General features: G+C 40.0%; 5 protein-coding genes across 5 annotated transcripts; all 5 read left to right on the top strand.

The window, feature by feature from the left end:
• Positions 1–4882: 4882 nt before the first annotated feature.
• LOC120575604 (collagenase 3-like) lies at positions 4883–7924 on the top strand. The gene is made up of 10 exons (XM_039826405.1): positions 4883–4996; positions 5142–5389; positions 5480–5628; positions 5894–6022; positions 6135–6296; positions 6859–6988; positions 7101–7234; positions 7347–7506; positions 7613–7716; positions 7815–7924. Exons 1-10 carry the CDS (start codon positions 4898–4900, stop codon positions 7922–7924), a joined length of 1425 nt encoding a protein of 474 aa, XP_039682339.1. The 5' UTR covers positions 4883–4897.
• An 8873-nt stretch (positions 7925–16797) lies between these two features.
• On the top strand, positions 16798–23639 carry LOC120575605 (collagenase 3-like). The gene is made up of 10 exons (XM_039826406.1): positions 16798–16903; positions 17035–17282; positions 17373–17521; positions 18517–18645; positions 19348–19509; positions 19646–19775; positions 20354–20487; positions 21055–21214; positions 21306–21409; positions 23065–23639. Exons 1-10 carry the CDS (start codon positions 16805–16807, stop codon positions 23172–23174), a joined length of 1425 nt encoding a protein of 474 aa, XP_039682340.1. The 5' UTR covers positions 16798–16804; the 3' UTR covers positions 23175–23639.
• Positions 23640–24508: 869 nt separating this feature from the next.
• Positions 24509–28773, top strand: mmp30 (matrix metallopeptidase 30). The gene is made up of 10 exons (XM_039777677.1): positions 24509–24811; positions 25381–25628; positions 26492–26640; positions 26719–26844; positions 26941–27102; positions 27239–27437; positions 27596–27726; positions 27860–28019; positions 28108–28211; positions 28299–28773. The coding sequence occupies exons 1-10, from the start codon at positions 24704–24706 to the stop codon at positions 28400–28402; spliced, it is 1491 nt and encodes a 496-aa protein (XP_039633611.1). The 5' UTR covers positions 24509–24703; the 3' UTR covers positions 28403–28773.
• Positions 28774–29397: 624 nt separating this feature from the next.
• Positions 29398–37713, top strand: acat1 (acetyl-CoA acetyltransferase 1). The gene is made up of 12 exons (XM_039777676.1): positions 29398–29552; positions 30187–30234; positions 30326–30443; positions 30568–30663; positions 31229–31329; positions 31717–31860; positions 32476–32626; positions 32711–32806; positions 33238–33351; positions 33979–34043; positions 35164–35321; positions 37333–37713. The coding sequence occupies exons 1-12, from the start codon at positions 29502–29504 to the stop codon at positions 37451–37453; spliced, it is 1263 nt and encodes a 420-aa protein (XP_039633610.1). The 5' UTR covers positions 29398–29501; the 3' UTR covers positions 37454–37713.
• A 4737-nt stretch (positions 37714–42450) lies between these two features.
• On the top strand, positions 42451–49040 carry tmprss2 (transmembrane serine protease 2). The gene is made up of 14 exons (XM_039777675.1): positions 42451–42552; positions 42862–42918; positions 43154–43346; positions 44798–44890; positions 45016–45132; positions 45239–45368; positions 46083–46199; positions 46338–46378; positions 46595–46763; positions 46900–47072; positions 47188–47283; positions 48006–48148; positions 48419–48571; positions 48770–49040. The coding sequence occupies exons 1-14, from the start codon at positions 42466–42468 to the stop codon at positions 48776–48778; spliced, it is 1578 nt and encodes a 525-aa protein (XP_039633609.1). The 5' UTR covers positions 42451–42465; the 3' UTR covers positions 48779–49040.
• The last annotated feature ends 11908 nt before the right edge of the window (positions 49041–60948 follow it).

Genomic DNA, 60948 nt, shown 5'->3' with positions numbered 1-60948 from the left:
TTCTTGTTTTCTTCTATTAGTGATGAGTAATAGTCTGATCTGGCCTTTCTTAGGGCCTTCCTAAAGGTTTTGAGACTTTCTTGCCAATCCAAACGAGATTCTTCCACCTTGGTGGAACGCCACTTACATTCGAGGTTTCGCGAGATTTGTTTTAATTTGCGAGTTTGGGAGTTATACCAAGGTGCTAGTTTCCTTTGCTTCATCATCTTCTTTTTCAGGGGGGCGACGGAGTCTAAGGGTTCCCTTCCGTAGGCATGTCGCAACACCGTCTACAAATGCATCAATTTGAGAGGGACTGAGGTTAACATACAGGTCCTCTGTTATGTTAAGGCATGACATAGAGTCGAATGCTGTTGGAATATCTTCTTTAAATTTAGCTATAGCACTGTCAGATAAGCATCTGGTGTAGGAGCTTTTATCTAATTTAATATAATCAGGTAGTAAGAATTCGAAAGTGATTAAAGAATGATCTGATAATACCGAATTCTGCGAAAATATTATTAAATCCTCAATTTCAATACCATATGCCAGCACAAGGTCGTGATAGAATGCAAAACCGATTTTACCCTGTCATAGTTGAATAACGACAGTTCGGTGGGTAAATAGGACATACATAGAAGCTCAAAATCCCATTGACACCCCTTTACTATGAAAATCTCATATTTTGAAACTGCCGCTGAAAACGAGCGAATCTCAACAAAGCTGGAAGTTGACGTCAACCTCCCAAAAACCGGAAGCTTTGTCAGCCCTTGGGTGTATTATGAGAACGGTCACGCCCCAACATTTACATAGGCTATACAACTGACCTGAGATCAGGTAGTCTTCTGAATCTAGCTAGGTCACGCAGATCTCTGCTATTCCATTACAAAATTCACTTCTGAAACTTTTTTATGCAAGAAATCAACTATGTAAAGCTCAAATATGGGCCGCTTTACGAAAATGGATGGCTAATTGCAAATTTTGTCCGACTGTGTGTCGGAGTTCAGCGCCGGTGCTGCCTGTGTAGCTGCCTCGCCGCCCGGCCTGCCTTCCTTCACAGACCCCGGCCTGCTGTGAGGTACTTGGAGCTGCGTCACGACTGGCAGCCCACAGCACTCCATACCCGCGCAAAGTCACCGTCTCTTGGGCTAGTTAAGGGCCTAATAAAATAGCATTCGGGCAATTTTCAGCCCAACCAATGTTACATACCCTATTAGGAGACCTTAAGGAACAGTGTAAAATACCCTATATAATCATTCTATCACCCCTTTAAAGTTCCCCTGCCTGGAGTGGTGTGATATGTTTCTTGTTCTACTGAGCTCATGGTGTAAGGTAGGAATAACCATGATGATGACTACTGAAAGTAAATGTTATTAAACTGGTTTTTAACATGGAAATGTTTTCTGACTTTTTCTGCTGTTTTGCCTTGGTTTAGTTTCTTAGTATTTCAATTAATTTATTACGACTTGGTTAAAGTGCCACCAGGCGGCACTCTCCCTGTTTGGTCTGCTTGTATTTTAGATATGACCAACTGTTGTGCGTATATCTTTGATTTTGTGGGTTCATTTTCAGTGGAGCTAGTAGCCAGCTTGTGGTGGAGGCCAGGCACGCTAGTGTGGTTCCCTGCACAGTTTGAGTGATGATGGCACTGGGACATTTTTTCCGGTGACACGACTTGCAGTGAACCGGTTTGCAGTGACTTATCGACTGTAGTGAGCACATGTCGTGAGTAAGTTGATGCACCCCTGGAACACACCCGGAGTTAGACTGCCTATCCACAGCTGGCCTCTGCCCACTTCCCCTTAAGTGTCTGGGAGTTGTTTAAAAAAAGAATTTACCCTTTTAAATTGTCAACATGGTAATGAACTATTTCTATATCTTCTACATAACTTTGATGATCCTAATTTGATTAATTTATATTTCTAACCACCCTATTTTCAGGCACTTCCAGTCTTAAATTATTAAATTTTCAATAAATATTTCTTTTTGGAACCGCTTCTGTCTTGCTTCAGTCAACAAACCTGTGTAGCCTTTGTGTAACAGGGTGTTATAGTTAAAGTAGAAGTAAAGCATATTTGGTTGAAAGTCCCCAGGTGGCGTTCTCTGATAGTTAGATTCTGGTGGCGGTTACTCCTGTAGAGCCACCGCCCTTGACACACTCATTGCCAGACCTTCTGGTTAAGGGTCTGGCTAATCTACACAACATTCTGGGATGGGAGAAAAACATGCTCTGGTTTTTTGGCATTTCTTTAAACCAATCACAATCGTCTTAGGCGGTGCTAAACGCCAAGCGGAGCCACTGTGCCGCTGCAAAATGCCTCAAAGAAACATCCAGCGGTATTTCCGGCAGAACGAGAGCAAGCCCGGAAGTGGAATTTTATGCTTATAGACTATTTTCCTATAGACTTCTATACAAGCCACCTAGGTTTTTCAACCAGTAGAGTCGCCTGCAGGAAATTAAGTATTATACAGGTTTAAGGCACTACTGCCTTGGCTTCACTTTTCAGACCTGGAAGCTCCGTCCATTATTTTTTCGTCTAGATCTATATAACATTTTATGGCAATCCATCCAGTAGTTACAGACATTCCACTAGAAAGAATCTACAAAGTAATTTCAATGCATCCTGAGGGGACCATGTAGATCTACCAAATGTAATGGCAAACCAATCCAATAGTTGTAGAGATATTTAAGTCTGGATCGAGTGGTGGAACCACTGACCAAGAAACAGACATTCACACCAATAAAATATTGAATGGAGCGGTCTTTAAAATTTTTGATTTTACTTTTAAAAAGTGGGAGGAAGTGTCTCTGACGGGTTTGGGATTCAACAGTTTTACAGTACCACCAACAGCTGCAAACATACCTCAGGAAACGGCAGGGGTGATTCATGTACATAAAGTTTTCTTACCCAAGACAAAACCAGTGAATTTGTTGTTCCTGTTATACTTGATAGCATGACATGACTTTTGGTTGCTGGCTGTAACACGAACAGTTGAACGCCTTACTTTTTCCGGTACATCACACATTTCATGAAGGCTGACTTAACCTTATGTGAGTTTGTAAATGTAATTCATGAATTAGGTCAATGTATATTCAGAAATAATTACAATAAAACATGTTTTCCGTACTTTGAAATACAATTCCAGTGTAGGTTTGTGGTATATGCTCTTTGGAACCAAATATGGTAATTTATCTCAGATAATGCTGCCAAGTGGCCAGAGAATCCTGTTTGTGTGGGAGTGTGATATAAATCCTTCAGTAATGACATGACTAATAATATCCTGTTCACTGAATAATAGAGGATGGTAAAAAGTGATAACTTAAATCATGTAATACAGTGTAATAGGAATTTAATGATAATCCCTGAAATAGATACTCATGTCACACTGACAATTAAATAATCCACTTTTGAAACGGAGAAGTAGATTTTACAATGTTTTTTTTTTTAAATATGCAGCGCAGACATCAATTGGTCACATTAAGATTTACATTTTGCAGCATTAAAAATTATAAATGTATATTGTGAGGCAGAAACCTTGTATCTCCATATTTGGTTGTTTAATAAAAAAAATCATGAATCAATGTTGTTGGTCACCGTTTAGTCTGTATGTGGGTTTTCCAAATAAACCGTGATGAGGAGATTTCGTCTGACTTCCGTCTAAGGGAAATGGCTCATTCAAATGTTAAATTGGCCTTTTTTTTTCTTCATTTCCTGAAAACGGTTTTGGACATTCAAGGTTTTCACCCGACAGCGACAATATATTTAAAATGCCTTCGATTTTGCTTATCTATTGCAACGCTTTCATCCTTTTTTTAATCCGTTTACTGTGTCGATTACCTGGAGACATAAGTTGCACAACCAAGAAGACGGTACTGCTGCTCCCAGTGTCCAGCCTTAGGAAACAACTGCAATGTAGTTTTCCACCCAACAATAATGTACAACTCTTACATAAATACATGCATAACTACGTATTAAAATTGATTTTACAGATGTTATAAAGAAAATAATCTAGTTGACATAAGGAAACTTCTCTCACTTGTAAAACAGTTAGGTTCTTTGGATGCGTTACAGCCCCCGACAGTATGTCACAGAACAAATTGACCTTAATGTAATTATAAAATCTGTGATTGATCTATAGTTATACATATTGACGCTCAGCTATTAACCTTATTGCTGCAGGGGTGATGGCGCAGTGGATATGACACATGCCTTTGGAGTGGGAGATCTGGGTTCAATTCCCACTGCGATACATCAACCAATGTGTCCCTGAGCAAGACACTTAACCCCAGTTGCTCCAGAGGCGTGCAACCTCTGACATATATAGCAATTGTAAGTTGCTTTGGAGAAAAGCATCAGCTAAATGACATGTAATATCAGACATCATAATAAGCAATCTTTGGCATATACAAATACTCCATCACATTGTCTTTGTTCATGAAATGATGCAGCTTGTTTGTGTTTTCTCGCAAAGCACGTCACTGTCTTTTAAAGAAGAAGTTTTTGATTAAAGACCTAGAATATCACTCAAAATATAAGCTTTACCAACACACAATAAAATCAGCAAACGTGGTATCTTGGCCAGCTCCTCCTGTTAAACTGCCCGGAGACTATATTAAATTATTTTTTTAATTATTTATGCAGTTTGTACCTAAAATATTTGATTTTAAAATCGGTTGTTTCGATATGGGCATCACGTTGTGTCATCATAAATGAAGTCTTGATTTGGGGATTTTTTTAGTGGGGTGGCTGAGATATCAAAGCAATCTTCTCCTGTCATCTTTACATGGAAAACTTCTTGAGTCACTCACACAGGAAGGTAGTTGCTCAACACACCTACTCCAAAATATGTCCACTCCTCAGCCTATATAACAGCTGACTTCCAGCACAGAAACACAAGTGGCATTCAAGGAGGAAGCATGAGGTCTTGCAGTCTGTGCATCATCCTGAGCCTGGCGGTGGCAGTTTACTGCGTGCCTGTATCACAAGTCACTGAGCAAGATGAACATGATGCAGAGGTATGTATGTTTACTTCGTCTTGCATGCGCTCTTACTATTTTGCATTTAGGATGTGTTCAAGATGTGCATTGGGGGGAACTATTGTTTTTCAACATGTTCTGAAGATCATTACTGACCAATAAGTATTCTCATCTTCTTTTATAGAGCTACCTGAAAAGATCTTTCAACCTAACAGAGGAGAAAGGTCCAACTGGCAGACGGGGGGTCCGCGCGGTGAGCAGGAAGCTGAGTGAGATGCAGAGATTCTTTGGCCTCCAGATCGCTGGGACTCTGGATGCTGACACCATTGCGACGATGAAGAAGCCCCGCTGTGGCGTCCCAGACACCAACATTGCCAGTTTCTCCACGTCTGGAAGTAACCTCAAGTGGGAGAAAAACAGCCTTACCTACAGGTGACTGATCTGAAGAGAAAATGTGTGAGAGAAACTTAATGTAGGAATGGTATGTCGTTAATTATTTAAGTATAATTTTCTGTCCTACAGGATAGAGAACTACACACCTGACATGTCTGTGTCAGAGGTAGATAACTCCATAGAGAAAGCGCTGCAGGTTTGGGCCAAAGTCACTCCTCTGAGATTCACAAGAATCCAAAGTGGCACCGCTGACATCATGATCTCCTTTGGCCGCCAAGGTGAGTGCTCAATAACTTTTCCTGTGTCTTTCCCAGTTATATACTCTCTCTGTGCTCAGGTTATTGGTTGTGACGTCCCATAAAGTGTCTTTGCTGTAACTGCATGTGTTTGCTGTGTCTTGTATCACATTGGGCAGCTGATCAATAATAACGCTAAGATGCATTTTAAAAACCCCGTTCTGATTTGCGTTTTTTACACTAATTCATGGCTTGTAGCTCTATTTGGTTTGGAAAACCTGACATGAGTATGATTTCTTCTCAACAGAACATGGTGATTATTACCCCTTTGATGGCCCTGGTGGATTTCTTGCCCATGCCTTCCCCCCAGGCCCTGGCACTGGAGGAGATGCTCATTTTGATGATGATGAGAACTTCACTTTCCGCTCAAATACCGGTCAGTTTGTTCTCTTTTACTCACTAACTGCTACTGTCAGTGTATGTTTTGACATGCTATAATCATGGAGAGGAGCTGTAACTAACCTGTACTTCTGTGTTTCCTGCTGAAGGCTACGTCCTCTTCCTCGTGGCTGCCCATGAGTTTGGCCACTCCCTGGGCTTGTCTCACTCTGATGATCCTGGTGCTCTCATGTACCCTGTGTACTCATACAATAACCCAGACACCTTTGTTCTGCCACGGGATGATGTCAACGGCATCCAGTCTCTCTATGGTTAGTACTAACTGGCTGGATCATCCATGCCTGTTTGCAACGCATTCTCATTAACCAGTTTGTATCATATCCTACAAAAATGTATGCACACCAATTTGTTTGATATCCTACGAAATCACGACTGATAGCTGGTCACGTGACGATTAAGTTCATCTGCATAAAGGTTACTGTAAGCCAGGTACAGGGCACAGTGTACTGCAACAGCCCCAGTTTAGCCGACAAAATGTTAACGTCAGTTAAGATCCGCCACCAGAACAATTAGTTCAGATTAGAAAAAAAGACTGTGGTTTTGGTTTAAACACCTGTCGCCTTAAGTAGTACTCCAGGGACATGAACACACGTTTCCTGGGTGAAAGTCTCACCAGAGCGGTCTTATACAGCAGCACTCAACATGATGCATACAGTAATAAATACGTGGAATACATACAAATTACAGTGCATTACTTTTCATAGCTGTATGCACAAATGGTTCAAAAGAACAGCCTGTTGTACACATAGCACTTGATAACACTTGGTTTTATGACATTGTTGTAATGAGATTCTGATTTTATTTAACCTCCAGGTCCAAACCCTGATACGGATGGAGATATAGATAAACCTGAGCCCCCCACCACCCCCGATGCCTGTGATTCAACCCTGGTCCTGGATGCTGTCGCCACCCTGCGAGGAGAGATGCTCTTCTTCAAGGACAAGTAATGCAGACATACAGTAGAAAAAAAAATGTGAATGCTGAAGTCCATTAAGACTGTTTTCTCTGCACACAGTATGAATTATAAACTACTTTATGTTCTTGTGTGTTCTCAGCTTCTTCTGGCGGAGCTACCCTCAGAGCAATACACCTCAGCAAACTCTCATCACAAACTTCTGGCCCGAAGCCCCCACCCACATCGACGCTGCTTATGAAAGCCAACAGTCAGACAGACTCCTTCTCTTTAAAGGTATGTGTTCTCCTTATCTGAGGTTCCTAATCTGACAATATTGTCAAGACTACCTTATGTATCTTATGTACATGCATATATTATCAAGGATTTTCTTCTGATATCAATACAGGTCGGAGAGTGTGGGCTTTCAGTGGCTATGATCTTGTGAGAGGCTATCCTAAACCAATTTCCAGTTTTGGTCTGCCCAAAAGTGTGAAGAAAATTGATGCGGCCCTCTATGACGTGGAATCTGCCAAGACTCTGTTCTTTGTAGGCAGATTTTACTACAGGTGCGTTCAAATGATGTGAAATGAATTCAGGTGACCTAGGTGTGATGATGTTTTTCAAGATGGTTTACAAATTTTGAATCAGTCTAATTATTGTCTCTTTCCTCAGTTATGATGAGGCCAAGAAGACCATGGACCAGGGATTCCCCAAGCCATTGGATCAGACATTCTCCGGCCTGAGCGGCAAGGTGACTGCAGCTCTCCAGGTCAAAGGTGAGTCACATTCAAAGCTGACCTGAGAATTCCAAGTCAAAACAACTGAAATGAGAATTTTTTTGTACATGAACTAACATTGAGTCTCTGTTCTGCAGGTTTTACTTACATCTACAGCGGACCGTACATGTTTGAGTACAGCCTGAGCACCGGGAGGTTGTTCCGTTTGCTGAGGAACAGCTACTTCCTGCACTGCTCTAACTTCTAGAGCAGTTTACTGGCCAAGCTGTTTATGTAGCCACTCTGAATGAGAATGCAGGAAACAGAGTTAAAGTGTCCATGTCTATGCAATAATATATCTTAAAATATAGAATTGTATTTTTACACACATATGGGTTCATACTGGACATATGCCCTTCCTGAGAACAGCAAATTATATGTTTTTTAAAATGGTATTTTAGTGATGTCAGCGATTGCTTTTTAAATTTAATTTAATTTAACTTTATTTTATCTAAGTATATTTATTTCATAGACCTAATTTAATTACTGCTGTTGTTTTTGTTTTATTTTTGTGTTTATTGTAGTTTAAGTGTGGAACTTTGGAGCATGTTACGTAAATGTGTTTTCAAATATTAACATTGCACATGTATACACAGATTTGTACGTCACTGGAATAAAACATGATTGTTTGATTGTACTCAAAAAAACAAATAGGACAAAGTGAAAAGAAATTGCCACCATGAATTGGCAAATAAAGGTTTTTTTAATACATTTTTAAGTATGTTTTGTTCTTATTTTGCATGCAGATCAATCCTGTTTGCCATGATATTGCTTTTGCAACTTCTCAACCACACCACCATTTAATTTATCACTAGAAATCTGAAAGAAATGCAGTAATATACATTTCTGTGCAGTATTTCATCTGCAACCTTATGTGGTCCATTTTTAGATTGGCTTTTTTAATCTTTTTCTCTAAGTACATGTTGTACAGTTGCTTCAAAGGGAGCTATAGGAAAGTCATGGGCCAATGCTGAACATCTTACAAAGCCAAGTTGGGCTGTGGAAGAGGATGGCCCCTCTTCCTCATAATCCCCAGAATTGCTCTGTAAATACATCTTCATATTCCTCATACACTTTTATTAAGATTTATATTTCCACTGGGGTAAAGTAGGAGGTTCGAACAGGGGCAGAGCCAGACATTGTAAACATTCGGGGCTCAGTCCAAACCTGGGGGGGTATGGCGGGAATGCCCCATTTACGGCATCTACTGTATGTGCTCTATTTTTCAAGCCGTTTGACATGATACAATGCTTAAAAATCTGTTCATCATTTGGGAAAGAATGTGATAGTTGCCAAGAAAAAGAATAATCCTGTAGAGCCTACATCCTCTTTTGTATCTAATTGTTCTCCAACTCTCTTTAGCATTCTGAAACCAGAACACAGCAAATGTTGAGGATGACTCCTTTTTATTACTGCCACCTAAAGAGAGGCAACAATTGATGTTACTATTTAATAATGTACAGTAGACAGGGTAGGAATTTGAAGTAAACAGCATCAGAGAGACTGAGGAGATAGCTGAAAAAAGATACAGGGCTTCAAGGGCCGGAGCCTCAGAAAATAACTGTATGTGTATTACAATAAATTATCTCATAATAAAAATGCATGTTTTCCATTACCCATCAAGATGAGCCAATGGACTGCTCCTTCACCCCTCCAAGTATAGAGGAGACCAACTATCCTGAATTTAAGGTGACAGAGCCAGCACACCTGATAAAAAAAGGAACAAGTTTAGCTTATTTGAACAAAATGTATACTTTTTTTTCATCCAGGACAGTGATGCTGTGCTGCACACCCCCCTGAGACCCCATGTGTCCTTCGACAGTGTGACCTGGACCTGCTCAGTCTGATATCAAGTCAACCATGATGGCTACTTGCTTGTGTACTTGGCGGGGTACATAGGAAGTAAAGCTGGAGGGAACTTTAGCATGGATGGTCCCTGTTGTATGTGGAATTGTCTCGCATTGCCAGACACAGCGCTGTGGAGTAAGGTCTGGCTATATCACATGTACATTCTGGGATAGGAGAATAAAAACGTTTTAGGTTGTTTACATTTCTTTAAACCAATCACAATCGTCCTGCTCCAGACGCAGCAACAGTGACTCTGCTAAATATTCTCGGGAAGAAACTTTTTTAGGTAGAACATTTGCACCCCGCAAAAGAAAACGCCACATACAATATTAAATGAAGTTAACTGTTCACCAATACAGTAACGTGAGCTATTTAAATTAGCCAGTGTATCGCCATGTATATTTTATTCATAGCCATCCCCACCAGTCTGTCCCAAAACGTCCAAGTTAGAGAGTAAATGCCGTAAACATATTCTTCTTAAATCTTTACAATCATTCACCGAAAGAACCAAGCAGGCCTGCCTTATTACAACATCTTTCCTTAAAACTTGCCATTTCCAATTTTTTTTATTGTTTCCCGAAACGAACAGAGTGTGAGAATGGTATCACACAGAGAACGAATGTCAGGAAATTATCTTGGAATTGTACTGTTGATCCAGTCTATCAGTGTAACATCTTGACTTCAGCTTACCCTGAGGATGCACGTTACACATTTCTGAGAGACAAGAAATATACTGATCTTAGTCTGGGAGAGAAGGGTCTTAAAGTGCTCAGCCTGGCACAGGTTGGTCTGATCACAGCCCTGGAAGGAGCTTTAGTAAAAACATTGCATCTGTAATCCAATCCGATGGCCTAGGGAGTGGGTTATTCACCAGTATGATGATGTTTGTGAGTGGTGTGTGCCAAAAACAAGTTCCAAGAGGCATTCACCTACATAGTGAAGCTGATGTTGCCAATCAGAATACACCACGTCCTGAGGGGAGGTAACGCCAACGCATGTCTCAGCCAAAACAAAAGAAATACATTCTTAAAGATTAGCCATGATTACTCAGTCAGCACTCTTGTCTCATTCATTTTTAATTGACCTAATTAGTTTTCTTCCAAAGTTCTTACTTTAACGTAAGTATTAAATGGACTGCATTCATAGAAAAGTGTTACAGAAAAAACTGTAGTCGAAGTGTATTCTGCAATTTTCCAGTGGGCTAACTTCTACTGTTGTTAAATCTATGAAACATATTGTTCTAATGTTCTTCATGACATTGGCATGATATCAAATATTCTAGATGACTTTACACTTGGCGGCCTCAAGTGGCACAACGTTATAACGGTATCTTTAAAAGTTTGAAAATGTTAGAGTTGAATCAGTTTCTTTTTAGTGGCTGTCAAGTGGTAAATGAGGACATTTATTTAGGCATATATGCAGCAGGTTTTTAATAGATAAGTTTAACTAAATGTTTACTCAGTGCATATTTAAAAAAATTACATAACCTGGAATAGATCAAATGTGTCATTTAATGCTGGTAAATAGCCTTTTGAAAAAAACTGACTAAGAAATGTATCAACAATTATGGTTTTTCCACTATTAGTTTGTTCCTGAAAAGACTTACTACCCTAAAACATCAACAACAACAACAACAACAAAATTGAGCAAAAGAAACACATTTAACATTTAAATGGAGATTTAAATAGCTACAATTCAATAATTAATGAGCCCAGATAAGCTAAAATAGAATAGGACAGGTATAAAATACAAGCTACATGTATTTGTGATAATTTCATTTCAATCAGGAGAGACTTCGTAGCAGGTATGCAAAGATTTATTTTTAAGCTACATAACACAATATGAAATAAAGTCTTTGAGGATTAGACTCCATCGCATCATATAGGTTTTAAAGGGGTAGAGAAACCCAAACGTATCCCCCAATGGAGTCACTGGTGGTGGTGATGAAGGAGCACAAAGACTACACCGAAGGTGTGGTCAGCTGGACGAAAAGCCGCTCCATGGTGTTTTTCGCCCCCAACTGCTCCTTCCAGGCAACGCTGCGACCGCTGCCTTCAAGGCACCTAACCCTAACCTTAACCTTAATCCTAACCCTAACCATAAAATGTGCCTCCCAATGGTGCCTTCCAGGCAGTGCTGCCTGGAAGGCACCGTTGGGGGCAAAAAACACAGATAAACCGAAAAGCCTGGGTATCACGGGTGAAGAAGACTGGGGGTTGAAGGGGAGGAGGTGGGTCACACTCTATTCCTGAAATGACAGCTGACAACCGCAGGGGAGAGAACATATTTAAAGCAGGGATGTCATGCTGTGATTGGCTTGCGAAATACATGGCTGAATCTGATTGGTTTAATTGAAAAGTGAATGCCTATAAAACAGCTGATCAATTAGGAGAGCTGTGATAACGTTATTGAAGTCTTCCTGAAAGAACTTACGCTGAGCTTCATTGTATACGCTACATTCATTAACCTATTTTGATCTGTTTATAGCTTCTTTTGACTTTTTTTCTTTCTCTGAAATGAAAATGAATCAGAATAAAGTTTATTGCAAAGTACGTTTTCACATATAAGAAACTTACCTCTTGTCTACGCATATGATACACATTTTTACACGTTTCTAAAACCTTATTCATGTTTTTTCTGTGATTTTTTACAATCTAATCCTGGATGTGGATAAAGCAGGACTGATTTAACGAGGTATAGTTGCATTGATTGCAAAACATATTAGCACAATATTTATTTCAGTTACCCGGCTTCACTAACCCTAACAACCGCGGTCCCACATAACCTGTGTCATGACGGTGGTTATCAACTAGTTCAGTCAACCCAGGGTTTCCCAATCCAGCGGCACGCGTGTTCACATAAAAGCGGCGGTCTTTGCACAGCACGACCAATTGCAAACATCTACCAGAGCCGCATGTTTTATATAAGAAGAGCAAATTATAATTCTACACAAATATGAACACAGACACGGTATTACAGGGAAAATGCAATACAGTCACTGCTTCCTAAAACTGGAGGAAAGCTGTAAAAAAAATACCAGATGTAGATGCGTAAATCACAACGCTTCACTTCCTCATCAGTCAGGACCAAGATCTGACCATAATTACACTCGTGCTTTCCATAAACTGTCGTTGCTTTAGCCTATTATTTCAGTTGCAACCCTGGCAGTGGAAGCAATCCTGAGAGCAAATAAAATATATAAAAACATAATTCAAACCGATGTGCGCATTGGCGACACACGGCTCAGCCGACAAATAGCCGATATGTAATTCCCTCCCATTAAAATCTATATTTCATAAAAAATACCCATCAGGGAATGTTAAGGGGGTTGTCTGTCTCTAAATGTTTTAACTTTTAGGAGTCTCTCTCTCTCTCTCTCTCTCTCTCTCTCTCTCTCTCTCTCTCGCTCTCTCTCCTCTCTCTCCCACCCGCTTGATCTTCTAAGAACGGTGACGCCGTTACCAATCGAGTATTGATTGGTCAGTAGGCGGTGCTTTTACCGGTTGATCTCTGATCTCCAACTTAACCTGCTCCTGACCAGGTTACGCGTTAAGCATAAGTTACCACGGCGATTGAACCCGGTAACAAGTGATCCACCTTCGTGATACAGAAAGCCCTGGGTTGAACCTGAAGTTAGCCTACCTCGTTAACGCCAAATCTTGCATCATAGCACAGGCTTCTGGAGTGGTGTGATATATTTCTTGGTCTACTGAGTTCATGACTACTGAACAAACAACACAGGACTTTATTAAACCATTAACCATTTTTTAACCATTAAACCCGGGCTGCTGCAAAGGACTCAGCCTACATGGGGCGCACGCGCTTACTGGGTGAGCTAGAGGCCGCCCCATTAAACCTGTTTTTAACATGTAAATGTTTTCTGACTTGTAGGTTTTCATCTGCTGTTTTTCCTTGGTTTAGTTTCTTACTATTTTAACTAATTTACTACGACATTGTTAAAGTGCCACCAGGCGGCAATCTCCCGGTTTGTATTTTAGATATATGACCAACTGTTTGTATATCTTTGATTTTGTGGGTTCATTTTCAGTGGAGCTAGTAGCCAGCTTGTGGTGGAGGCCAGGCACGCTAGTGTGGGTCCCTGCACGGTTTCCTAGTGATAATAATACTGGGACATGATTTGGAGTGAACCGGTTTACAGTTATTTATCGATTGTAGTGAGCAAATGTGGTGGGTTAGTTGATGCACCCCTGGAACGCTCAGCGTTAGACTGCCTATCCACAGCTGGCCTCTGCCCACTTCCCCTTAAGTGTCTGGGAGTTGTTTTAAAAAAGAATTTACCTTTTTTTAAATTGTCAACATGGTAATAAACTATTTCTATATCTTCTACTAAACTTTGATTATCCTAATTTGATTCAGCTACATTTCTAACCACCCTCTTTTCAGGCACTTCCAGTCTTCAATTATTTAATTTTCAGTAAATATTTCTTTTTGGAACCACTTCTGTCTTGCTTCAGTCACCAAACTGTGTAGCCTTTGTATAACAGGGTGTTATAGTTAAAGTAGAAGTAAAGCTTATTTGGTTGAAAGTCCCCAGGTGGCGTTCTCTGATAGTTAGATTCTGGTGGCGGTTACTCCTGTAGAGCCACCGCCCTTGCCACACTCATTGCCAGACCTTCTGGTTAAGGGTCTGGCTAATCTACACAACATTCTGGGATGGGAGAAAAATGTTCTCTGGTTTATTGATATTTCTTGAAACCAATCACAATTGTCTTGGCCGCTGCAAAATGCCTCAAAGAAACATCCGGCGGTATTTCCGGCAGATTTAGAGCAAGCCCGGAAGTGGAATTTTGTGGATATAGACTATTTTCTATTTTATTTTACTTCTATACAAGCCACCTAGTTTTTCCAGCCTGCAGGAAATTAAGTATTATACAGGTTTAAGGCACTACTGCTTTGGCTTCACTTTTCAGACCTAGAAGTGCCATCCATTATTATTTTTTTTACAGTCTATATCTATATAACATTTTATGGCAATCCATCCAGTAGTTACAGACATTCCACTAGAAAGAATCTGCAAAGTAATTTCAATGCATCCTGAGGGGACCATGTAGACCTACCAAATGTAATGGCAAACCAATCCAATAGTTGTAGAGATATTTCAGTCTGGACTGAGTGGTGGAACCACTGACCAAGAAACAGACATTGACACTGATAAAATATTGAATGGAGCGGTCTTTAAAATTTTTGATTTTACTTTTAAAAAGTGGGAGGAAGTGTCTCTGACGGGTTTGGGATTCAACAGTTTTACAGTACCACCAACAGCTGCAAACATACCTCAGGAAACGGCAGGGGTGATTCATGTACATAAAGTTTTCTTACCCAAGACAAAACCAGTGAATTTGTTGTTCCTGTTATACTTGATAGCATGACATGACTTTTGGTTGCTGGCTGTAACACGAACAGTTTAACACCTAACTTTTTCCGGTACATCACACATTTCATGAAGGCTGACTTAACCTTATGTGAGTTTGTGAATGTAATGCATGAATTAGGTCAATTTAGATATAATTGCAATAAAACATGTTTTCCGTACTTTGAAATACAATTCCAGTGTAGGTTTGTGGTATATGCTGTTTGGAACCAAATATGGTAATTTATCTCAGATAATGCTGCCAAGTGGCCAGAGAATCCTGATTGTGTGAGAGTGTGATATAAATCCTTCAGTAATGATATGTCTAATAATATCCTGCTCACTGATGAATAATAGAGGGGTTGGTAAAAAGTGATAACTTAAAGCATGTAATACAGTGTAATAGGAATTTAATGATAATCCCTGAAATAGATACTCATGTCACACTGACAATTCAATAATCTACTTTTAAAACGGAGAAGTAGATTTTAGTGTTTTTTGTTTTTTTATGCAGCACAGACATCAATTGGTCACATTAAGAGTTACATTTTGCAGCATTAAAAGTTATAAATGTATATTGTTGCTGTTAAGCAGAAACCTTGTATCTCCATATTTGGTCGTTTATAAAAAAATCATGACTCAATGTTGTTGGTCACCGTTTAGTCTATGTTGGTTTTCTAAATAGTAACGAGGAAATTTAGTCTAACTTCCGTCTAAGGGAAATGGCTCATTCAAATGTTAAATCTGCCTTTTTTTTATTTCCTGAAAACGGTTTTGGACATTCAAGGTTTTCACCCGACAGCGACGATATATTTAAAATGCCTTCGATTTTGCTTATCTATTGCCACGCTTTCATCCTCATTGTCTGTTTACTGTGTCGATATCCCAGAGACATAAGTTGCACAACCAAGACATGCTGCTCCTCCCAGTATCCAGCCTTAGGAAACAACTGCAATGTAGTTTTCCACCCAATAATAATGTACAAATCTTACATAAACAGATGCATAAATATGTATTAAAATTGATTTTACAGATGTTATTAAGAAAATCTAGTTGACATAAGGAAACTTCTGTCTTGTAAAATAGTTAGGTCCTTTGGATGCCTTACAGCCCCCGACAGTATGTCACAGAACAAATTGACCTTAATGTAATTATAAAATCTGTGATCTATCTATAGTTATACATATTGACTGACAGCTATTAACCTTATTGTAAGCTGTTTAGCTGTTGGGAAGTGGTTGAGTGATTTCAGACCGCATGATGAGCAATCTGTGACATCTACAAATACCCCATCACATGTCAAAAGGAATTGTTCATGACATGATGCAGCTTGTCTGTGTTTTCTCACAAAACACGTCACTGTCTTGTCAGCAGCAACGCTAGCCCGAGGGTTGAAGAAGAATTTTGTGATTAAATACCTAGAGTATAGAATATCACTCAAAATATAAGCTTTACCAACAGACTGTGGAACCTTGGCCAGCTCCTCCTGTTAAACTGCCCGGATACTAAATTAAATGTATGAGTATCCCTTCCATATCACTTATTTTATTTATGCAGTTTGTACCTAAAATATTTGATATTTATTTTGAAAATCGGTTGTTTCGGTATGGGCATCACGTTGTAAATAAAGTCTTGTTTTGGGGATTTCTTTAAGGGGGTGGCTGAGAAGTCATCATAAATAAAGTCTTGTTTTGGGGATTTTTTTAGCGGGGTGGCTGAGAAGTCATAGCAATCTTCTCCTGTCATCTATATATGGAAAACTTCTTGAGTCACTGACTCAGGAAGGTAGTTGCTCAATACACCCACTCCTCAGCCTATATAACAGCTGACTTCCAGCACAGAAACACAAGCGGCATTCAAGGAGGAAGCATGAGGTCTTGCAGTCTGTGCATCATCCTGAGCCTGGCGGTGGCAGTTTACTGCGTACCTGTATCACAAGTCACTGAGCAAGATGAACATGATGCAGAGGTAAATATGTTTACTTCGTCTTGCATGCGCTCTTACTATTTTGCATTTAGGATGTGTTCAAGTTGTGCATTGGGGGGAACTATTGTTGAAGATCATTACTGACAAATGAGTATTCTCATCTTCTTTTACAGAGCTACCTGAAGAAATTCTTCAACCTAACAGAGGAGAAAGGTCCCACTAGCAGACGTGGGGTCAGCGCGGTGAGCAGGAAGCTGAGTGAGATGCAGAGATTCTTTGGCCTCCGTATCACCGGGACTCTGGATGCTGACACCATGACGACGATGAAGAAGCCCCGCTGTGGCGTCCCAGACACCAACATTGCCAGTTTCTCCACGTTTGGAAAAAACCTCAAGTGGGAGAAAAACAGCCTTACCTACAGGTGACTGATCTGAAGAGAAAATGTGTGAGAGAAACGTAATGTAGGCATGTCATGTCGTTAATTATTTAAGTATATTTTTCTGTCCTACAGGATAGAGAACTACACACCTGACATGTCTGTGTCAGAGGTAGATGACTCCATAGAGAAAGCGCTGCAGGTTTGGGCCAAAGTCACTCCTCTGAGATTCACAAGAATCCAAAGTGGCACCGCTGACATCATGATCTCCTTTGGCCGCCAAGGTGAGTGCTCAATAACTTTCAGTGGTGGAAGAAGTACTCAGATCCTAGCATGCAAAATCTTAATCTAGTAATAATCAGTAATTTGTAAATAAATGGCTGGATCGGCAAATCAATTGAGCTAAAGTTTCATTACTGGGGAAATATCGCTATTCTGTGAACTCTACTCCAGCATAGGAAAACTGGAACAAAAATAGGCTTCACAATGAAGTGAAATCCTCAACATTTGCTATGTTCTGGTCTTAATAATTATGACAGTTGGAACAATTTGATAAAAAACAGGATGTTCTGTACAGGATGATTTCTTTCCTTGGCAACTATCATGTTTTTCCCAAATGATGTACAGATTTTTAGGCATTCTTTTTTAAAATATCTTGAAAAATAGTGAATATGGTGCCATAAATGGGAGAAAAAATTCTCCCTGCCGGTTCTGGGCTCAGCCCACACGTCTGGTTCCGCCTCTGCTCCAAAATGTCATTAATATTCAGACCAGCTGTATAGTTATTAGTGTGAAGTATCTATTTTCCAGGATGTGTTTGATTTGTTATGGTAAATATCTTAGAGCGCTTGTTGACCCCTCTATTGTAGCAGATACTGTGGTGCATATTTTAGTGACAAATCCAATAATTACTGACAATGATTGCAGTTACATAATGTGTATCAGTCAACGTAACAAAGAGACAACAAGCATTCCGCTGGTGGCATGCCAGTGCTTGTAGCCTTCTTTACCATGTGTTAAGGGGTGAAATGGGTGTTGAAAAAGCTGTTTTATATTAGCTCAGGTTTGCAATTGTGATATCCCACAAATAACCTTGGCTACATATAAGATATATTTTGGTGTTGTGAGGTACAAATAGCAATGATGCATTTGGGTCACCCAGTCCTGATTTGTTGCTTTTAGTGAAGGAGAAAACATTAGAAAGTAGATTTCAGAGCAGAAGTAGCTACTTGTTTTCTATAGTTTGCAAAGCCTGATATGAGTATGTTCTTGTTAACAGCACATGGTGATTTTTACCCCTTTGATGGCCCTGATGGCACTCTTGCCCATGCCTTCGCCCCGGGCACTGGCATTGGAGGAGACGCTCATTTCGATGACGATGAGAATTTCACTCTCCGCTCCACCAGAGGTGAGTTTGTTATGTATGCACAGCATAGTGTCTCTTTTACTCGCTAATGTTCTGTCAGTGTATGTTCTGACATGCTATAATCATAGAGAGGAGCTGTAACTAACCTGTGCTTTTCCTTGGTGTCACGGTTTGGTCACGCATCCTTTAAAGGAGAGGAATTCCTTGAATCAGATAATCAGTTAAAGGGTCCAGGCAGCTGATTGGGGAGCCACAGCTTTACCCAGCGTCCCTGTGTACCAAACAGTTACAGTGGATAGCCACCACTACTTTAAATGACTCCCAGCCTTTGCACAGGGATTTTAAGCTTCTTCTCTTCCCTCTGGACGAAGGTTTTTAGTCCCAAGGTGCACGACAAAGTGGTACAAAAACAGCTTTGTTCCTGCTGCCGTAACTGAGCAGAACAAGCTGTAGCTATATTTGCCTACTATTATCTTGATTATATTCCAGAGAATATATGTAAATTATTTTTATTTCACTTATTTATATTCATCTCTCTCTCTCTGTCTCTCTGTCTCTCTCTCTCTCTCTCTCTGTCTCTCTGTCTCTCTCTGTCTCTCTCTCTCTCTCTCTCTGTGTGTGTTGGTACTTAAAGGTTTTTTGTATGTTTTCATATTAAAAGTGGATGTTATATTCTTACCATATCTATGGGTACAAATAAAGTAGCCTGAACATGAACCTATACTTCTGTGTTTCCTGCTGTAGGCTACGTCCTCTTCCTGGTGGCTGCCCATGAGTTTGGCCACTCCCTGGGCTTGTCTCACTCTGATGATCCTGGTGCTCTCATGTACCCTGTGTACTCATACAGAAACCCAGACACCTTTGTTCTGCCCCGGGATGATGTCAACGGCATCCAGTCTCTCTATGGTTAGTACTAACGGCACCTGACCAAAATCTCTGGCAATCTTTTGCACAATCTTTGGTGATGCTACTCAACTGTTTAGACTTTGTTGCAATGTGATGCAGGGCTTTCTAAATACTTGGTGACTCATTCATCCTGCAGGTAGAAACTCTGTTAAGGATCCCTCTGTAGATAAACCTCAGCCCCCCACCACCCCTGATGTCTGTGATTCAACCATGGTCTTGGATGCTGTCACCACCCTGCGAGGAAAGATGCTCTTCTTCAAGGACAGGTATCAGACTTACTGCACAGCAGAATGCTAAAACATCGGCATCCAAAGCCTATAAGCTGGGCCGTTTCTAGCTTTTGGCGGGTCCTATGCAAGATGCTGTTTGGAGGCCCCTGTTTTGTTAAATTACAATGGAGGGATTCAAACTTTTAAGATGATCCGTGGAGATGGATCAATCTGTTGCACTTTAGGAGGAGAACAGGCTAGATTCACAAAAACCTTTCTCAAAATTCAAGTTGACCCAAGCAATTTAGACCTACAGAAAATGATAAAAAGTTAGCAGTGAGGCTCCTCTATTTCAATAAATGCAACAGATGTAGGATTTTCCTCAAACAGGTTTATTTTAAAATGTTTAGTACAAAGAAGGATACTTGCTACAAGTAAAGACAGGTCATTTCATGTCTCCCTAAATATGTTGAGGCTGAATGGGCTGAACTTGCAGCTTTGAGGCCCCCTAGTGGCTGCAGGGCCTCTATGCATCTGCATAGTCTGCCTGTAGGAAGAAACGGCTCTACCTATTAGGATTGTTTCTCACCACAAGTGGCCAGGCTTATGTACAAATTGTTCTTGTGTGTTCTCAGCTTCTTCTGGCGGAGCTACCCTCAGAGCAATACACCTCAGCAAAGTCTCATCACAAACTTCTGGCCCAAAGCCCCCACCCACATCGACGCTGCTTATGAAAGCAAACAGTCAGACAGAGTCTTTCTCTTTAAAGGTATGTGTTCTCCTAATGTATGTGTATCATTCGTTCTTTTCATATTCAATTGGGAATCCAAAATCGGAAAATTAACAAAACCATTCGTTATTTTGTTATTAATTTCTCAATTATTCAAGTCTGATACCTGGCAACATTATATTTCTGTGTCATGTAAAAGTCTATCTTTTCACACAATTGAATCAGGTGTGTGTGTATTTGGTGCAAGTTTATCAAGTGCAACATACAAAGAAGTCAGCAACTTCCTGGTCACACAATTCAGACACATCAAAGATAAAAATTCTAATCTGGTCCGTGGGCCATGTTTTCTTTTCTATTTTTTTTTTTAATTGAACATAAAAATCAAAGTACAAAAAACAAGCCATTATTTTAGTTTTTTTGTTTTGTTGCATTCATAAATGAATTACGACATACCAAATTATTTCCTTTTCCGATTTTGGATTCTCAATTGAATTTTAAAAGAAAGCATGATACACAGATTTCCTACACAAGGCTCCAATCTGAAACCATTTCAAAGTTGACCTAATTCAAATTCTGATTAAATTTTTTTTCATTTCCTGCCTGCAGATCGTAGAGTGTGGGCCTTCGCTGGCTATAATCTTGTGCGTGGCTACCCCAAAAAACTTTCCAGTTTTGGTCTGCCCAGAAGTGTGAAGAAAATCGATGCGGCCCTCTATGACGTGGAATCCGGCAAGACTCTGTTCTTTGTAGACCGCATTTACTACAGGTGCTAACCCATCATTTCTGATTTCAGTATGAGCTATTCTTAACCCTTTATCCTAATTGACTGTATCTAATTACTGTCTATGTTTCCTCAGTTATGATGAGACCAGAAAGACCATGGACCAGGGATTCCCCAAGCTAGTGGATCAGACATTTTCCGGCCTGACCGGCAAGGTGACTGCAGCTCTCCAGTACAGAGGTGAGTAGCATTCAAAGCTGACCTGAGATTTCCATGTCAAAACAACTGAAATGAGATGTTTTTCTGTGAAATTAATGAATCCTTCAATACTTCCCCACTCCAATCATTTAAGCCTTTAAAGCAACACTATGGCTACGTTCACACCGCAAGTCTTAATGCCTAATTTGGATTTTTTGCTCAGATCTGACTTTTTTTTTTTTTTTTTTTGCTGTTCACATTACCTTTTAAAATGTGGCCTATATCACAATCCAGTGTGAACTGTTTGCGGTTTCGTACTGACCCGTATGTGCAAAAGAACAATAACAATGACATCAGACGCAGCACGCTGTTGCACTAAAGTTAGGGAGGTTATGGATTTTTGGACATTTTTGCTTTTATTTCAAAATGTTTGGCAGCCATAACATTAATGAGGAGGTGCTGAGGAGGAGAAGAATGAAGAGAAAGAGAGACAAATTGGCTATTTTGGCCTTTTGCGGGTTGTGGCGGAAGACCGATTTGCACGTTAGGAGCGCTACGGGCCTCCCCCAGAGTTTCCTCTGGCTTCGCCCTGCCCAGGCATAGTTCACCATCTTTCGGGTCATATCGCACATGGTCACACTCCATCTCCCCGACGGTGCGGGCGAGACGGGCCGGTGGTGCGCCAGACCACAAGGGACCGGATCCCACCTCAGCCGGCACGCACCAGCCCTCATTTTCATTGCGATTTGATGCTCTGACTCATGCGAGCGTAGACTCCTTGGTCTGTGTTTCAAGACGGGTGGGTTGCCGACATTGCTGCAGACCCCTGACACCTTTTATGTGAGCCGATCCCCGCCCTGGCAACGCAACGCACTGAGGACAGTCCGCCCCAGTTGACAGCCGCACCGGGAGCAGGGTACCCCGCCCCTCCCCGCGGAGAGAGGGGGTGCAGAGAGGTTTATTGACGTAAAAGTCGCATCAAATCCGCCTTGGTTGTTCACACTGCGGCCGCATTGAAAAAAATCTGATCTGGGTCTGATTCAGGACCACATATGGAAGTGGCCTGAATCTGACTTGAAAAAATCTGATCTGGGCTAGATTTGAGTGTTCACACTACTTCTGAAGAAGTCGGATTTGGACCACTTTTGCCTGCAGTCTGAACGTAGCCTATGTAACATTTCCAGCTTCGGTCCCCCTACAGGTCGGAAGCAGAATGGTCCATTACATTACATTGTCCAGTTCATTCAAACTACCGATCTGCTACCCAATCTGGCAAACTTGCATAATGTAATGTAATGGACAATTCCGCTTCCAACCTGTAGCGGGAAAAGTTACTTAGTGTTGCTTTTAAAAGAAAAGTGACATTTTGGGGAATGCACTTTTTAGCTTTCTTACGGACAGTTACTGTACATAAGAAGTTACATTTAATTCTGTCTGTTAAACATGAAGCAGATTTAGTTACCTTTTGACAGAGCCAGTCTAACTGTTTTCCCTGCTGATCTGCCTTTATGCTATGCTATACTAAGCTAAGCTAAGCTAACCTAACTGTCTCCTGGCTTAAACCTCATACGCAGTGAACGGACATGGGAATGGTATTAATCTTTTCATCTAATTCTGGGCAAGAAAATCACTAAGCATGTTTCCCAAAATTTTACTATTCCAAGAACATGAACTAACATTGAGTCTCTGTTCTTCAGGTTTTACTTACATCTACAGCGGACCGTACATGTTTGAGTACAGCCTGAGGACTGGGAGGTTGTTCCGGATGCTGAGGAACAGCTACTTCCTGCGCTGCACTAACTTCTAGAGCAGTTTACTGGCCAAGCTGTTTATGTAGCCACTGTGAATGAGAATGAATGTACACTAGCAGTGTTAAAACAGTACTTTTTAAGTAAAAATCTCTTATTCAAAATGGTATATTTTCAACATTTAATTGTATCAAATGCATTTCGCAAACATGCAGTATATAAATACTGATATTATTTTTTTTAGATATTGTACATATGTCGGTTATTTGTATGTGTACTTTGCAGTATTGAAGTTATGAGACTTTTCAGCCATCTTGGAAATTGTATATTTAGTCAAAGGTTTAATCAGAGGGTCATACTGTCAGGAAGCTCCTGATGGCCTCTGATTAGACTAATCAAGCAAGTCCATAGCATTGGACCTATTACTGCTGGTTATATTGCTGCTGTGCTTTACTGTATATTTGCAATCTAATGATATTGGTAACCTTTTATAATAACCATCAATAATAAATGGTAAGTTGATAGTTCAACTTGTTTACTGTTTTCATTGTATGTGAACATTCTTTTGTAAGAGGGTTGAATCTATACAATGAACACACAAAAAAAACCATTTCTATAAAATCAGCATCAGGTGTTTAATGTTGATAAATACAGTAAGCTCACAAACATCCACCACAAATGCAGTGAGCAGGCCCGGGGTCACGATATATAAAAGAACAGGAAGCTCATTGCTTGCAAAAAAATGGAAATATGTATTAAGACATTAATGCGCCTTCTAAAACGAAACTGCTTAGTGTACGTAAATCCAAAAAATTTAGGCATAAAAGAGACTCTAGAAATACATGCAAGTCACTTTTGATAAACTGATAATCAGACTGTGGTTAGATGCTGTAGGAGTCTAGGCCTGTTGCCTTTTAGTTAGAGTGAAGAATGTTTTTTCTTTTTTCAATTATTCAATTTTTTCCAATTTTTAATGCTGCTCTAAATGTCTATTTGCCCCACAAGGATATACAATTTCAAAGAAAGTGTGACAGGACATTGCATTTTGCTCCCCAAATCTTTAGCTCTGCATTTTCACAATTTAACAGGTTATAAGCAAACAACTAGTAAGTAAAGAACTCAAAGGGGAAAACTAGCTATGCTCTCAACACATTTTTTCAAGACAAATCTGTACAAGTGAGGGGATGAGCAAAAAGGAACAGTAGTAAAACAATACAGTTGAGTCTCCAACAACTTCATGAAACAGGCCTGATGTTCTGATCTACATCATGTTCATGCAGGCCCAAAGTTCTTTAGCTGTTGACCTCACCTTACCTCTTCCTCCCCCGACTCCCTCTCCTATCACTGCACTTCATCTCTCTACTGATGTTCTAAACAAGCCTGTTCAAACACTTGCAGGAATGTTTCATTGCCCCATCTAGATCTTCCTGTGCTCTTCATCCCCCAACCAAAACACTGAAATTGACTGTTTCAGGAAATAACCAACTAGTGCGTTCCAACTCTACATCTGTGCAGAACCTGAGCGGAAGAAAAAGTAAAGTAGACGGAGTTATTCCTTCTTTTTCTCTGCAGTAGACAAAAAGGAATCATGGGAGGTGCGCTGGCTGTTAAAACGGTGACAATGGTTGTGATGGTAGCACTCTGTGGAGCTGTGCCCACCACTTCACCCAGTCAAGAAGAGCTCTCAAAAGCCCAGGTAATCATGAGGGGTTCTAAATGTTCAAATACTGCACTGCTTGTTGGAGTTATTTAACCTGTCAATATTAAGGAGGTGATTCTGTAAGATCAATGCTCTTTCAAAATTGTCAAACAATAAAGTTAAACCTTCATGAAATGTATCATTAAAAAGAAAAATGTACTTCCCATTTTCAGAAATATTAATATCCTACTAAAGGCATTTAAAGTCAGCTTTACAGCCTGACATTTGTTTGAACAACTGCCTGTGCTACACATCACACCAGACAGAATTTTTAAATGATTAATGTGGTTAACAGAAATATTTTCCGTGATGAACAATTTCAACCAGCAAATAAGCGACGACAGATTGTCAGGGCAGGGCAACAACACATTAAATATGTATAGGGTATATTTTTAGATATGCTGGAAATGTAAGATTAAGTGATTATAGTATGTCTATCTATGTTCAAGAAGTCCGAGCAGTTCAAGAAGTAAGTTAGAATTTTTTTATTATTATATAAAAAAAAAAAAGTTAACTTGACTAAAGTTACAGTATTTCAGGGTCCCTCCTGTTTCTTCTGTGTCCAGGTCTACCTGTCTCAGTTTTTCTCTGATGTGGGAGTCAGTGCCCCCAACAGCGTGTGGCGCAGCTCTCTAGATTCCTTCGAAGACACTCTCAGAAAAATGCAGGAGCATTTTGGCCTAGAGGTGTCGGGGCAGTTGGACGCCAGCACCCTGGAAGTGATGGCTCGCCCCCGCTGTGGTTTCACAGATGTGAGCGCATATAGCCACTTTGACGGTCGACCAAAGTGGAACAAGGCTGTGGTAACATACAGGTACTACACTAGTTCTCCATGTCAGAACAGAGAGCAACAAGTCTCTGCAAGCCCTTCATCCAAACCGAAAGCATGGGGGAGGCAGTAGCTCAGGCTGTAGGGACTTGGCTTGGGAACCGGAGGTTTCAAGCCCCGGACCGACCAGATATGGAGTGAGGACTGGTAGTTGGAGAGGTGCCAGTTCACCTCCTGGGTCACTGCTTTGATTCCCTTGAGCGAGGCACTAAAGCCTTAACTGCTCAGGGTGCTGTGCTGCAGCGACCCATCATTCTGACATCTCTCCACATTTAATGCATGTGTGCGTGTGTGTGTGTGGTAGAATTTGTGTATGTGGTAAGTTGAGACAGTGGTACGCGCGTTGTCCGGGTCAGTGTCCAACAAAACAGCAGTATAGGTCATAACCTGTCTCAGGCAGAGTAGTAGGTCAACTCTCTGTCTCCATAGATGACGGGAGACGTAACAGCTGAATGATAAGACAGTGCTGTCTCAAGCGCTCCCGTCCTGCCAAAGTCAGGGGTGAAATTTAACACATAACACACACACGCGCACACACACACACACACACACACACACAGGCTCTACTGCAGTATCGTCAGGCTGACATGGTTTTCAGTCTGTGCTAAGGTGTTTGGGTTCAGGATTTAGGTAAGCACATGATAGTCAAAACTACACTGCGGTCAAAGCGCATTGGTAATCCTTATTCTCTGTAAATCCCAAAAATAACAACTTAATGAAAACCTGAATATTCCCTAAGAGACACATAAAGTACATTATTATTGTTATTAATATTATTATTATAATTATTATTATTAAAGCTCCTGTTAAGAGATTTGTAAACCATTTTCCCCCTCACACCGCCGTAGGATAATTGACTACACACCAGACCTGAGTCAAAGCGATGTGGATGCCACCATAGCCAAGGCTCTGAAACTCTACAGTGACGTCATTCCTCTGGATTTTAAGCACATCCCCAGGGGCACAGCTGACATCATGATCACGTTCAAGGCTCAAGGTAATGCAGTGCCTTCAGTGCCTTTGAGAAAATGTCTGATCTAGTGTTGACTATATATTCTTCTCCTCTCAAAACCAGACCATGGAGATTTTTCTCCATTCGATGGGAAGAACGGGGTCTTGGCCCATGCATTCGCCCCTGGAGAGGGCATTGGCGGTGACACCCATTTTGATGAAGATGAAAACTGGACTCTAACTCCAGCAGGTGCTGACATTAAGGAAACATTGCTATTTAGGTGATGTTATGCTTCAGCTGACTATGTAGGCTACCCACTGTAACTTTATAAGTGTGTATCTGCAGGAGCCAACCTGTTCTTGGTGGCAGCCCATGAGTTTGGTCATGCACTGGGGTTGGGCCACTCTAAGGTCCAGACAGCCCTGTTGTATCCCACCTACCAGTATGTGAACACAGAGGGCTATGTGCTACCAGATGATGACAGACAGGGAGTACAGGCTATCTACGGTGAGAGCCCAACTAATTCATAGACTGATTTCTGCAACTTATGAGGGTGTTATATTTCGGAAACAGAGCACTTTTCATGAAACGAAACTCATCTCGTCTTTACCAGTGTCATTTCTTTGTGTTTTGCCTCTCAAAGGAGTCAGAGCAGCATCAGCTCAACCAACGACTAAACCTGACCCAAATCCACAGCCAAACATACCTGTGCCAAAACCCCAACCTAGACCTGAACCAAATCCTAAACCCACATCAGAACCTACTCCAGATAGGTGCAACAGGAACCTGGTTTTTGATGCTGCAACCTCCATTCAGAGCAGTCTCTACTTCTTCAAGGATGGGTAAGACATTTATGCTCGATTTTTTCATTTGAGTTTCACAAAAAAAAACACGCTACTCCATTAGATAGAGCTGTTATTTTCTGTAAGTTTTTTTTATTTTTTTCTCTCAGTATGTGACCACTGTCAGCTTTTCATGGAATATTGTGTTTCTTTGTCAGATATTTCTGGATGAGGAGAAGCTCCTGGGGCGGCATCAGAATGAAGAAAATACAGTCTGTCTGGCCTGGAATCAGCAAAGTTGATGCTGCTTACGAGAATAAGAAAAGCAATACTGTAATTTTCTTTGAAGGTACAAACTTAAGTTGGTAGTTAATAATCCACATTTTTTTGTTGTTCTTTTTTTGGTGAATTAAAATGACTAAAAGTTTTAAATAAATGCTGGGACCAGTTGGGAAGATAACTCTACCTTTTTAATTTCACAGGGAATCATTATTGGGGGATCAGAGGAAACACTGTCCTACCTGGTTATCCCAAACCTCTCAGCGACTTTGGCTTCCCTCCATCTGTCACCAAGGTAGATGCTGCCGTCCATGTGTCAATCACAAGCAAAACCCTCCTCTTTGTGAATAACAGATACTGGAGGTGAGTAATGTCGATAGCCATGAACATCTAGGATCAGTCCTGACAGATACCACATGTTGATGAACACCTCTCCATATTCCTCATATAGCTACAATGAAAGGATGGGCAGAATGGATGATGGGTACCCAAAATTAATTAGCGTAGAGTTCCCTGGGATTGGCTTAAGAGTGGATGCTGCTTTTGAGAACCAAGGTAGGTAACAGTCAAAGGTTAGTCCCTTCACAGTAACATTATTACTACCAGTTTGGGGAGATACCAATGATGCATCCCCCCTTCCAGGTTACCTGTACTTTTCATATGGATCCAGCCAGACTGAGTACCACTACGCACGGAGAAGAGTGATTCGCAATCTGTTAAACCATGACTGGATGGATTGCAACTAAAGAAACGCAGACCAAAAATACGCACACACAGACACGCAATCAAGCATGCATGCACGCACGCACGCACAGCGCACGCACGCACGCACGCACGCACGCACACACGCACACACGCACGCGCACACCACACACACACACACACACACACACACACACACACACACACACACACACACCAATACCAGCTAACTAATCTGGAGTAGGTTAAAGAAGCTTTTCTGTAGAAATCTGTATGGGAATACATAGAAATAGCCTACACTATGAAATAGTATAATAATCCTGTAGGCAAAAATTACTTGTTATTTAGCCACTGTGTTTTCTTGTATGTATTGCACAATTAAACATGATTTAATAAATCTTTAAAAGCGAAAACATCAATGCTTGAGTTTGTGAATTTCGATAAATTAGAACAAGGGAAATCTGGAATCTCTGGTATTTTGTATGAACCAGATAGGCCTACTGTTACAGTATGTGGTGTGAACCCAGGTGAGTTGAATAGGGGATTATTTATCTTTCCTGCATGATCTCAGAAGGGTTGTTGTAAAAGGAAAAACAATCACACATAGGCTACTTATAGTTAACTTTACAAGAGCACATAGGCAGCAGGAGCTGATGACAGATAGAGGATGCCATTTCTTTATACAATGGTTTTACTAGCTAGTGAGATGCTTACATAATGTAGCCATTAGGCTATATTTAAAACCCCAAAGGAAAAGACACTGACTTTTGACACAGTAGACAGATTGAATGCAGTAAATTGTGTGCACAGTTCAGTCATTGAAGCAAAAAATCCACTTGCAGATCTGCACCACCAACATAAAAAAAGAAAAACATTTTTGTATTAAAAAAAAATTGTGTTAATGCTGAAAGTTATTTTGAAGATAAATATCTGATGCAGTCATACGGATGTATTTCATGTAGCCTCCTGTGTTGCGATGTCACTGGTAAAACTACAATAACCACAATGCCTATCCAACGATGACGTCGGGGAAACACACCTCTTACTGTGATTGGATGATATTTTCATCCCTTCTCTGAAGGTGAAGTCGGTCCCAGTGAAGTGAGTCAGTGGCAGTGTTCACAAGTCATCTCCTAGTCCAACATGTCTTCCAGTGGACTTTTAACCATGCGCGCTCAAATTTGTAAACGCCTGGTAAGTCAGGGTGTGTAAAATAACGTGTTTGGGTTTGTCTGTTGTATTAGTATATTGCATAGTAATGCTGTAGCAAGTGTGGCTGGCTGTAAACACAAGGCCCTGGTTAACTTTAGAGTAACGTTAGCATAGCTAACCTTTGTGTGTATGTATGCGTCCTTGACTGAAACACCTGATTACTTGTCCAGGTTGCTCGAGCGTCTCATATCACATGGCTACGGTTTTTACAACGGTGCAAACCGCAAACTCTGCTTTAACAAAATAAAGATGCAAACAATGACAGTAGCAACAGTAACGTTAGCTAGCTGAACTGACCAATATAAAAGCCAAAATAGTGTCTTGCTAACGGTTGACAGTTAGAAGTTTGAATGACACGAGACTTAACTTAGCTAGCTAAGCTTTAAATTGCTATTTTAGCTCGTGTTTCGTCATTTAACTTGGCTAATACCTGCTTGTGAGTGCCCTTGTTGTTAGCATAGATAATTTATGTCTCATGCTTCTCTGCTTGATTAATTGAATTGTATCAAGGCGCTTGAGGTTGAAGAGCGTACTTGATTAGAAAGACAGATTAGAATTGGGGCATCTCATCATGTATGGAAGATGATTTATCCCTATCATTGTCCTGCCATTGTAGGCTCACAAGTACCTCTCAAGAACCTACACATCTCGCCCTTCACTCAATGTAAGTACAGTAACTGACTATTTAAATTCTCATCCCAATTCAATGTGTGGACTGCGCACTATAATGCAGACTTTTAATTGCATGGTTTCAGGAAGTCGTCATTGTCAGTGCAGTCCGCACTCCAATAGGCTCCTTCAGAGGCAGCCTGGCAGCAGTGCCAGCCACCAAACTGGGCTCCATTGCCATCAAGGGAGCCATAGACAAAGCAGGTATGTGCAGGCATGGCTAAGCCAATACACCATGTAACACATTACCTGAGTGTTATATGAGTAGGTGGATAGTTGGATCAAAGAGAAGAATGCTGTGTATATTTAGTGAGTTTCTTGTTTTTAGGAATTGCTCCTGAAGAGGTAAAGGAAGTCTACATGGGCAATGTGCTTCAAGCAGGAGAAGGACAGGCCCCCACAAGACAAGCCTTGCTTGGAGCAGGTATGACCACACTGGCTTATTTTTTACCCTTATTTAAAAATATTGGCATTGCACCAAAATATTTATGTCCAAAAACCAGCTGTGCATGTATTGTCATGACAAATCAGAAATGATTGTACATAAAGCAGGATTGTCATCTCCTTCCCCTTTAAAGCTAACTGTGAGAAGCTAATTGGTTTTGTTCCTGTATACATTCATAAACTGAAATCCGCACATCAGCATGACCAAGGCTACAATATACAAAAACCAAAAGCCTGCTTCTCCAAGGTGACACAATGGTTTTCAGCAGCTTAGAGAGACCTCCTTATATCATCAATGATATGAAAAGTTACAGGAAGGCTGGAAACTAATGTGAAAACATAACAGAAACATAACAGCTATGATTGACAGTTCTGTTTTTTTTTTTTATCATGCACAACATATCAATGTGAAATAATATACTACCATTGTCAAATATACAGCTCTCCTGCGCCAGACTGACACACAAAAGCATCGCTGGGGGTGGGTTAAAGATTTTAGTTGTATCTGTTTTTGCAAATGCAAATATGTCTGGTTTTATCTTCAGGCTTGACCCTCGGCACTCCAGCAACAACAATCAACAAAGTCTGTGCGTCCGGGATGAAGTCCATCATGATGGCAGCTCAAAGTCTAATGTGTGGACACCAGGTAGCCAAAGGATTAAATACACTGTCTCTCTCATGCTTGCTCGAGTACAAAGAAAAACAAAAAACATGGAAGATAATGAAAAACAGATCATGGAAAACTTTTATTGTGACCAAAAGCAAGCTTTGTTTTACCGAAGATTTTTGGTAACTTGCAAGCTAACACAGTATGGTCACCATAGACTATACATATTTCCATTCTTTAATAGAATGGCTGTACAGTAATTCCCAAATCCTGGGAAACACCGTAAGATTTAGAAGAAGTGACCTTATAAGTGTATACACATCCAACACTCAGGGTACACGTATAGCAGGAATTGTGGTTCAGTGCGAGACAAACCATAGACTGTTGTCACTACATTTTTGTGTATGGCTGTGTGTGTGATTTAAGGATGTGATGGTGGCAGGAGGCATGGAGAGCATGTCCAATGTACCTTATGTGATGACCAGAGACACCCCAATCTACGGAGGAGTGAGGATGGAAGACCTCATTGTCAAGGATGGACTCACTGATGTCTATAACAAATTCCACATGGTAACTAATCAACCTACTGTTAAATATTACCTAGTTAAATATTTGTACTTTTCTAGTCATAGAGATAACGTTTGAATGCATTTTAAAATATTAAAAGTCGGCATAAAATATTTGTAGTAAAATAGTTGCTTCTGTAATTGCATTAATGGTCGAAAAGTAAGAGTTGGGTTTAGACCCAGTGCCGGAGGTGATCATGAAAGCCAATACAAAATAGTATAAAAGCTTTCTGAGTTTTAATTTTTGTTATTTAAAGTATTTGATATGGAAGCATTGTTCAAAACTATGAAATATTGTTACACTTAAAAAAAAAAAGAAATAATTTACATTTATCTAGATGTTTGCATTTACTTGTATATTAAAACATGAAACGTTGTTTACAAGGTGAAGAGTAAATTTGTAATTAATGGTTATATATTTTAAAAAGTAAATTGATAATGTGTCCTAACAAACCTCAGCATTTAGCTGAAACAGCAATGTGTGTGGAACAAAATGTGTATTTAAGAAATCTGTCCTTTCATGCATTGTGTGTTTACAGAGCATGAGGTGGAAGAGGACCTATAAATCCATCCTATTTATATTTGTTTTCTGTTGCTTTTGCCTTACTGTCTTTAACAGGGCAACTGTGCGGAAAACACAGCCAAGAACAGCAACATCACCAGAGAGGAGCAGGACGCCTACGCCATCAGCTCGTACAGCCGCAGCAAAGCAGCATACGAGTCTGGCTTGCTGGCCAAGGAGATTGTACCAGTCAGCATTCCCCAGAAAGGTACAGCAAGTTGGCCTCAGGCCACTGATGTTGGTCATTTACTTTATGTAGCGCAACATATCTGACGTTGACGTGGTTCTGTAGGCAAACCTGATGTGGTCGTGTCCGAGGATGAAGAGTGGAGGAGGGTCGACTTCAGCAAAGTTCCCAAACTGAGAGCAGTGTTCCAGAAAGAGAATGGTAACGATGCAGTTGTCAGTACTTCCACTGATTCATTACCTGAGCTGGGGGGGTGTATTAAGCCACTTTTTGTCTAACTAAACAGATTTGTTCAGAAAAGGCATGCATCATACTTGTACTTTCATTCAGTTTTTAGATTTTATTAACACTTTTCTTGCATCTTTTTAAATTTTCCTTACCTTTCATCCTGTAACAACTCATAATACTACTACTGCTTGTTATTCAAGTTGTACTATTCTGCTGCTAATTAACTTTAAAATGTAATCACTTGTCCATGTTCCCAGATGTCCTAAAAGTCCTACAAGTTCAACCCTAAGAACATTAGTTGTAGGCAAAAGTAACTCAATTAGGTACAAAAGTAATATGCTTGCTCAAGGAAACTTATTTGTGTTTAGTGTACATTTTCTTCTGATTGGTCACTTGCTTTTTAGGCACGGTGACGGCAGCCAATGCCAGCACCCTTAACGATGGAGCTGCCGCTCTCGTTTTAATGACCGCAGATGCTGCAAAGAGACTCAACGTCACTCCACTGGCCAGGATTGTCTGTAAGATTTACACACATACACACACACACACACACACTAAGCAGTGCTTGCAGAATGTAACTAAACAGAGGTTTGAACACATGGCAGGCCTAGAGAGGAAACGTAAAACTGTTGGGCTGCATTTATTCTACCAAGTTAATAGTCCGAGAGATAGGTATGCAAGTTGAAAGCAATACAGTGTTTATAATGATGTTAAAGGTCAGGTATAAATGGAGAAAATAAAAACAATTTTCCATCCAACACCAACCTCTCAACAAGCTGTAAGCTGTAGGTATAAGGTATTTTTTTTTTTTTTTTTTTTTTTTTTTTTTTTCAGGCTGTCCGTTGGGTCTTAAAAAATATTCTCTCTCTCTCTCTCTCTCTCTCTCTCTCTCTGTCTCTCTCTCTCTCTGTCTGTCTGAGAAATAATTTGTGCTGTGCTTCACCATAGTCTAACGATATGGGTAGATTATCTAAAGCCTGAAGGTCCAAGACACGTGGTTTGTGGAGAACAAAATCTCTAAAATTACCAATACCTGTGTATTTGTCAAGTTCACATAAACACACACACCTAATTTAACAGGACCTCTTTATTTGTTATAGTTTTGGTTAAATTGCTGGATTGATATGTTATATTTATTTCCATAGCTTTTGCTGATGCTGCTGTTGCACCCATTGATTTTCCCATTGCTCCTGCATTTGCTGTACCAAAGGTGAGTGTGGCCATGTGATTAGTAGGTTGCTGTTTTTTAGCCTGATCTGAGTCCTTAAATATAACTAGAACCTGGTTATACTCAGTCTGATCCAATACTTATGTCTACCTAAATATGTATCTGGCACAATTCATTGAAATAGATCATTCTATTTTTCATAAGCTGCGTGATTCAAAAACTAAATGGCCTGATTCTAAATTGCATTATTGTACACAAGTTGATAAGATTAAACTATTGATTCAAGTAAACTATCTTGATTATTGATTCAAAGTTTAACTGGGAGAATGCAACTTTAAAAACTGACATGGTGCAATCTGCTCGAGAGAAGATGTATCACGCGGTTCTACGTGTTTTTACAGAGTGATGTTTCTTTTACCTCATAACAATCCTGAGTACAGATCTGGGAGAGTGCAGATACGGGTCCCAGAGGGCACATAAACAAGCAGCCAAATGTTGTCCTGCCAGTAACCTACACACGGAATTAACCAGTGACGTTTGTCATTTTAACCAGTCAAAGCGCCAGTCAGCGTGGGCTAAAACTGAGAAGCTGCTGCCTGAATGTTTTGTGAACTGATATTTGCTAATAAGAAAGAGAAAAGGTTAGATAGCAGATTCATAAGTGTTACCTTTGTCACACTCATGCAGATTTTGATCAACTTTATTTTACCGATCCATTATAAAAGGCCCGTATCGCCCTGATATGATCCTTAGGATCAGCTTGGGACATTTAGGCAATTAGGCACTTTTTTAAGCTGTTTTCATGGTTGGTTGTTGTTGTTGTTGTTGTTGTTGTTATTGTTATTAATTTTATTATTATAATACTATTTTGGTCATCCCAGAAAATATGGCAAGGCAGTGATCTTGGAAGTGTTTATATATTGATTGTGTTTTTTCCTCATTTATTTTATTATTTTTGTATATGTGTGTATTGTAGTTAAACATGCACAACATTTTTTTTTTTTTAATCCAAGTTTAATTAATGTTATACGATACTATATACTTACTATACATTTTAATTTTTAAGTCCAAAATAATTTACAAAAATGACAAAATATGAGCTCGAACCTGAACCACACTCAACTTCTGTTAGAACATCCTAACACTTGTCTGTGTCTGTCAGGTCCTGGCTGCAGCAGGGCTGAAGAAGGAGGACATCACCATGTGGGAGATCAACGAGGCCTTCAGCGTGGTCGTGCTGGCCAACATCAAGATGTTGGACATCGACCCTGTAAAAGTCAACGTCAACGGGGGAGCTGTGTCACTGGGACACCCCATCGGGTAAGCAGCTGAGAGGGACTCCGACAGACTGGCTGGTCATTGCTTTGGAAGAGATCTGGGATGTGACCTGGATAGAGTTTGTTTCTCTTTTTCTGACCGGTAGCCGACCCTCGTTAACTGATCATTAACCGGCAAGCAGGCAACTGAGTCCCAGTTCAGTAATACTTTCCAGTTTTTTTTTTTTTTCCAGAGTTTTTTGTGATTGTTGCGGGCAAAAATCCTTGATTATGCGGCACGTTTTCTTAAAAAATGCGATGGAATATGCGGGATATTTATGCAATTTTATGCGATGAAATTGCGGGAACTTTTAAAAAAATTTTTTTTAACTTAATTTCCAAAAATAGTTTACAGATATTCAGTCATTGCAATAAGTAAACAAATAAGATACAAAAATATATACAAATAATATAATATTAAAGTAAAAATAAAAGTAATAGTCTAAACAGAGGGAAATAAAAGATACAAAAGAGACAGACTTTCAAAAATTGTTAATAATATAGACAGCAGGAGCACTTAAACAAAGAGATTTGAGTAGACATCAGATATTAAGATAGCTTTCTTATTGGATACCAACTTAAGAGACTCAAAGTACATGTCAAATTCAACTTCCAACACCTATAGACAGTATAGCTTTTCGATGATGTTCACGTCGCATAATTATGTCACTTCATAACGTTCCCATGGCAAGAGGGGAAATTGGCTGCTCTTGTGTAAACGCAAAATTTTTTAAACTTTCTGCTAAGATATATGTGACTTTTTTTGCAACGAAAATGCGGGGATTATGAAATCATGCAAGCAGTGCATATTTTGCGCAGAAATCGGCAATTTATGCGGCGAAAGTGCGGCATATTTGAAAAAATGCGGCCCCTGCATGAATATGCAGACTTTGGCTGATTATGCTTTGAATTATGCGATCGCATAATCGCGTTTTTCTGGAGGGACTGACTTTCCGCATCTGCGAACAGTTGCGGATTTGTACTGGTCGCGCAGCTACCACGTTTCATGCATTGTTGTGGACACATGCAGCCACTTTCCTGGAACCACATGCACTGGGAACAAAACATATGTCACACTCTGTCATCCACCACATCAACCTGCGAGTTAGCAGTCTGTCAACTTTCACTTACTGAGCCTTCCAGCAGAGAGCTGCAAACATGGCAGAAAGAAATAACTTAAAACGCAACTTGCTACTGCAAAGAAAAAAACATTAACTAGCAGTTAAGAAATAGATTGTATAACCTATTTTTATTTTGAAATGCAAAAACCTTTTTAATTTTTTGTTTTTAATAATGTTTTTAAATGGTAGTATTTATTGGTCAAAATCCTTATTGTCGGTTAACGGGTAAACAGTTATTCATTAGCATTCTTACACCTGGAATGAAGAGAAAAGAACTGTACTACCACTTAGCTTTTACCAGGATGAAATGAGCTGAGATGAGGAACGAGGTGTGTCCTGTTTTCCAAACATATTCAATCTGTTTATCCCTCACCTCTTCCTTTCCTCTGTGATGTGGAAATAGATTTTTACTTTGCCAATTTTTTTATCTAATCAAGCATAGAAGACCAAAGAATCGACTAACTGGCAAAGCCGCTTAGGCAAATCCTATCCCAAAAAGTATTTTGTTCCAATAAGAATATTTACATTTCAGACCCATATTCAAACCTAGCCCAGAACACTATGGATATCATGTCACTTACAAGAAATTGACAAGGTTAGCAGATATTTGACTGCTGCATCACTTGTTTTTAACCTTTTTTAGTTTCTTGGTTTTGCATTACTAATCAAGCATTTTCTGTTTGTATTTCCTTGAAGCAACAACATATCTTTTGTACTTTACACAGATCATGAATGAACTCTACTGGCTGTATGTTTGCATAGGGCCAGCCCAGTTTAGCATTAGTTGGCCATGGCTGGCTACAACAACAAACCTTTCACTTACCAATTTCAAAATAGCAATGTATACACAGAAAATGTTATGGATTACAACTTATTCTTTATGTCTCCTGTCAGGATGTCTGGGGCCAGAATTGTGGGCCACATGGTCCACAGCCTGAAGTCAGGCCAGTACGGGCTGGCAGGCATCTGCAACGGAGGTGGTGGAGCTTCATCCATTGTGATTCAGAAATTGTAGGAAACTTGATGGGGAACCTCTCTCTCCCTGGTACACTCTTTATTTCAAAGTGTTCACTACCTGTTGATACTAAATGATTAAGGCATCTGTAAACTTCCTTTTACTGTGAAGAATGCTTCTGTTACAACTGTGGCCTTACTGAACAGTAATGTAGGGTGACATGACATCATGACTCATTTGTTTTATGAAACCTATTGTGCAAAAAATGATATATTAATATTTAAATCTGAATTAAAATGGTTAAATAGATTTTTATAAAACTGCTGTTGTGTCTCTGGTTTTGTGTGACTAAAGATTTGGCCTCAATAGTTGGAAGTTTCACAACAGGTGCATTGCTTTGGTTTTAATATTTTAAGTTGTATGCTCTAACACAGTGATTCCCAACCAGGGCTACTTGTACCCCTGGAGGTATTTCTGCAGTTGCCAGTGGGTACTTGGAAAGATTGTTGAGCAACTTATATATTTGAAAACATGATTTGATTAAAAGAATATATCAACATTAAGTCAACTGTAACGGCTATGTTAGTGGGTAAAAACGAGTTAAAAAGTGAGCACAGAGGTTTAGCTAAAAGTAATGAATGGACAGTTCAAAAGATTAGCTTAAAGTAATAGAGAAATGGTTAAAATAACAGCTCAAAGTATAAAAAATAACTAATAACTATCTACTTTTATATGATTAATAGTCTTGAACATACATTGGGAATTAATGAAGGGTTTCACAAGTTAATTTTACAGGGCTCTGGGGGCACCTCAGACCATAAACGTTTGGGAACCACTGCTCCAAAAGGTTATTTTAAAGTAGTCCATATCCACAACGTTTCACTTCTGGGATTGCTCCATTGCCGCTGGAAATTCCACCAGATGTCGCCCTTTTCGTCCAGATGTCCGTTACCTTCGTCTTTCTTTGTGTTGGCGTTATAAACTCCGGTGGATTTGTGAGGACTATGGTTAACTGCTCCTCAGATCTCTGCAGGGTAAATCCAGACAGCTAGCTAGACTATCTGTCCAATCGGAGTTTTCTGTTGCACGACTAAAACAACCTTTGAATGCACACGTGTTCCACCAAAACAAGTTCCTTCCTGAGGCTATTTTGCAGCGCCACCGTGGCTCTGTCCGTTACTTAGCACCACCCAAGATGATTGTGATTGGTTTAAAGAAATGCCAATAAACCAGAGCACGTTTCTCTCCCATCCTGGAATGCTGCATGGACTAGAGACCCTTCTTTGCAGTGCTCTGGAGGAAAGTCTGGCAAAGCGAGACTAATTTTAAAGTAATAAAGAGTCAGTACTGACATTTTCTAGCTGGCCACTAGATGCTGCAGTTTTCCCTGTAATGTTAGGTGCACTGTCCGTGTCGCAGAAGACAACAAGTCGGAGCTGAATGTAGCGGTGTTCATATTTCCTTCACACAGCAGGTTTTATGTACATTTGTTGCTGCTTTATCTTAATAACTAGTATTATGTGGTTGAAGGATTTAGTTAAGGTTTTACCAGCTGAGGGTTTGAGATGTCTTTAAAATGCATTTCTGCTGTTAACTCAATACAATGGAAGTGAACGACGGATTAGTTTGCGGTGTTCAAAATGCCATTTCTTACTAGAAACAATGCAGTTTCAGGATTGAATTCATCAAATGTGGACACATAAATCTGAACTGTGCAAAAAGTGAGCAGTCACTACTATAGGTAAGGGAAAAAATATGTGCGTGTGATTTGGATGAACTTATCTTTTAAGATAATGAAAATAAATACCAAAAGCATTCTGTAATTCTTTAGGTAAATCTATTTTTACCTTAATACAGAGATCTTCAACAGGGGGTCAGGACCCTTAAGGGGGTCCTCTGAGTTACTGCAGGGGGCACCAAGTTATTGCTTAATCATTTCAAAAATGTTTATTTTTTAAAGTTGTAAAATAAAAATGAGTCCAACATTTTTTTAGCAAAGATATTGGCCTGTTTGTGATTTAGATAAGGCAATTTAGTGTGCAGCAGGATGTCTAAAACACATGCACAGAAAAAGCACCACCAGATGCCAACAACATTGTAAACACATCAACACATCAATGGAGACACTCCTTCCCCCAAAACCAATGGTAGAATCCAATTGGACAGTACACAGGTAAATCTGTCATAATGAACATGGACAGAAAATAAAAATAAATAATCACATACTGTATAACATTTTCAAGAGATGTCAATCAAGTGAATTCAGGTTCCTAATAGCCACAGGAATAAAAGAGTCCCTGACACGTCTAGTTCTTAACATAGGTAGCCTAAAACGGCGACCCGAGGGGAGCAGATTAAACTCCGCAAATAGTGGGTGATCGGGGCAGTTTAAAATGTGGTTAGCCTTACCCCTGACCCATATGTGTTGCAGCTGTGGTAGCTGTACCCCAACCACCTTAGATGCTACGTTTACCAGCTTTGTTAGCTTACCCTTGTTGGTCATTGAAAGACCACTGTACCACACCACAATACAAAATGTCAAGACCGATTCAGTAGAACAAAGTCATCAGAGTCCTGCACACGCTGAATGATTTCATCTTCCTCAAGAAGAAAAGTCTCTGTTGGGCCTTTTTAAAGGCAGCATCTGTGTTGCTCTCAAATGATAATTTGCTGTCAATGATGGTTCCTAAATATTTATATTCATCTACTGTCTCAACATTCATGTTCCTGAATAACAGTATGTGAAACATTGTGCTGTGATCACAGATGCAGTTAAGCTTAAGGATTCACTGTGCTTCATGTATGTTTAACATTAAAACATGATTTATAAATATGTCAATCATTATTTTAAATAGCTTACTATTGTATGCACCATTTTTAAGGTAATGTATTTTTTTCGGAAGTTGAGACGTTTTAATGGTGATACATCTTTTATGAAAATGTTTTATTTTTGTTTTATTGAGTCTGTTTTTAACTTTCTCTCTTATCTGCTGGTTTAGGTCCCTTAATTTGAAAAAACTAATCGACTAAACAGCATCATTAAGAGCTGTGGCAAAATTGCAGGATTCACTTTGTAGAGCTATCCCTTTTATACAGGGTCAGAGTCACAAGGAAGGCAAAAGCCATCCTTGCTGACCCGAGTCACCCCTTGTCCTGTGAATTCAGGCTGCTGCCATCGGGTCTCAGGTACCTGGTACCCAGGTGTAACACCAAGAGATGGAAGAGCTCATTTGTACCTGTTGGCATTGGTCTCATTAATACCTATTTGAGTATGGAATATGAATGTATGTTATGTTGTGTATGGAATGCTGTCTTTTGTTCTCTGCTGGCTATAGAAAGAATTGCCCCATTTGGGGATAAGAAAGTTGACTTGATCTTGATCCTGATCTTGATGTGTAAAGGCTTTAGGCCGCCCTACACGTTATTTTAGGCCCAGTGTAATATGCAACAAAAAGTTTTAAATTATGTAGTAGGGGGTCCCTGCTCTGTCTCTCTTACAGCTAAGGGGTCCTCGGTCTAAAAAAAATCATTGAAGACCCCTGCCTTAATTGCTTTAAATTAGCCAGCTGGGCCCAAGCAGGACCATATTATTGCATACTGAAGTGATGGGAGATCCAGTGAGACCCTTAGAGTATACTTTTACTATTTGTGCTTGTGGCTTCTTTATATTCAGTTTGGGACGGGTTACCTACATTTGACCATTTTGCACAGCTGAGTCTGATTTGTCTTATGTGCAAAATGTAGTCTCGCTCTAATTCTCAATTGGTACTTTGCCTGCCAGGGTCTTTTGAGTTTCTAACTCATTTTAGATCAATTAAATGATGCAGAAGTGTGTCAGTGTTGTATATTTATCCAAACAATGCATACCGGTAGATATCCATCCCCCCCTTATGCACTTTAAATGCATTATGTAAAACAGTGTACAAAGCTGATGTCACTCAATAAGACATTATGTTTTTTAGTCTCAATAATTTGTCTTTCATTCCTGCCTGTTCCTGTCAGTTCCTGCCACACTCATAGTTTGAGATAAATATTAACAGGGTCTGAAAGTCCTTAAGGCATCTGTATGTTTAACCTTACTCACCCATTTGTTTGGATCAGTTACTGATTAAAAACACACCAGACGTTTTTGTAAGATGGACGGAAGATATGCGCAATGTCAGAACCAAGTATTTTATGCCTTTTCACTTGACTTAAATCTTAGTTTGTTTTTTAAGGCCCTATCTGAATGACGGCTGGTATGGTATGTCAAAAAAAGTGACCGCTTATCACCTGTTGACTCCTCTCGTTCCCCCTCAGTCACACTGTGATTATAACAGGAGTGACAGCTTAGGTTGCTGGAAAGCATTGCCTAACATGTTACATTGCTTGTTTTCTATTTCCACTTTTTCAAGAAATTGCCATTTGATTGTGGGACCTATGGAACATGTGAATTTCTGTGTTTTTAGTATTATATCTGAAGTTGTAGTTAGAGCAGATTTTATGTTAGCAACCACATTCTAAACAAGTTTTGTTATTGGATGTAATTTGAAGAGCAAGTCTGCAAGGTTTCGTGCAGCGAAATGCAATTTTAAAACACCACACTTGTACAGATGTTGTCACGAGGCCAACAAATATTTCCGATGGCATAAACTGTTTTTGTGAATTTAGAGAGAGAGAGAGAGAGAGAGAGATATAGGCTGGTTTTGACAGGGGGCTGTAATTCTGGGTTCACAGTTACCATAAACCCATACAATAAGATACACAGGACCATGATGGATGTAAATCACAGTATATGTCACAGTATATCACACTGCTGAATTACCGTATATTCCTTATTTAGGTTTTCCTGTCACACATCAATCGAACGGCACTGCTAAATGAACACTTTAAATGAACACATTATTTTCACTTCATTCCCGTTATCTCAAAGCCTGGCTGTGGACAGAAGGTCATGAGTGCTGGCATTCATCAATGCATACTGCTTGTCCGTGTCATTTTTAAAGTGTTGTAAAAAATTAAGTGACGCACAACCGGCTGGCTTGTGCACACAGTGGAAAAGGTGTGGTCATGGCTGTTGATTACATGGAAGAATGGGCAGAACACAAGGCAAAGAGAGAAAGAGGGAGCCGGAGAACGGACAGAATCAGAGTGCTGAAGGAATTTGTGGGAATTTCAAGGTAGGTGGAAATCTGTTAATAAATGTATTTGTGAACTAAGTATGTCAGCCTACTCAGGTAGCGTGTGAACATTTTTGGCATTGTTATATTTGAAATTTGGAACAGTTCTCAAATCAGTTTGCAGCTTGTTTGTTAAAAACCTGGAAGTGTTCAATGTTTGGTGGGGAAGTATTTCTGATGTTCCTTCTTGTCACCCAAGTTTTATGAAATTGATTTAATGAATGCAACTGTTTAGTGACACGGTGTGTCCCGTACTGTGCTTATGACTAGTACTTTGTTCATTTTTATTTAAAAAAAAATGTTTTCCAGGTTCGACAGTCTCCCTCCACAGGCAGTGTAACCGGTTTCAATATGAATAAGAATCCGGTAAGTTCAAGTTCAAATTCACAGGAGAAGGCAACATTTCTAAATGTCTGGATTGTCATTGTTTATATATATTTTTTTCCCTTTTGTAAACCGTTTATTCTTTATTTTACACCACTGCTTATAACATTTGCAAACGTGAAAGGATATGTCTGAGTACAGCCATATCACAAGTTTACCTCGTGTTATCTATAGAAACTGTTTTTTCTATATTCCTATCTCTTTACTGTGCCTCCAGGTAAATGATCCCACCTATGACAACATGGGGTTTCAGCATGAGGAAGGGAGACCGCATTCAAATGCCCCACAACAGGGTATATACCCTTTCCTCCCACAGGAGACCCGCAGCTATGTTGCTGTCAGTCCCAAAACCATCAATACCCACCACACTGCGACACCTGGAACACCACATAACATAGGACAAAGGAAAGGTACAGTAATATCGTTCATGTTTTACCCGCAGCCTTTTGTGAAGCGATACCGTTTGGATTAAAAAGGTGGGGAAAGAAATCACTTCCAGTCAGTCAGAAGGCATACATCCCCAATGAAAACAGCTTATCTACTTTCATACAATCATTAACCTGTGTTTATTTTCACTTTCAAAACCAAACAAGTCTGTGTCACGTAAAGCTCTAACTTTTAAAATAAGACACACAATTATCCTTTTACAGATGAAAGGTTGATTTCATGAGCAATAAAACACACCCAGAGAGACTCTGCTGCTGCATTCTTACTTGGCCTGGTATGACCAGTGGTTTATGGCAGCTAAAATAGGTCATGTTAGAAACATTAGATAGGTATTGCTGTGCCATAACATAAGATTGAGTTTGCTATTGTTTGCTACTTTATGACTCTTCTCTAGTTGTGCTGCTGTTGTACTCTGTATTATTGATCTGCATTTACTGAACAGTACTATTATCTCAAAATCACAGTGGCTGTTCAGAAAAAGTTGCCTAGCCTTGCTTTGAATCAGTGATACTCTAATTGCTGAGATATATACAATAACGTTTAGTCACACATTTGCATATAGAATAACTTTTATGCACCAGAACTTTTATGCATCAGAATAAAAGTACGGTAAACTAGTAAATAATTGGAGAAATAACTACTTGGAATATTTTTGCTTCACTCCCCATTACGGCCATGTTTCAAGTGCTTTATCACCACATTGTTGACCTAATACATATGGCCTTCTGTGGGGCTGTACGGATATTATCGGGGTGGGGACATCAGTAGAACCTTATGGTTTACTTTTTTGTGTACCTTTTTATTTTAATATGTAAATGGAACAGTTATTTTCATAATATCCACTTCATTTCAAATTTAAAAGTATGGCAAACACAGGGGCAGTGGTGGTATAAATCTCAGATGAGAAAAATGTCAAAGACCATCCCCTGCTCTTCTAAAAATATACCATCTCTTTAGCAATAAGAAACAACAGCTTGTTGTGAGGAAGCTTTGATTACTACTCTTTCTCACCATCTTTACATACTGTTTTTAAGTAGTAGAGATGTTTTTTTAGTTTTGAAGCATAAAGATATTTATGTAAAGTTATAGAACAATACATTAGCTTTCAAACAAGACCAAATAAGTATTGACACAGGATGTGTTGAAACCAGCTCCCCGTTTTAGTCATAGGATTTGAATTTTTAATAAACATAATGCAGCTAAAAGTAGCGTAACTCTGTTAGTTATGTGTTATAAGACTTGTATACTGTATCTTAGTTCCACAGTATGTTTCGTTTTCTGTCATATCTGCAGTACGGTATCTGCTAAGCCTATCTGCATGTATTTGTATTCAAATCTTGAAGAGCATGCAGTTCGTATTTTATTTTTGACCTAATCAGTTTTATCACAACTATATTTTTGTCTTGCCTTGCAGGAATAAAGAAATGTCAGTGGAAATATATACTGTGTGCATCTCTGTGTGTGCTTCTCATCCTGGCGATGGCCAGCCTCTTGCTCTGGTACTTCTGTAAGTTCATTCAAAGATCTTTGTAACTGTTTAAAATGATTTTTGTCATGAATTTGGTAGGATGATCATCTTGGCAGATTCCTGTGTGCTGTATACTGAATGTGTGTGTGTGTGTGTGTTTATAGTATACTACCAGTGTTTACTGGGGAAGTCGTGTAGAAGTGGTGGGAAGTGTTTAAGCTCGTCCCAGTGGTGCGATGGTGTAATGGACTGTTCTCACGGAGAGGATGAATCTCAGTGCTGTAAGACTTTAAAACTACCACATACATACATACCGTGTGTGCCCTTTGTGCGTCACATCAGTGAACTTCATGGTGGCTGAATAGCATTGTCCTCTCTGGTTCACAGTTCGCCTCCACGGGAGCAACTTCATGCTGGAAACCTACTCATCTGATAGCCAGACGTGGATGCCGGTGTGTGCTGAAAACTGGGACAACAACTATGGGAGAGCTGTGTGTGAGCACATAGGGTACAAGAGGTGCTGAATGTCTTTTTTTCTTACCGTTGTTAAATCCCCGTTCGGCAGAGTCTAACTGCTCTATAAAAGTCAACACATACTGCATGACTATAATGAGCAAGCATATTGCAGCTGGTACCCCATGCTAAAATATCAAGTATTCAGTCCCATGGATGGATGAATTGCTTTAACTGTATTGATTCATTTAATAAGAGAAGAAGGAATTAGGCAGATTGTCATAACCTCTCCCTTGGGCCATGACAAAAATGAGAGATGCACACGTTCAAATGATTAAACAAAGTCATTTATTAAACAGAAGTAATTCATTTACAAAGGAACTCATAGGAACTCATGTCAGTGAGATCAGTAATGTAAGGTATGCATGTATGACAATGTGGCGTGCGTGCATGTTGTATAACGTACAAAATGAGCAAAAGAGAACCAAGGATAAACTAAAGATGCCACTTAAACGTGGGGTGCCTGTCAGAGAGGGAGAGAGGAGCCAAAATATACTTTATTTACCTAGCCCATTCCACAATCAACCAATTCACCACACAGACACAGCTGACTACTAGCAGAGTCGTCACAAGATTTATACACATATTTTGTTATAGCTGTAGTCAGAGAGGAACCTCCATCATATCAACTTTGGGCGACTTGACTGGCTGGCATTCTGAGGTGTTTTTTGGATCTTACCTCACTGATCACATGTTTGTCCGTGTGTCCATCCCACAGACAGGATTATGTGTCCTACACCCAAACCAGTGCAGGTTCTTTGGCCTCCAGGGGATACATGAAGCTGAAGGCTGAAAGTAGCCATGGATCACGTATACAGTCACAGCTCACTTACAGGTACATGTATACCACCCCACCTATCACTGCATAATAACTTTATACACAGTACAGCAGTGATTACATTCCCATTGGAAACTGAATCAAGTTTTGTTTCTTTCATTTTCTTTAAAATTTCTGTCGTCCTTTCCTTTGCAGCCAAAGTTGCTCAGCCAGAGCAGTCAAACTTCATTGTATTGGTATGATATTACTTTAACTGAGACATAATTACATCACTGAAATGTTCATTCATTTAAGTGATATGTACAAAGCTCCTGTCTTAAAAATAATGGGATTTAGCCAGCTAGTCTGGATAAAGGGGCCAAATATCTACTTTAATTTCACCTGAATTGAACTTTTCTTTCTATAACTCCTGAAAAGAAGATTTATATTAAACTCTTTTCCTCCCACCCCAGAATGTGGAGTGAGTTCAGCAGCCCCCAGTGCTCGTATTGTGGGTGGTACGGCGGCAGTGAAAGGGGCCTGGCCGTGGCAGGTCAGTCTCCAGATTCAGCATCGACACACATGTGGAGGCTCCATTATCAGCCCTTACTGGATCCTATCTGCTGCACACTGCTTTGAAACGTGAGTCTTTACACCAGTAAGGGCCCTTCATGCCATTTGCTAAGTTTGTACATTGTTTTTACTGTCTCTTAATAGACATTCAGGAAAGAATGTGACATTTGTTTTCTCTATGTTTGACTGTAATTCCTCATGGCAGGTACTCACATCCTGGACTCTGGAGGGTGTACTATGGTGACGTGAGCTTGTTTCAGATGAGCTTGGGCTCCGGCAAAACAGTTAGCAAAATTATCAGTCATGACAAATTCGACAAACGCACTAATGACCATGACATTGCTCTCCTAAAGCTCGATACACCTCTGACATTTACAAGTAAGTACTTGTCAGCAAAAGTCATATTTCATTAACTGAATAATGATTTAAACTGTCAGTTCATTTCTGCATTGATAATAGCAACACTTTGAGCCCATACATGTTTATGTCTCAGGAACAGTGAAGCCTGTGTGTCTCCCCAACATTGGCTTGGGCCTCTCTGCTGGACATCAAGCATGGATCACAGGATGGGGAGCCTTGCGCTCATCTGGTGAGCCAAACACAAAGTGTATATGTCCAACTTTCAACAAGTCCTCCAAACCATACGACTATATGGGTCGTTTATTGCAGAGAACGTAAAGGTTGCATTTCTTAACGTAACGCTCGCCTTTTTTTTTACGTTGTGAAACAGTTGCAGTTTGGTTATGTTTAGGCACGAAAACTACTTAGTTAATTTGAGTTTGGGTTAAAATCAGATGTTACTTCACTTTAGGTTACGCATGTGAAGCTGAACGTGACATGACTCCATTTGTTCCGTAAAGTAAAAAAAAAAAACTGCTGTTTGGTACACACGAACCCCATTCTCCTGGGTGAAAGTCCTGTGTTTGTTTGACCCATCCACCACCCCAAACTACCTCCTCATGATCAACTTGGTGCTCTTATACTGTGTCACCTCACTTCCTGCTTTGCTCTCATCATAATTACTACAGCCACTAGAGGGCGCCGCCACTAGAAACGTAAAGATTAGTCGTAATTGCTGCTTGAACACCTGACCAGTCGGAGTGTATTCAGCGGAGGACAGTCTCCCAACTTTCCATGTGTAGTCGAATGCAGAATATGAAATGTGCCTCTTACTGTAGATTATTGTCCAATTGTTCGGGGATCACCTGCTTTTTCAAGGCTTAAAGTCCAAGTAGGAGAACAGTGTTTTTTAAAGCTTGACCGAGCGAACTGTTGGTGTGCAATCATTAAAATATTCCATCCCCTGGACAGGACCATCCCCTGACAGACTAAATCAGGCCCAGGTGACCGTTTACAGCAGAGAGATCTGTAACAGACCTGAGGTGTTAAATGGAGAAATCAGTGAGACCATGATCTGTGCCGGAAAACTGCAGGGAGGAGTCGACTCATGTCAAGTTAGTCTGAATTTGTTCTCTACACACACATGCGCACACACACACACGCACACACACACACACACACACACACACACACACACACACACAAGCACACAAGCGCACAAGCGCACACGCACACACACACACACACACACGCACACACACACACACACACACCCGCACACACACACACACACACACACACACACACACACACACACACACACGCACACACACACACACACACACACACTAATCTGAGACATGTATTCCTCCTGTGTGCTGCAGGGCGACAGTGGAGGGCCCCTGGTGGTCAAGGAGGGAGATGTATGGTGGCTGGCAGGGGACACTAGCTGGGGAATTGGATGTGCTTTGAGGAACAAGCCAGGAGTCTACGGCAATGTTACCTACTTTATCCACTGGGTATATGAACAAATGCAGGTACAGTATGTTATTGCAATAGAGATGTAATTATCTGTATTCTGTAGAAATGGGATTCTAATTTCCCAAATGCATTGTTGCTCTCTTTCACAGTTGAAAGTTATTTTCAGCTTTCTGAGTAATAAAAAACACTAATAATGACTAATTGTTCACAGGTTCACATTTTTAATTCTATCTTTTTTTTTTTTATCTCCACAGAACGAGTGACAGAGTTCTCAGTAAACCTTAACTCAAACCTCTGTCTTTAATCAGCAGTACTTACTTTATGACACACTTTGCACTTTGAATCTGAAGCTCTGAGGAAACGTAATCATGGGGAGGATATAAAAAACAAAAAGATTGTACAAATTTAAACTGATGTATGATTTCATTTTTTTTATATTCTTGTTATTAATACAGATTGAATGTTTGTATTTGACCAAAATCAAGCTATTTATTTGTTGTAATAAAACACATTTTGCACAAAGAACTTTGTTTCAGTTTGACATTGTGTGACAAATGTCCTGTAGAGATAGTCAGAGAACATATTAAATAACTACTGCTTCCAATATCAAGAACTGTCTTTTAACACAGTTATGGCCGGATGTTATTCATCTTTTATGCGCGTCATATTTACGGACTATGACATGGGCATGCCTTCCTAGGTTGTTATCAGTATTGTAAAATTGTATTTTATTCTGCAATATAGGTTAGTCACTGTGTTGTTGTGGGATGTGTAGTTAAAAGTTATATGCTGACACACACAACCTTTGAGAAAGGTGTATCCTTAAACTATTTCCTCAATCTGTTTAAAGAAAACTATTTAGGTCCACTGTATTTTTTACTTTTTGTCACTGACTTGACAGAATGTGAAATGTACAACAGTACAGTGGTCTGGCCAGTCTACTAAAAGGTCCCACATCACATTAAGTTCTTGCCAGAGATTTTAGGTTGTACCAATCTCTAATTCAAAGGTGTTTGAGCTCAGTCACCTTTCATGGCTCCTACATTTTGGAATTGTTTCCTTCTGGACGTTTGGACACACTGTAAAAGAAATTGTAATTTTACTGAATTAGTTGTTTTAATTTTTTTTTTAATTCTTGTGTTTCAAAAAAACACAAAAATATAAAAAAGACTGAATATAAATATTCATCGTGAAAAGAAAAAATACCATCGCAAATGTATCAAAATTTCACAAATATTTATCTTATTTCATAGATTTAACTATTAAATTCTAGTTCAATACTGTAAATTATTAGATTATAGAGAAAATTAGTTATATCATACATTCAACATTAATAAGCCAAAAAATACAAACTACAACTACACAAGCTACAAACTATATTTTAATTGTGAAAAATTCTGTGTTTTTACAAATAAATTATATTTTTTTCAATTATTATTATATTGTTATTATTATTAAAAAACGACAGTGATGAACGATATCATTGGCATCACTTTCAGAGAGATTTGATGAATGATAGAAACACAGTCAGCCAATCAAAATCCATCTGAGTTTACAACATGACACGGAAGAGAGAGACACTGTGAAGAGATTTGTTCCACACAGGTGGTCAGTTGCATGTCGTGACTTTTCCACTGTATTTTTAAACATCAAAACTTTGAAAGTATTTTTCATGAAAGTATTTCATTGACTTCCTAACCAACAGACCTCAGTCTGTTAGGTTAGATAATCACACCTCCTCAACCATCACCCTGAACACTGGCGTACCACAGGGATGTGTGCTGAGCCCTCTCCTTTACTGCCTCTTCACCTACGACTGCACACTTGTACATGGCTCTAACACCATTGTCAAGTTTGCAGACGACACTACGGTGATTGGTCTCATCAGCAACAACGATGAGACGGCCTACAGGGAGGAGGTCCATATCTGTCTATATGGTTCATACTGAATATCCATATTTATTCAGTTTTTCTTATAATAACACACTGCATATATCTATATTATTTGTACTACTATTGTATTGTTATTGCTGCTACATTGCACATATCTGTATATGTTGTTCATACATTGTTCATATTACATAGCCATATTTATTCTGCTCTTATAAGTACTCTGCACAATGACAATAAAGTTGAATCTAATCTAATCTTAAAGGCTTTGAAAATGTCCACTTAAAGCTATATTTTAACTCTTTCAGGCTGCTCTAAAAACAAAACCTCCTGTTTAGCCAGACTCATTTCACCTCAGGGTGATAATACACAACCCCCAGACTGTCACTCGGGTAATATCGGGACATTCTGATGTAGGATTTAAAAATTAAAGGCTTTGAAAATGTCCAATTAATGCTATATTTTAACTCCTTTTCAGGCTGCTCTAAAAACAAAAAAAACTCCTGTTTAGCCAGACTCATTTCACCTCAGGGTGATAGTACACCACCCCCAGACTGTCACTTGGGTAATATCGCACCATTCTGATGTACAATGTTAAAATTAAAGGCTTTGAAAAAGTTTTTAAAATTAAAGCTATATTTTAACTCTTTTTCAGGCTGCTCTAAAAAAAAAAACTCCGGTTTAGCCAGACTCATTTTACTTCGGAGCAGTGGCAGCGCCAGGGAGGAGCTAGGTGGTGCTGTAGCTCCCCCTATAATAGCCATAGCCCCCGCCCAGCACCCCCAAGAAATGTCTGTAATTTTTTATATTTATATTTTAATGTCATGTTTGAATGGTCTTTTTCATGTTGTTAAAAATGGGAATTACATAATAATTAAAAAATATAAATTTTAGTCTAAAATAACATGAGACCCAAACAGGTGATCTTCTTTGGCCAATGGGCGCAGCGCCCGGTGAACCTTTGACCGTTTTGATAGCGAGTTTGGAAATTTAGCAAAGTAAAATACACCAAAATGGATCGTTTTTTGCTCCCTAAACGTCCACGTTCTGAGTCACAACCTGAAGGGAAACGAGATTGTGAAGGTGGAGACACACCGCTCGTTGTCACAGAGCCCCAGGACCAAGAAAATCCTGGGGATGAAGACGAAGGAGAATCGCCGGCGGCGGTTTCCATTGAGGATGCTAACGTTACGGTTTGTGCTGCAAGTGATATTAGCAACCATCCTCAAGAGGGCCCAAGAAGGCCAGTCCTTCAAAAATACCCCATACGGCAATTTGGGAATCAGCAGAGAAGTTTTAACAAAAGTTGGATGGATCAGTATTTATGATTGGATTACAGCGTGGCCAAAGATGCAGCATTTTGTTTTGCGTGTAGGCACTTTCTAAAACGAGGGCACGGATTTCATTTAGAGCCAACATTTACCAGCTACGGATTTAACAACTGGCGGAAAGCATCAGCATCTCTGAAGAGCCATCATGAAAGTATGGGGCACAAATTTGCAATGCAAGGATGGAGTGAGTTCAAGCAAAAAGAGACAAGCGGATCTAAAATAGCAAACATGCTTGATAAGGGACATTCTGCGTTAGTTATGGAGAACAGAAAATACATGAAAGCTGTGGTGGAGAGCCTGCGCTTCACAGCCTGCCAGGGGATCGCACATCGAGGCCACAGAGAGGGTGAGGAGTCACACAACTTGGGAAACTTTCATGAGCTGCTGCATGTCATTGCTAAGTTTGATCCAGCAGTGGACAAGAAGTTAGCTACTAACCCATCAAATGCCAAATACACTCACCATGATATTCAAAATGAGATATTTGCTGTGATGGCAGAAATGATAATGATAAGTGATGAGGTGAGAGATGCCGAGTGCTTTGTTTTGCATCTCATCATGTTTGAGGAATTATTTAGAACAACAAAGTTCATGTCAGATTGGCTACAGGCCCCCAATTTTGACCTTGTTGCGGCAGAGGATTTGGCCGATGACATGAAAACGCACTCTTTCTATCCAGTTATAGACAGGTTGATGGTTGAAATGAATCGGCGCTTTTCAACAGAGACAAATTATGTACTGAGAGGTGTGCCAACTCTCAGCCCAAAACACACATCGTTTTTGGACAAACAACTTCTGCTGCCCATGGCCCGACACTATGGTGTCAGTGAGGAAAACCTGTCAGCAGAGCTCTACCAGGTGTGGCGGCTTCTACAAAGGAAGGAAGAACAAGGATATGCCATCCACAGCACACAGGAGTTCCTATCCTTAATGCGGCCATATAAAGATGCATTTATGGACCTGTACAAGTTAATATGCATAGCCCTGACACTTCCTGTCACATCAGTGAGCTGTGAACGCAGTTTTTCTTGCCTAGGCCGTGTAAAAAACTACCTGAGGAACAGCAGTGGAGACACCAGGACCAGTAATCTGGCACTTTTGGCTATAAACACGGAGAGAACGAGGACCCTTGACTGCGACAACATCATTGATGCCTTCGCACTCAATCACAGCAACAGACGTATTGTTTTTGTTGTGAAGACGTCTATGGTAAGTGCTTGATTTTCCCCTCGGTTGGCCATTACAAATTTAATTAATTTGGTGGTTGAAGCACAAATCTTGGCTCTTCATAGTTACATCTATGATGCTCCAACAATAGGAACACTGCTGATTCATCATTGGACTAGTGTTGGTAACTGGCTGTGTGATTTTGTGATCTGAGCATTTTAGGCCGAAGCGTGCACAGCGTCTGTTGCTTTTTGTTGCTGCTGTTTGCTGCTCCGTTGTATTCAGGGCTCGACTGTGACAGAATTGTGTGAAATATTATTTTCAGAGGTTTACATTGGCAGGCTTATGTATGTTGTATCTATAGCCCTTGTGTTGAATATTTTTACACACACACATATATATATATATATATATATATATATATATATATATATATGCTTATAGTCGCGGAACGAGTATAGTTAATGCGGGCGTGTACGCGTGTGTATATATGTACTAAGGGTGGTCTGATGCGACCTCCATAATGAAATGCCTCAAAATTCGAAGCACCTTCTTTTAAGTGTTGGGCATCCCCATAGCACCTGCAACAGAAAATCTCTGGAGCCGCCACTGCTTCGGAGTGATAGTACACAACCCCCAGACTGTCACTCGGGTAATTCATTTCTCTATAAATGCAATTAAAAGTAGGGTAGTTCATCCTGACAGGTAGTGAATATCTATCTATCTATACTGGATGAGCAAAGACTGCGCCTCACTACCTGTCTGGGTACATTTGGAGAGGGCAAGTTCACACCTTCCACTGCGGTCGGTCCTCCGCTCCCAACTCCCTCTGCCTACAATATCTGCAGGCGCATGCCCGACTGTATCCCTATCGCTTAAGATGTGGAGTCAGGTTAGGAAAAACTTTGGCTTACAGGGCACCTCCGTCTTGACCCCACTGCTTGGGAACCATGTCTTTGCACCTTCAGGTTCAGACCTGGCATTTAGGGCCTGGCACAGTAATGACATCGTCAGTGTCAAGGACCTATACAAGGATGGCATATTTGCGTCCTTCACAGAGCTCTCTTTCCTTTATGGTTTACCAAAGTCACACTTCTTTTGCTTTTTCCAGATTAGAGACTTTGTCAAGAAGACATTCCCCCACTTTCCAAACCGCCCCCCCGAAACCCTGACTGACTCCCTCCTGGTGATAGACCCCAATCGTAAGAAATGCGTTTCTGTATTGTACGATTCACTATGCTTGTCCTCCGCGAACCTTCGTATTTTGACAAAAGCTGCGTGGGAGGGAGATCTGAACATGACTATTAAGGACCAACAATGGGACCTTGCTCTGGCTATGGTTCACTCTTCCTCCATATGTGCTCGTCATGGCCTAATGCAATGCAAGTTCCTTCACAAAGTCCACTACACAAACGCAAAATTGTCTAAAATATAATCCACTGTCCGGGATGCCTGTGACAGGTGTAACCAGTCCCCTGCCAACCATACTCATATGTTCTGGTCCTGCCCTAAGTTAACAACCTTTTGGATCAGCATTTTTGACACCATGAGCAGAGCCTATGATCACATTATCCCCCCTAACCCTTTGTCAGCCATTTTTGGCATTTCCCATGACGCTGACCTCCCTGTTGCACTGAGGCAGGCCCTGGCGTTAATATCTCTGCTAGCCTGGAGACTGATCTTGCTCAACTGGAGACTCCCCCGCCCCACACACACGACCGTTGGATTAAAGAAGTGCTCAACAATTTGAAGCTTAGATCATCTCTGAAAGGCTTTATCTCAACATTCCTAGAGACATGGAACCCTTTCCTAGATTTAGTTGACTCCCTCAGCTTATTTCCCGACTATGAGGACTGAGTTCCTCCTAGACTGCTCCACTCAACCTCAGCTGCCCCTTTCCTTTTTTTTCTTTTTTCTTTTTCTTTCCACCTCTCTCTATTCCTGTATTTCTATTAATCTGTTTATGTACTTGTTTGTCTGTTTATTTTTTGTCTTTTGGATGTCGTGCGCCCTTGCTAGTGTGTGTCTGTCTGTGTGTATGGGTCGGTGTAGCCTATCCCAGTCTGGTTCGGACCTGATCTGGGTGGGTAGGGGCTTTGGGGGAAATTGACATGCTGTTTCAACTATGCTTCGTTCACCATTGCCTGTATAATGTATGTCATTTATTCTGAAATAAAAATAAAAATAGTAGTCAATTTGGACTACTACCTCTATAAATGTTTTTAAAAGTAGGGTAGCTTGTTTAGCCAGGTAGTGAATATCTATCAGGATGGACTACTTTCTCTTTAAATACAGTTAAAACAACCTAATTGGAATTAAAACTACCACTGCAATGATAGAACAGGATAGGAAAATTAGATGTGGACTACTAAATATCAGATCTCTGTCTTCTAAAGCAGTACTAGTAAACAAATTGATATCCGATAATCAAATTGATCTATTCTGTATTTCTGAAACATGGCTGGGCCATGAAGAATATGTCTAAATGAAGCGACTCCTCCCAGTCATATTAATACTCAAATTCCTAGAGGCTCAGGCCGAGGAGGGGGAGTTGCGGCCATATTTGATTCAAGCCTGTTAATTAATCCTAAACCTAAACTAAATTATAACTTTTTTGAAAGCCTTGTTCTTAATCTTCAACATCCAACATGGAAAAAAGTACAGCCAATTATATTTGTTGTTGTCTACGGAGCACCAGGTCCATATTTTGAATTTGTATCGGAATTCTCAGAGTTTTTATCATGTGTAGTCCTTAAATCAGACAAAGTACTTATTGTAGGTGATTTTAATATCCATGTGGACGTTGACAGCAATAGCCTTAGTACTGCTTTCAACTCACTACTAGATTCTATTGGTTTTAGTCAGAGCGTGCATGAGGCCACGCACTGTTTTAACCACACCCTCGACCTTGTGCTGGCATATGGCATCAAAATTGAAGATGTTATAGTATTCCCGCAGAATCCTTTATTATCAGACCACTTCTTAATAACTTTCGAATTCTTAATACCCGTATGCAAAATTAGATTAAAGCTTCTACACTAGATGCCTATCTGACAGTGCTATAGCTAAATTTAAGGAAGCTATTCCAACAGCACTAAACTCATTACCGTGCTTTAATAAAACAGAGGACCTTTATGTTAACTTTAGTCCCTCTCAAATTGATAATTGTGTAGATGGTGCTACGGCCTGCCTGCGGACTACTTTAGACTCTGTTGCTCCCCTCAAAAAGAAGACGATGAAGCAAAAGAAACTAGCACCTTGGTATAACTCCCAAACTCGTAAATTGAGGCAAATCTCGCGAAAACTTGAAAGCAAATGGCGTTCCACCAAACTGGAAGAATCTCGTTTAGATTGGCAAGACAGTCTGAAAACCTATAGGAAGGCCCTAAGAAAGGCTAGATCAGACTATTATTCATCAATAATAGAAGAAAATAAGAAAAAAACAAGGTTTCTTTTCAGCACTGTAGCAAGGCTGACATATAGCCACAGCTCTACTGAGCCTTCTATTCCGATAGCTCTGAGTAGTGATGACTTCATGAGCTTCTTTAATGATAAAATAAAAACAATTAGAGATACTATTCATCACGTCTTGCCCTCAACTTCTAATGGTTCACCTTTAAATGACAGACTGCTAGAAAGAACGACTAGACCTGACATATACTTAAACTGCTTTTATCCTATAAACCCTCTACAATTAATGTTAAAGGTCTCTTCAGCAAAGCCATCTACCTGTCTCTTAGACCCCATCCCAACGAGGCTACTTAAAGAAGTGTTACCCGTGGTTAACACTTTGTTACTAGATATGGTCAATATGTCTCTATTAACAGGTTATGTACTGCAGTCATTTAAAGTAGCTGTGATAAAACCTCTCCTGAAAAAACCCACCCTCGATTATGACGTCTTAGCAAACTATAGACCTATATGTAACCTTCCCTTTCTCTCCAAGATCCTTGAGAAGGTAGTTGCCAATCAGTTATCTGATTTTCTACATAGCAATAGCTTATTTGAGGACTTTCAGTCAGGATTTAGAAAGCATCATAGCACAGAGACGGCACTGGTGAAAATTATTAACGACCTTCTAACTACTGCAGACAAAGGACTTGTTTCCGTACTTGTCTTATTAGATCTTAGTGCTGCATTTGACACTATTGACCATACCATCCTGTTACAGAGATTGGAACATTTAGTTGGCATTAAAGGAATCACTCTAAGCTGGTGTGAATCCTATTTCTCTGACCAATCTCCATTTGTTAATGTTAACAATAAATCCTCCAGGTACGTTAAAGTTAGCCATGGCGTTCCACAAGGCTCAGTGCTTGGACCAATTCTATTCTCCTTATATATGCTTCCTCTTGGTAATATTATTAGGAAACACTCAATTAACTTTCACTGTTATGCGAATGACACCCAATTATACTTATCAATCAAGCCAGATGAAACCAGTCAGTTAGCTAAACTTCAAGTATGCATTAAAGATATAAAATCATGGATGGCCTACAATTTTCTGATGTTAAACTCAAACAAAACTGAAGTTGTTGTGCTGGGCCCTAAAGACCTCCAAACCTCATTATCCGAAGATATAATTACTCTGGATGGTATTTCCCTGGCCTCCAGCACTACTGTTAGAAATCTAAGAGTTATTTTCGTTATTTTCACCTTCGTAACATTGCTAAAATTAGGAACATCCTGTCTCAAAATGATGCTGAAAAACTAGTGCATGTATTTGTTACTTCCAGGCTGGACTATTGTAATTCCCTACTGTCAGGTTGCTCAAATAAAACCCTTAAGACTCTCCAGCTGATCCAGAATGCTGCAGCGCGTGTTCTCACAAGAACTAAGAAAAGAGATCATATTTCTCCTGTATTAGCTTCTCTGCATTGGCTTCCTGTAAAATCCAGGATTGAATTTAAAATCCTTCTCCTGACCTACAAAGCTCTAAATGGTCAAGCACCATCATATCTAGAAGAGTTCCTAATACCTTATTGTCCCACTAGAGCACTGCGCTCCCAGAATGCAGAGTTACTTGTCGTTCCTAGAGTCTCTAAAAGTAGAATGGGAGCCAGAGCCTTCAGTTATCAGGCTCCTCTCCTATGGAACCAGCTCCCGATCTGGGTTCGGGGGCAGAAACTGTCACCGCATTTAAGAATGAACTTAAAACTCTCCTATTTGATAAAGCTTATAGTTAGGGAGTGAGGAGTTGCAGCGTCCGCCTAACCAGGCCCACATGCTTCTCTTCATAATTGTTAGATTAATAATATAAAAAAAGCAGAGGGAGGCAGGCCAGCACAGCCCGACCCGGCAGGGGAGAGTTCCAAGCCCGAACAGGCTACCTGTCCTTATGACCTGTCTCTCTTAGTTACGCTGTTATAGTTCTAGACTGCCGGGGGACTTCCTTTCATTGACACACTGAGCTGCTCTCTCCTCTCCCTTTCTATTACCATTTGTGTGCATCCCGTCCCAGAAATGCTTGTTATTAATCCTAGCTTCTGGGGAGTTTACTCCCCGGAGTTCTTATGTTTTTTCACCCAGCATATTTCCTTGGAGAACGTTGGCACCAAGATCCTGGTTGCAGCTGTTGCCGTGGTCCTGCTGCACTCCTTGCTAAGCTCTGCTGTGCCCTGCAATGTCATGCTGCATCCTGCTGAACCCTGCTGCTTCCTGCTACGTCCATCCATGCTCTGCTGGGCCACACTACATCCTGTAACGCCCTGCAGTGCACTGATATGACATGAACTACTACGACTGCCATTTGAAGTCACTGTTCCATTATTAATGTGACTATTACTGCCACTGTTCATCGCATCCCCAACCGGCACCGTCAGACACCGCCTACCAAGAGCCTGGGTCTGTCCCAGGTTTCTTCCCAAGATGGAGTTTTTCCTCGCCACTGTCGCACTGCTTGCTATTGAGGGAATTACTGTAATTGTTGGGGCTTTGTAAATTATAGAGTGTGGTCTAGACCTACTCTATCTGTAAAGTGTCTCGAGATAACTCTTGTTATGATTTGATACTATAAATAAAATTGAATTGAATTGAAATTAAAAGAAGGGTAGCGCATTCTGACAAGTAGGACATATTCATCAGAATGGACTACTTCAAATATGAATGTACTTAAAATTAAGGAAGCTTATTTTGTGAGGTAGGAAATATTAACCATCCCCAGACTGTCACTCGGGTAATATCGCACCATTCTGAAGTAGGATTTTTAAAATTAAAGGCTTTGAAAATGTCCAAGGAAAGCTATATTTTAATTTTTTTTCAGCCTGCTAATGCCATATTTTTACTCTTTTTCAGGCTTAAAACGAAACCTTCTGTTTAGACGGACTCATTTCACCTAAGAGTGATAGTACACCACCCCAGACTGTCACTCAGGTAATATTTGATAATTCTGATGTAGGATTTTTAAATGAATGGCTTTAAAAATGTCCAATTAAAGTTATATTTTAACTCTTTTTCGGGCTGATCAGAAAAAAAACCCAAAGCCTCCTGTTCAGACAGACTCATTTCTTTCTCATATTTTTGCCTTCTTTTTCCATTTTCCATTTGTCTTCTCCTTTTTGAGTGTTTTTGTCGCTTTGTTTTAGAACATACTGTGACAGACCCTAATCCACTCTAACCCTAATTTAACAGCTGGATGTCCAAGTTTGCTCCAAACTCTGTTGGGAGTACTTTAAAATAAACAACACGTGACTCATTGTCAAGTGTCTCATTTTGTTTCACAGAAGATTTCTATGAAGAGAAAGAGAGAACCATCCTGCAGTCAGTTTGAACATGATGGGTTATCCTTGGTGAACGGCAACATCTAGTGGTCGCATCGCAGGAAAGGAGCTTCACTTTCTGCAGAGAACAGAAACCGAAAGATTTCATTGATTCCACATCCCATTTTGATTCTGATTTGTAAAGCGGTTATGCCGTTCAATCTCCAAAAGGCCTGTGCTTTTTAAAGGGGATGGTTTTCTTCTTCAACAGACCCACAGCCTGGTTTGATTTCAGGTGTCTCATTTATGACTTGTTACTACTGGAAACATAGCAAACAGTTAGTTATTCTCATCGTGACAAACTTCTGCGTTATGTTGGAGTTTCTTCAAATGACACTGTGACAGAGAGATCTCTCTGTCGATCTGTTTATTCTGGTGACAAATGCACAACCAGCCCCTCTTCATCAGCTTAAGCGGCCACTCTTTAAGCTTTTAGGACATTTTCCCTCTTCCACTTTAACAGCAGAGGAATTGATTTGCAAACATCAGCCATCACTCAGTGCCAGCTGAGCTTCAGATGTGGTAATGACAAACCAGGGAGGAGTTAACATTTAGTATTCACTGGGATAGAGGTCAACACAACCCACCAAACAAGGCACGCTAAATCACACAGAAATATATATTAAATTAGGCTAAGAACCCTCTGCAATAACACACTTTGCATGATAGTAATTTTTTTATTAAAAACAGTGAAACTTGTGTGTTGTCAGCTTGTTAAATGTGAATATTTTCTAGTTTCTTCTGTCCTCTGTAACAGCATCTGAACATATTTGGGTAGTGAACAATACAAGACATTTGAGGATGTCATCTTGGGCTTTGCGAAACACTGATCTACAATTTAGAGACCAAACAACTCATCCATTCATTCAGACAATAATCCACACATTAATACATGATGAAAATAAATGTTCTAGTTGCAGCTCATTGAGAAGATTAAGTGGAAGATTCTTAACCTCTGGTGCAATGGTTCCTGCACACAATAAGTTAACATGATAACTTATAAAAACTTACTTTTACTACTACTTGAGTGCAGGAGAGGAAAGAAGCCTGAAAACCTATTCAGAGCCGACATTATGATTTAGATATTAACTTTTATTTTTATGAATGGTGCATAAATATATTGACATTGAGAGTAACGCTAGAGTCATTATAAACATGTAATATATATATATATATATATAGATAGTATAGTGGAGTTGTGTTAACTGGTCTTGGTACGTGGCGTATCGTCACACCCTTTTGACAATCTGCTGATTGATCAATAATTGCATCAGTTGGTAGAGCTGA

The sequence above is a fragment of the Perca fluviatilis genome, chromosome 16 (assembly GCF_010015445.1).
Source record: "Perca fluviatilis chromosome 16, GENO_Pfluv_1.0, whole genome shotgun sequence".
NCBI classification, from domain to species: domain Eukaryota; kingdom Metazoa; phylum Chordata; class Actinopteri; order Perciformes; family Percidae; genus Perca; species Perca fluviatilis.
Note: the sequence above shows the minus strand (reverse complement) of the source record. Positions and strands in the feature narration are given on the sequence as shown.

Bases quoted from the DNA above. Each gene is read 5' to 3' on its own strand.
- LOC120575605 (XM_039826406.1), top strand. From the start codon at position 16,805: ATGAGGTCTTGCAGTCTGTGCATCATCCTGAGCCTGGCGGTGGCAGTT. The intron at 17,522-18,516 runs GTGAGTGCTCAA...TCTTGTTAACAG, and splicing joins GATCTCCTTTGGCCGCCAAG to CACATGGTGATTTTTACCCC. The intron at 21,410-23,064 runs GTGAGTAGCATT...TCTGTTCTTCAG, and splicing joins TGCAGCTCTCCAGTACAGAG to GTTTTACTTACATCTACAGC.
- acat1 (XM_039777676.1), top strand. From the start codon at position 29,502: ATGTCTTCCAGTGGACTTTTAACCATGCGCGCTCAAATTTGTAAACGC. The intron at 29,553-30,186 runs GTAAGTCAGGGT...CTGCCATTGTAG, and splicing joins CTCAAATTTGTAAACGCCTG to GCTCACAAGTACCTCTCAAG. The intron at 30,444-30,567 runs GTATGTGCAGGC...TCTTGTTTTTAG, and splicing joins GGGAGCCATAGACAAAGCAG to GAATTGCTCCTGAAGAGGTA.
- tmprss2 (XM_039777675.1), top strand. From the start codon at position 42,466: ATGGGCAGAACACAAGGCAAAGAGAGAAAGAGGGAGCCGGAGAACGGA. The intron at 45,369-46,082 runs GTGCTGAATGTC...TCCATCCCACAG, and splicing joins GAGCACATAGGGTACAAGAG to ACAGGATTATGTGTCCTACA. The intron at 46,200-46,337 runs GTACATGTATAC...TTTCCTTTGCAG, and splicing joins CAGTCACAGCTCACTTACAG to CCAAAGTTGCTCAGCCAGAG.
- LOC120575604 (XM_039826405.1), top strand. From the start codon at position 4,898: ATGAGGTCTTGCAGTCTGTGCATCATCCTGAGCCTGGCGGTGGCAGTT. The intron at 6,989-7,100 runs GTAATGCAGACA...GTGTGTTCTCAG, and splicing joins ATGCTCTTCTTCAAGGACAA to CTTCTTCTGGCGGAGCTACC. The intron at 7,717-7,814 runs GTGAGTCACATT...TCTGTTCTGCAG, and splicing joins TGCAGCTCTCCAGGTCAAAG to GTTTTACTTACATCTACAGC.
- mmp30 (XM_039777677.1), top strand. From the start codon at position 24,704: ATGGGAGGTGCGCTGGCTGTTAAAACGGTGACAATGGTTGTGATGGTA. The intron at 27,438-27,595 runs GTAAGACATTTA...TTTCTTTGTCAG, and splicing joins CTCTACTTCTTCAAGGATGG to ATATTTCTGGATGAGGAGAA. The intron at 28,212-28,298 runs GTAGGTAACAGT...CCCCCCTTCCAG, and splicing joins TGCTGCTTTTGAGAACCAAG to GTTACCTGTACTTTTCATAT.